Genomic DNA, 72089 nt, shown 5'->3' on the forward strand with positions numbered 1-72089 from the left:
ACCACCCAGTGAAATAGGCACTAGTATTATCCCATTTCATTGATGGGAAAACTGAGGCTTAGAGAAATTAAGCAACCTGCTCAAGGTGAGAGAGCCAGGGATCAAGAGAGCCAGGGATCAAGACAACCAGGTTTGTCCCAGGTCTGTCTGACTCCAAACCCATGTTCTTAAGCACGACTACCACCCTGACTCCATTGAGGCTGGTTAAGGATTCGTTTCCTAGTACCAGGGGTAAAACAGGGGCAGGAGCTTTTCTTCTAAAAAGTGGGTCCAGCCTTGCCAGAGGAGAGCAAAACAAAAGCAAGTTTTATGGGAGGAGACAGAGCTGCTGCCTTGAGAGAGGAAGGGTTCAGCTCTCACCTGTACAAGTGGCGGATGGTGCCCCCTGGTGGTGGTGGTGGAGAAGGGCAGTGGGTGGGAACAAATTGGAGCTTGGGGTTTGCCAGTTAGTGGGCGGATGGATACAGAGCAGTGTTGTCCTTGGAGCAGAGAGCCGGTTCCACTGAGTCATCCTGCCCCCAGGCAAAGGGCCAGAGCACATCTCCCTTCCTGGGGCCCACGGGGTGCCAGGTCAGCCAGGCACTCATCACAGGTGACACATGCCAGTAACCCAAATGACATCACCAAACACCATCCACAGTCTTATCATTCAAACCTAGCCTCTGCACCTAAATTCAGATTCCTGCACATACCATACTGGCATCATCTTGTTTACAATTTAGGGCCTAGGATTTGGGCTAATTTAGAGGCAACCAAAGGGGAGCCCTCATGCCCGGTTTGATTTTGCTTTTGCTTAGGGACCAGCCACCACGTGGGGGATTTCCTGCAGACCCCAACCATGTAGCTCCCCAAGGCCCAACCTCAGGGGGAGTCAGACAGGGGCCACTTACAAGGTAAGACAGGAAGTGTTCTGTAGCTTGGGGAGCATAGAAGAGGGGTGAGGGATTCTGCTTGGTGATTTGGGGAAGGTTCCAAAAACATCAGGATACCTCCGGTATTTGTCCCACCCCTGTTTTGAACCTCTTGATCAGGCATCACAAAGTGTGTTGACTCTGGGAATAAATACAGAAAGGGAGCCGATAAACTGAGTCTCTGAAGGTGTCTCTCCACATCACCTGCAGTGTTTTTCCTCAAGCTGTAAGAGGCCCCCTTCCCAGGTAGGCAGCAAGGTGAGTGGGGTGGCAGGGGAGTCAGGATGCCTGGGTTCTATTTCCAGCAGCTACCACTGACTCACGGTGTGACCTTGCCGAGGTCACAGCTATGTTTTCCTTGCTGGGGGAAAATCAGAGGTGGCAAAGCTTGCATTTTCCCAAGGCATGGGAGTCTTGGAATATGGGGGGCCTCCCTGCTCCCCATGAACCCCAGCCATGTCTGCTCCTTCTGCTATCCATGAAAAAAGCCTTTCGATTTGGATTCAAGGCACCTTGGGGGACACAAAGCAAGAAGCAAGGCGTTCCTGCCACAGCACGACTTACGGCCACTTTTATATGCAGTGTCTCTCCAAACACTTTTCAGCTCACGTTCCAAACCAACATTTCCCCACGTGGCCTTCACAGTGGCTGTGGAAGGGGAGAGGGAAGGTATTTTCTCTCTAGTTTCAAGATGAGGCAATCAAGGTCCAGAGTGTCATTTCTCAACATTTTCATTCCTGGGGACCCCTGTGATTATTTTACAACTGTGCAACCCCCTGTTTTGCAGCCCCTTGCTAAATGCTCTGAACTTATTAGGTAGACATTCATCTGTTTCCATTCATCAAAATCACCAGTTTCTGCCCAATACAAAAGACCTAGGGCTATCACGGAGTTCATTGCCAAGAACTGCGGCATTTGCTCTGGGTGACCTCCTTATAGGAAAAGGCCCAATTTTCACCAGAGTTTTTGAAATTCTGAAAACAGTTGATCCTCAGGGGGCCCAAGGATCCCCGACTGGGAATTATTTCCCTAGAGAGATCGAGTGGCCTGGGAAAGGTTCTGTGGCCAGTGGTAGGGCCAGGACCAGGTCCAGGGGTCTGACACTCTGGCCAGGGCTCCAGCCTACCAGACCACTTGGCAGGGAGGTATGGCGCTCTCAGACACACAGGCCCAGGGGGGCACGTGTGTAGGATGGCAGCCCAGCCAAACGCAGATGCCCTGAGCAACGATGCTGGGGGCTCAGACGGGTCAGGAATAGGTTCCCTTCAGTACTAGAGCGAGGAACCAGAGCCAAGCCTGAGGCTGGAGGGGCGGAGGGAGTAACAGATCATTCCAGGGTGTACCCGGAGAGTTGTAATGCGGGGACCCGTTTGTTCCGCCACCTGCCTTTGCCTTGACACGGCAATAATGCATTATTTATGCAGCCTGGGGTGTTCACCCACTCTGGGATGATTCAGACGTTTCCCCCAGACCTGCCTCATCAAAGGGATGAGACCAGAATGGGGGATGAGCCCTTGCAGCTGGGGATGACAAAGACAAACTGGGGACCCTGGGAGAGTGGGGACACAGACAGGAGACTCAGGAGGTCTGGTGTGGAGGCCTGGGGTATAAGCAGGACCCCAAGTGTCTCAGAGCTTCCCTCAGGGCTCTGTACCCCTCCTCACCCAGGGCTCTGTTGAGCCCTTGGCTCGGTCCCAGAGGCTCAGGTTTTTGATCCATCGGAAGGCATCAAGCTGTGTGTACCTTTGGAAAAAGGCCAGGGCTTAGCTTTGTGGCTTCAGAATTCAAGGCTCCATCAATCTGCATGGGGCCAGGGGCCAGGGCAGGGGCTCCGGGGGCCTGCTGCCCAACAGCTGTTCCTGGGTTATTTTGGTCCAGGGGGAGCTTATCAATTCCAGGACACTTGGACCAAAATAGCCAACAGCAGGACAATCTCTTGGTGGCTCTGTGGGGACTTCTCCTTAGAAAAGTTTCTAAATGGGGTTGGGAAGGGAAAGGAGTTTGACTTGGGGGTTGGTGAAGGGTCTGAGGCTACACATACCATTCCTTGCTGTCCTTCCAGCCTTGGCACCGCCCTGACCACCTTCCTTGGGGACCAAAGCTGGGGGTTTGTTGAGGATGGAGTAGAAATTAGACGGAAAAGATCATTTTTAAACTTTGTTTCTTGACTCTGTGCTCCTCCTCCAAAGCTGGTGTCATGCATATTACCTTTTCCCATTTAACAGATGGGGCACACGGGGTCTAGAGTGTGAAAGCACTGGAACTGAGGCCACACAGCTGGGAACCCTGGCCTCTGAGGCCTCTGAGGGTGCCTCTCGGCTGGGCCTTGGTTAGATCAGCAGCAGATCCGCGCCCGGGTGGCTGCCAGTTCCCCGACAAACTCAGGGCCAGCGTGGAAACTGCTGACTGGCCCCTGGCTTTCCTTCGGGCCACAGCGGGGGCCCTGGCAGCGCCCACGGGTTGACCCCGCCTGCCTCACTCAGATGGGTTAAGTGCCGGTGGGGGAAAGGAGGAAGGAAGACCAGCCACCCTGGAGCTCCCTGGAGCCCCGCCCACCCCCGGATCAACAGCCCCTGGCGCGGCCCCCGAGAGCCCGCCGGAAATGCCCTGGCGCAGAGCCAGAGGGACCCAGGTCGCGCTCCCTTTTGCCAGGGGTGGCGCGCGGGGAGCGCGCTCTGGCACCAGGCGGGCGCGGGGGTGCGGGGCGCACGGCCGTGACACGCCCTCTGAAATCCACTGGGGCTGGGGGCGCTTGGTCACTGAACTTGGTTGTCGAGTGTTCCGCGCCAAGTCCGCGCGACAGGTCTAATTGCCCGGTGTCGGAAATAAGCTGCCCGGGCGGGGCCGCGTTGGGACGGCCACTCTGCCACCCCTGCCGCTCCCGCCTCTCTCCCGGGATTTTCCAGCGGGTTAATTTCTTGTTCGGGTAAATCCTTCGCGAGTCCCTCGGCCCTCCCTCCCCGGAGCTGCCCCCTCCGCCCGAGCCTCCCGGGCTCCCCTGGTCGGTCCGCGCTCCATCGCCCCCGCGCGCCCGGGCGCAAGCCCTCCCCGCCCCGGCAGCCCTCCGGCTCCCCGCGCCTGGCCTCCGGGACCCCGCGCGCCCGGGCGCAAGCCCTCTCCGCCCCGGCAGCCCTCCGGCTCCCCGCGCCCGTCCTCCGGGACCCCGCGCGCCGCCCCGCGCCAGGGCTCGGCCCCGGAGCCGCGTCCGCGTCGCCGCCGCTCGCGTGGGTCCCGGCTATGAGCCCCCGCGCCGCCCCCCGCGCCCCCGCCGGCGCCGCCGCCGCGCTGGGGCTCTGCAGCCTCCTGCTGCTGCTTCCGCCAGGAGCCGCGTGCCCCGCGGGCTGCGTCTGCACCGATCCGCACACCGTGGACTGCCGCGACCGCGGGCTGCCCAGCGTGCCCGACCCCTTCCCCCTGGACGTGCGCAAGCTCCTGGTGGCCGGTAACCGCATCCAGCACATCCCCGAGGGCTTCTTCATTTTCTACGGCGACCTGGTCTACCTGGACTTCAGGAACAACTCTCTGCGCTCTCTGGAGGAGGGCACGTTCAGCGGCTCGGCCAAGCTCGCCTTCCTCGACCTCAGCTACAACAACCTGACCCAGCTGGGCGCCGGCGCCTTCCGCTCGGCCGGGAGGCTGGTCAAGCTGAGCCTGGCCAACAACAACCTGGCGGGCGTGCACGAGGCCGCCTTCGAAACCCTGGAGTCGCTGCAGGTGCTGGAGCTCAACGACAACAACCTGCGCAGCCTCAACGTGGCCGCCCTGGCCGCGCTGCCTGCGCTGCGCACCCTGCGCCTGGACGGGAACCCCTGGCTCTGCGACTGCGACTTCGCCCACCTCTTCTCCTGGATCCAGGAGAACGTGTCCAAGCTGCCCAAAGGTGAGCCTGCCGGCCGGACCGGGAAGCGGGAAGGAGTGAGGGAGAGCGCGGGGAGAGGCCGACAAAGCCCGGGAGCCTAGGGCAGCGAGCGGCCTTGCGTTGAGCCTGGAAGGGGTGGCCTGGGCGCCCACGGCCACTGCCCTGGATGAGAGTTGCTCCCGGTGTAACCCTCCCAGGTTCCCAGTCTGAACTTTTCCTGGGACTCTGCTAGGGAAGGGGAGGGGGGAGGGACACATCTGGAATTCTCTGGAGATTCTGGGCCTGTTGCCCTGCTTCCCCCCCTGTTTCTCCAACAGTGTTTGGGACCTGGATTTCCGAGACCATCCTGTGGGGCTTTCGGTCCTAGTACTGGTGGGTGTGGGTTATTTCTGGGCCCCTCCTAAGTGGAAGACACCCTACTCTGTGGGTAGCATTTCGGCACCCACCTCACTACACTGAACATGGAGAGACAGCCCGCCGGTTCTAAGAACTCCCCAAGGGCTTCTGTAACCTGAGTAGGTCTTCGTTTCTCAGCTCCCAGTTTGCCCTTCTGTCTAAAAGGGGTGAGGAATACTCCTGGTGAGGAAAAGCCGCAGCCTGCTAAGAGCCAGTAATGCAGTAAAGATTTGCCGTTCAGTAACTTTTCAGCCCAGACGTGAAATTGCTGAACAAAATCTTGTGGGCTGGGGCACCCTTTGCTTGCCTGGTGCACTTTTCTGGCAGTGACATGGACATATGTCCCCACCTGGCAGACAGGAACATAAGGGCACAGCAGGTAAGAGACCCTGTGAAGGCCAGAGGGAAGGAAGCAAAGGCAGAGCTGAGAAGAGGGGACCCCAGCATCCATAAGGATGAGCCCCAGGACGGGGAGCAGGTGAAATGCCCTTAGTTTCAGTGGATTCCAGGCTTCCACTGGTGAGCATGTGAGCGTGGGTCCCAGCAGCGACCTCTCAGAGCCAGACTCCACCTCCCGCCTTGACCCTGAGGGTTTGTCAGAACAGGAACCAGAGCTGAAAGACCCACAGTCTAAAAGGTGACATAGATGTGGATTTATCATGGGTAAATATATATTTTTTCCATTTATTGAGAATTCAAAAATGCTGCTCATTTATGTCCGGAATGCCTGTGCTCGCTTATTCATTCTGTGCTGTCACTAAGCACAAATCCCAGGCATTAGGGGCAGTCACTTCTCTGCTGACACGGGCCCCTGAGCTGGCAGGTGAAGCCCAGGCTGGCTCTCCCACATGAGCAAGTCCTAAAAAGATCTGACCTGCAAGGTACAGAGTCGCCTAACTTTAGATTTCTTTTTTTTTTTTTTTAATTTTATTTTTTGATTGGTTTCTGCTTTATAACAAAGTGAATCAGTCATACATATACATCTGTTCCCACATCCCTTCCCTCATGCATCTCCCTCCCTCCCACCCTCCCCATCCCACCCCTCCAGGCGGTCACAAAGCACCGAGCTGATCTCCCTGTGCTCTGCGGCTGCTTCCCACTATCTATCTACCTTACGTTTGGTAGTGTATATATGTCCATGCCTCTCTTTCGCTTTGTCACAGCTTACTCTTCCCCCTCCCCATATCCACAAGTCCATTCTCAAGTAGGTCTGTGTCTTTATTCCCGTTTTACCCCTAGGTTCTTCATGACATGTTTTTTTTAAATTCCGTATATATGTGTTAGCATACGGTATTTGTCTTTCTCTTTCTGACTTACTTCCAGAGTCGCCTAACTTTAAACTTTGCCTTCATTCACTCCCCAGACCCTCCCCACCAGAAGACAGGAAGGTCCAGATATAGACCTCATTGTTGAACGGGGGTTCCCCTTGGCTCTGATGGCTTCTGCCTTTGCTTCTTGGTAGAGTTGGCATCATGAACCCCAGTTGTCAGTTGAGGTGCTATCATTGGCTCCCACCATCATTCACTCGAGGGCTAGGGGTTACGGGTCAGGAGCTGTGGATTTCAGTCTCAGTTCTGCCGTGGATGGCTGTGACCTTGACCAGGACAGGTATCCTGTCTGGGCTTCGGTTTCTTCATCTTTACAGTACTTTGACTGACCTCTGAGGCCTCTACAGAGCCCTGGATTGGAAGGTATACACTGGAGTCCTGGCTTAAAAGCTGGGTGACTCTGGGAAAGTCCTTTGAACCTCCTCTTCCTCCTGTGTGAAACTGGGACACAGTGATACTGACCCATCCATCTGACCAGTGATTGTCAGGATACTGTGGGTAAATTAAAGAGCAAAGAATATAAAATGTTATCCTTCCTACTGTCTGTAATGCAGGAAAGCGAAGAGCCACCAGATGAGGATGTGTGGCTGGGGGGTAAGGATGGACAGGTCCAGAGCAAGGAACAGTGTCCAGGCCCTGGGGAAGGGTTGGTCTCATTCAGGGGGGAGAGGATGGAGGCAGCAGGGGGGCTTCCGGCACCTCCTGGGCTGAAGCACTAAGAGCAGCTCTGACCTCACTGCCCACGTTCTGTGGCCAGAGCAGTGTCCCGAGCTCTGTGAACCGAAAGTGGGGCGGTTGTGGAGCACCTAGCCCAGGCCTTGATGTGGGAGAGCTGGGTTCCCATGTGGACTCAGATGATGACCCTGGACAAGTCCCTGACCTCTCTGTGCCTCCGTTTCCCTGCCTCTGACTTCAGACTGAAGATCAGAATCCCACAGCGTGTTTGCGGCGAGGGCTGTACGAAGTCAGCTCTGTCAAGGGTGTGGTCACCTTGGCAAGGAGTAGGTGATCGCTAGGTGTCAGTCACTCCCTTCCCTCCTCCTCCTGCATTTGGGCCTCTCATATGTTCACAGATGCAGCAGGCAAGGGGGCCAAGTGCCTAGACTCTGGCACAGAGCTGCTTGGTTCAAATCTTGCCTCTACTTCTTACTAGTTGGAAGGATTAAAAGGGTATTATCTATAAAGTACTTAGAACAGTGCCTGACACACAGTGAGTACTAATAAGCATTAGTGCTGTTACTATTACCCCGTTTTCTCTGGAAGGCCCAGAGAGGTGATGCCAGTGACTGGCCCAAGGTCACACAGAGGCTTAGAAACAGCTGGGAGTGCACCAGGACCTCCTGGCTTCCCCCCCACCCGCCCCTGGCCATGCTGACTACCCACTTCCCACCACGGAAAGCCAGGCACCATGGGGCACAAGCTCCAAGGCTTCCTAGGCAGGCACCCAGGGGAGGGAATTCAGAGGAAGGCGCACAGGGGACCCGCCCTCACTGTCTTTCCTTCACCTCCCCTGTCCCTCCTCCCCCAGAGAAGCAAACTGCATGGAGCAAGTGACCTTGACGAGCTCTGACAAAAAATGTGATCGTCTGCCAGTGAGCCTCCTTGCTGACGGGAGCACTCAGTCACCCGTCGAGGGCAGCCGGTCCCCTCTGCGCAGGCTCCTCAGGGCTCGATGGGGAAGCGCGGCACGGAGGCATCTGGGTCTGAGGACTCAGGGGGAGCCGGCCTGCTGGTGCTGGGTCTGAAGGAAGAGAGCAAGGGGACGCCTGCCAGAATGCCCGCTGGCCGACTTAGCAACAACAAGCAAGCAAACAAACCCCAAACAAGAAAACAAACAAACAATACTCCAGGATGCCTAACTCACTCTGAATTTCAGATAAAGGAAGCATAATGTTTTAGTATAAGTATGTCCCGTGCCATGTTTGGGATATTCTCACACACAGGATTACTTGTTGTTCTTCTGGAATTCACGTCACTGGCCGTCCTGTGTTTTACCCCGTGGCCCTACCTTATGGTGGCGGTTTGTGGTTTACAAGCGCCGTCTCTTTTAATACAATACCTGAGCCTGGGCTTTACCCACAACTTACCTGACAAGAAGCACACGAGGTGCAAAGGAATGAAGTGGTTTGCACACGGTCACATCGTTAGTGACTGAGATGAGCTTGCACTCAGGAGTGTCTGACCCCACTCCTAATTCTTTCTGGAGGGTGAGAATAGCCCCGGCGCTGTCCTACCGTCCCCGACTCTCATGGGTGACAGCTGACCTTCCAGCCCCAGATTCTGCACCTGGTCTGGCGGTTCCCCCAGTAGACAGTAGGTCCTGGGCCAAGTGGGACAGTATACCGTCAAGGGAACAGTGACCATCCCCCTTTCAGTAGAAGGGCTCCAGACCTGGAAGCAAGAGACCTGGGAAATCGCTCAAGTAACCAGCAGGATAGAGAGGGAGAGATGGGGAAAGTGTGGGGAGACACGGAAGCATTGGCACCTTCTCAGCAGACAGTGATCTTTAAAAAGCCCTCCAGTCCCTCCCACTGCCTTGCCTGTACAGCAGCCCAGTGAGGTGGGTAGGGAGTGAAAACACACGGGTGATGAGAAACCAGTGTGCTGATCACCTAGGGAGCTTGTTTGACATGCAGATTCCTGGGCCCCCAGACCTACTGAATGTGTGCCTGGGGGGTGAGGCCCAGGGATCTGCATTTTAATTCCCCCCACCCTCAGCCCCTGAAAGGGGCTTGCAGTGCACACTCACTAAAGCTTGAAAACCGTGCTGGAGGGGGACGTCATTTTGCTGCAGCTGTGGAAACGCTGTGTGACGTTATACGACTTTCCCGTGTCTCTGTGTCTCAGATTTTTCTTTGGTAAACAAAGGAGTATGGGTAGGAGGATTTTAAGGTTCCTTCCAACTCTAAAGTTCTATGGTTTCAAGGGAAGGGAAGACTGTCTGTGTCTTAAAGGTTGGGACGCTGAGGCCTGGGGAGACCAGGTCCCTCCAGAGGCCCCTCTGCTGGAGTCCAGGTGGCCGTAGTCTCTGTGCGGTGGGGAGAGGGCGGAGCACGCAGGCAGCCCGGGGCTCTGGGCTCCCAGGACATCTCACGCGTCCCAGCCTTGAGCCTGGAGCCTCAGGCCGCTGGGTATGAGGAACCATAGCCGGCAGGCAAGGGGCTGTCTCTGTGCTCAGAGGTGCGTGGAGCCAGCAGGCGTCCCCGGGGACACAGACCACACCGCGCCCTGAGAGTGTACTATGGGAGAAGCCCAAGCAGGAGCTGGGGCCTGGGGGTGAGGGGTGCCGAATAGTGAGGCACTTTCTGTCACCTCCCTTTGCAGCCGTGGTTTCGTGTGGCCTGCAGGACACAGCCCACAGCCCCAGAGGAGAGATCTGAGCTGCAACTGGGACCTTGACAAGGGAGGCTGTGGGGAGGGAAGGGCTGGGAGAAGCGGGGACTGGGGGAAAATTAAACACGGCTGCATGTCATGCCTTGAGTCTGTTCACCCAGGCCCCTTGGGTGGGTACCAGCCTTCGAGACAAGGTCCACTGTAGTGCCCAGAGCATCCGGGCATTCTGTGGCTCAGCCACTGCAGGGTGGACCCTGCAGGCAGAGTGTCGAGGAGGGGGTTCATGGCAAGTGGGGTGCTCACCAGTTATATCACTAACCCTACCTGCTTAGCAGGCCAGACTCGCGGCCTTCTGGGGGAGCCTGCCCCCCATCTCCCAGTAACTCCACCTCCCTTTCCTGATGTCAGATGCCATGAGGGCCTGGTTTGGTCAGATGAGTGGGGACTTGTTGTCATACTGACAAAAGAAACAGTAATTCAGCCAAAGGGACACAAGCTGATGCTTGCCTGGAGGTCACACAGGTCCTTTTCTCCCAGGTGACTCGTTTTCTTTGAAAATAAAAGCATTTTATTTTTCTGATTATAAAATAACAGGTCCTTTGTAGACTTGGGAAATGTAGATAAATATCATGAAGAGAATAAAAACCACCCAGAATCCCACTGCTACGAAAGTTTTACTGTGTTTAGTTCTGGTTTTATTCTTATGCACATATATATATATTTTAAACAAATTGATATTATACTATATATCTTATTACTGACTCTTTTCCTCTTACTGAGTTGTGAGTTACCTGTCATTATAGCTCTTTGAAAAGTTAACGTTTTATGGTCATGGAAAAGGTCATTTTATGTCTAATCATTGAACCTGTCTCCTGTTATTAGAAATGTGCATTGTTTTTTTTCTGTTTTTTCTGTTTTGTAATATACACGGTGCTGAACTGAACATCCTCATTCATGTAAATTTGTGGACATCTCCGCTTATTTCTTTGGGGTGGATTCTTTGAGGTGGAATCACCAGGTCAGAGTCTACGGTTATTTTAAACCTCTGCATACGTTTTTGCCTAATTGCACCCCAGACAGCAGGCTCTGTTGGCAAATAGAAAGTTCCTGTCTCACCATGCCTCTCCCAGGTTTATGTATTATTATTTTTATTTTTTTTATTTTTAATTTTTTAAATTTTTTTATTTTTATTTTTTTTGTGGTACGCGGGCCTCTCACTGTTGTGGCCTCTCCCGTTGCGGAGCACAGGCTCCGGACGCACAGGCTCAGAGGCCATGGCCCAGCCGCTCCGCGGCATGTGGGATCTTCCTGGACCGGGGCACGAACCCGTGTCCCCTGCATCGGCAGGCGGACTCTCAACCACTGCGTCACCAGGGAAGCCCTGTATTATTATTTTTAAACATGCTTTCCAATTTAATAGACAGAACAATGACATCCCCTTATTGCTATAATTTGCATGATTTGCTCGCCAGCGGAGTGGACCGCTCCCTTGTGTTTAAGAGAACCACGTTCCTGGCAGAGGTTGATTGAGTTCTTGCTTGCTCTTGCAAGGGGCCTTCTCCTGCGGTTGACAGGCCTGTACGTGTCCTGGTGTCATAGGCTCATGTGTTTTTGGGTTTTGTTTTTTTTTTTTGGCTCATGTGTTTTTAACTTGTGTCTTAATTAGAGTTGGGTCCCCGGTGTCACTTTTCTCACCATCCCCAGTGTCCCAGCCGGGTGTCAGCTTTTACAGACACCACGATCTGGAGTCCAGGGGAGAGTCAACTGCAAACAAGACCTGAGACAACCCTGCCCTGTCTCTCTTCTCCCTGGAGAGCCCCACCTGGTCCTGCTACCCTGTCCCAAACATTGGATCTTTCTGGACATGTCAGCTTCATCCTGCTGCTCTATCAGTTAACTCAAAGGGCAACCTCATTGCCGGGCTAGTGGACAGAGGACCTGCCTTCCTGCCCAGCTAGGACAGCCCCGGGGTAGCACAGGCAGCTGCAGATTTGCTCTGGAGAGCCCAGTGTCACTGTTACCTGAAGCTGACAGGCTGCCATCTGACTCAGATACCCAAAGGCTTAGGCCTTTCAGCCAAGTGGCCGTCCAGTGCCCGCTGTCCCAGAATCCTGTGGTCTCCGAGGTAGCTGGGAATGAGGTGCTTGGCAGGCCTTGTCACCTTCGAGCTGGCAGTGTGATGATGGCCCAGAAGGACCTCCTCGTGGGGGGGTTGTTGTGAGGACCGGAATTGGGTGTGTTCACGGTTACGTAGGCCAAAGCGCATCCTGAACTTGGTCACTGTAGGATAACAGCAGAGTGTGTCAGTCCAGTCCTGGGAGTGTTCTGGGCTCCTGCCCTCGGGTCTTTGCCCAAACGGTGCCAGCCAGGTCCCCGACTCTTCCCTCCCGCCCTTCCCCACCTCTACTTCTCTACCTTTCTGGTTTTTACTTGGCCTTCCAGCCTCCAACCCTCTGGGCCTCAAGGCTGGGTTGTGAGTCTGGCCTGTGTGATCTCATTGGATGCTGTGTTATCTCTATGGCCACTACTTGAGCTTGTCAGTTCACAGGTCTGGCCTGTCTTGAGGACACAAACTGTGTCTTTTTCTCCTTGAGTCCCCAGCAGCTGGTGCAGTCTATGGCATGTTTGGAAACCTTTTGATGGCTTCCATTGCACTTAGAACAAGCCAGCTCCCTCCTATGTCCCACGAGGCTCCATCCCCACACCAGCCACGCTGGCCTTCCTCTGTCCCATGAACACGCCAGGTGCCAGTGACCAACCAGGACCTCCTAACTTACGGCTCCCTCTCCTGCTAAGACGTTTCCCACCCCAAATGGCTGCGTCTTCCTCATCATCATGTCCCCAGGAGATGTCCCCTCCTCAGAGAGGCCTTCCCTGACCGCCCCGCCCAAGCAGTCCTGTCCCCACCCTCTCACCGTTGTCATATCTGCTTGTTGTGTCTGTGGCGTCTCGCTCACTGAGTCCACATTCTCTCGTTCACAAGTCTTGTCCCTCTAGAAACATGAGCTCCAGATCAGCATGCTCCCTGCTGTGTCCCTAGCGCCTGGGGCCATGACCAGTGTAGAAGGGGCTCCGTGGGGCAGTAGGCATGTGTGAGTGAGTGGACGAATGCACACTCCCGAGCGCTGTGTCACAAGGGCCATTGGGGGGACAGGCCAACATCACTGGCCTTGGCTTTTGTCCCCACCAAATACCCCCTCTCCGACTTTGGTCAGCCAAGGCTATCCAGATCACCTTTTAGCAAAGACAGAGGCCCAGAATGGGGGTTCTCTGAGCTCCTTCAGCAGATTCTGTGTGATCCTGGTCAAATCCTGAGCCTCAGGCTCCCCACCGTGAAGGCGGGAGGGAGCCAGCTGTGCCTGCCCCATCTGTTGGAGCGGCGTTGGCAAGATGGCGGGGCGGCCATTCGTCCTGGGAGTCCGTTAGCCTCTGCTCTGCAAGGTGCAGTGAGAATGGCTGGTGGGGGGAATTCAGGACACTGAGGCCGCCGATCTCAGTTTACCCCGATAAATCGGAAACCAGCTGCCTCTGACATTAAGCAAACAGAAGGGTGTCTTGTAAGCATGTGCGTGTCACCAGGAACCCAAGTCCTGAACAGTCAGGCTTCGGGGAGCTCGTGGCTGAGACCCGAGTGGCTGCAGGGAACACAGCGCCTCCTTTTTTCACCATCTGCTTCTCACACTTTTTTTTACCCCCCTTCATATACTGATGGCCTTTCTGTATTTTTCCATCCATGTGGCCAAAAATACGCTGCTCCGTTCACGAGACCAGCTGAGGCTGGGTGACACTGTGCTGTGTTGGTCCCAATATCCAGGTCCCGGGAAGAGGCTCTGGGGGGCAGAGCTTAGGGATGAGGGCTGGGCAGGCCATGCACTAGACATCCAGCTAGGCAGCCGTGACCGTGGCCGAGCATCCAGTGAACTGTCTGACGGCAGATAAATCCCACGACATTCCTGGGCCCTGGTGTTCCCTCTGTCAAATGCAAGTGATAGCATCTGCCCTTTGACCTCGAGTGATGTCATGTGAGGGTGCTCAGAGGGCAGCTTCCTCCAGCACTGCACATAGAAGCTGTTCTTTTCTTCCTTATCCAATTCATAGAAAGGGGCAAACAGGCTTACAAGTCCCACCGGATTTAAGCCTTTCCTGTCAAATCCCAGATGCCTACAATCCACGTAGACGGGCATTATCTGTGTGTTCACAGCCCACCCTCCCAGTGGCTCTCAGCCTTTCCCCTCTGCTTCAGAGGCTGCCCATCCAGATGCCCCCAGGTGCCTCATCTCTTCCATCCTCTGGGCTGGTCATGGGATAAATGCCAAGGGCAGGAGTCAGGACCTTGAGGGAGCTGCGGGTCACTCGGGATCCAGAGAGCTAGGAATCGGGGTCCCTGTCCCCACTTCCTTGTTAGCCAGCAGTCGACTTGGGTCATGTCCTCTTTCTCGGTTGCTCTAGATCATGAGTGGTGACCCCAGATGCCCCTGGGGGCCGTAGGTGGGAGTCATCAGAGAGGGTGGGGCAGGAGGAGAACCACATGCACATGAGAAACAACTTAGGGCACCTCGCTGGCGGTGGTGGCTGCATTCCTTTCCCCAGCCACCCGCTTTAGACCCTGGGGCTAGATGACCTCAAAGGCCTCTTCTATCTCTGACTTTGGCTTGCTCCGTGCCCTCCCCAGCCAGCCTCCTCCGGGTCGTGGGATGAGAGGGTCTGGAAGCCGCTCGCCCCCAGCTCCCAGCACAGGTTTCCTGGGTGGGTTCCCTTGGCATATAGGCCCCATCACCCCAGTAGCTCTCTTTCAAATCAGTAGGTGCCAAAGTATGTTCCTCTCTTCTCCCTTTTCATGTGAAGAAAAGGCCCTCCCCTCACATTATTAGAAAGAATGGCATTGCTTTTGCCCAAGACACCAACGAGATGATGTCTCTTTTTAACCATAACCAACATAAATGATCGTCTGCATCAGACATGAAGATGTCACGTGGTCCCGTTGAGGGGCTGAGAGCTTAGAGCTGACAGGACACCCTGGACCTCCTGCCACCTCCTTGACCTGGGCAGGTCACCTGACTTGTCTGGGCTGTGGTTCCCTCATCTGTTACCCCGAGGTTTATTGGAAGATCAGGGAAATACTGATGTAAAAGAGCTTTAGAAGAAAATGGGGACATGCAGAGTAACTGTCCTGAAGGATGAAGTTTTATACTCACAGATCTCTAGAAACAGGAAGAGTGGAAGCCATGCAGGGCCACACAGGGAAGCACTAGGGATGCTCAGGAGACAGAAGGAATGAAAGGAAAAACCGGTGAGAGTCTTTATTGTGGCTTTTGCAGGAAGGAATGGGCAAGGCAGGGTAAGCAGAGGAGGCAGGTTAAGGGTTGGCTAGTTTGAATAATTTCAGGAGGCTCTGGCTAAAAGGGTGATCCTTAGCTGTCTAGTACCTGGCCCTGTGGTGATTTAGGGCAGGTAGGTAGTGTCTCGGACTGCAAGAACCTGATAAAAGGAGGTGGGTGGGGTATGGACTTGGGTTGGTAGCTTTGCATATCAAGGGTGTGCCCACTGGTGAGGGTTTACTGTCGCTAGGAACTGGCCAACCCCGGGAGGGACAGTCCATCCCCAGTGGCAAGGCCCCAAGATGCCAAAGCTAAATAAAATATAGAATGTAAAAATCATGATTACTACAAGGGTCATTGCACATATAATTGAGTAGGATGAGGTCATTAGGGTGGGCCCTAATCCAGTACGACTGGTGTCCTTATAAAAAAGAGGAAGGGCTTCCCTGATGGCGCAGTGGTTGAGAGTCCGCCTGCCGATGCAGGGGACACAGGTTCGTGCCCCATCCCGGGAGGATCCCACATGCCGGAGCAGCTGCGCCCGTGAGCCATGGCCGCTGAGCCTGCGCGCCCGGGGCCTGTGCTCCGCAACGGGAGAGGCCACAACAGTGAGGGGCCCACGTACCACAAAAGAAAAAATAAAGAAAGAAAATTTAAAAAATAAAAAAGAGGAGGTTTGAACACAGATGGACACAGAAAAAAACACCAGATGGAGGTGAAGGTTGAGCGCAGTGATGCCTCTACAAGCCAAGGAATGCCAAAAATTGCCAACAAACCACCAGATGCTAGGAGAGAGGAAGCAGCCTCTCTCTCACAGCGCTCAGAAGGAACCGGCTCTGCCCACACCTTGATCTCAGACCTCTAGACTTCAGAACTATGAGACAATACATTTCCGTTGTAAAGCCCCCAGTCTGTGGTGCTGTGTTATGGCAGCCCTGGGAAGATACTGCACCCTCTTTGCCAGAGGCAGGGGGATGGATTCAGTAGCCTCCAAAATGGCATCCAGCCCTTGGATTTTATGATGTCGAGAACCAATTGCTTCACTTCCTTTGCATGTGGGAAAACAAGGTTCTAAAGGAACAAATCGGGCTCTTATGTGGCTGAGGGTTGTCCCTGCTTCCTGCCCTGAGCAGGCTGCTCCCATTGGCTCCATTTATTGCGTGTCTGCTATGTTCCAGGCACTGAGCTAAGCACTCTAGGGCAGCTCCACCCAGTAGAAATAGAATTCAAAGCACGTCTAGAATTTTAAATTTGCTAGTAGCCACATTGAAATAAATCAAGCGAGTAGGTGAAATGAATTTCAGTATTTTATTTAATCCAGCATATCCAAAATGTTATTCTTTCAACTTACCAATAGAAAACTCATTCGTGAGATATTTTTCCATTCTTTGTTTCATACAAAGTCTTCAAAATCTGGGTGTGTTTTATACTTAACAGCACATCTAAGTCCAGACTGGCTGTGATCAAGCTCTCAACATGTGGCTGGTGGCTACTGTAGTGGACAGTGTAGCTCTAAGTCTATGAGTGTCTTCCAAAGAGATCAGTGCCAGGTGCACCCCATTTTACAGGTGAGAACTCCAAGGCACAGACACGTTAATGTAACTTGGCCAAGGTCACCAGCCAAGAAGTGATAGAGGGAGGGATGAGCCAGAGTCTTTGTCACCAACCATTGCATGACTTCTTAAATATCATGTCAGAACCAGGTCCTTTATCTGCAAGCCCACCCTCTCAGGTCCTCAGCTCCTGCTTTAGGTGCAGAACCAAACTTAGTGAGGCTTGCCAACACAGAACCTTGACTTGGAGGAAATCAAAGCTGACTTGAACATATTAGTGGAAAACAGAGTAGACTAAACACCTGTTGAAAGCAAGTTCAACTCCTACTATCTGCTCTTCTGAGAGCTTTATCTGGAACAATGACCCCTCCCTGCTTGCCAGAAAGATATCAAGTCACATCCTTCCTCTGCTCAGAACTCTTCAGTAACTCCCATGTCACTGAGATTAGAAGCCAGGGTTCTTCCAGGGGCTTATAAGCAGCCCCCCACCCCCATGATCTGACCTCCTCCTTTCTTTCTGGCCTAATTTCCTACTCCTCCCCTTTCATTCACTCTGATCCAGGCACCCAGACCCCTTATTGTTCCCCAAACACACCAGGCATATCTCAACCTCAGGGCCTTTGTACTTGCTGCTCCCTCCACCTGGAGCACCCTTTCCTGATGTCGACATGACTTTCTCCCTCATTCCTTTTAGCCGCTTGCTCAAGTACCATTTTCTCACCAAGCCTTTCCTCCCAGCCCCACTGAATCCTGCAGCCTGCCGCTTCCAGCTCTCCTTCCCTCCCCACTTTGCTTCTCTTTCTCCATAACGCCTGTCACCATCTGCTGCATAATACATATTACTGATTTACTCATGGTCTCTCTGGTTCCCCTCACTAAATTGTAGTCACAAATGATTTTTTCACTGTTTTTACCCCAGAGCTGGCCTATATTAGGTGCTCAATATGTATTTGTTGACTGAATGAATGACTCAGTGATGGATGCTAACACAGGGTAAAGGAGAGAAGAGCAGAGAGGAGGTGGCCTCCAGAACCATCCCCCTTGCTTAGAGAAAACAGTTTGGTAAACTAATTCTCAGCAAAGTGGTAGTGACTTGAGGGCTAACCAGGAATAAATACAGTAAAGGCATAAGGAAGGGACCTCTGCTCACTATGGAGACACAGTCTGTGTAGAATTTCAGATGCGGGGAGACCTGGAGGGAAAGTCAGAGCCCCCAGACCTCATCCAACTGCAGCTTGTAAGCAGTTCCCTGGGCTTCCTGTCTGTTGGAAATTGCCAGAGACTCTTTGTATTTGGAGAATAAGACCATACTGACGTAGGAAAATGGATGTTTAACTAAGGACAGACGTGGAAGGACGTAGCCCGTGTCTCCTGATATCTGAGGAGCTGTCACTGAATGTGAGCAACTTGTTTTGGCCTCCGAAGATGGGCCCATGGTTACGAACTCCAAGGACACTGACTGTGACACTCTGTGAGGAGGGCCGGCCAGCTGTTGGGCTCCGCAAATGGCCCCGAATTATTCTGCTCTCTGTGTCCATCCTCACATCTCCTCTCTGACTCTGACCTTCCTCCCTCTTATAAGGACCCTTGTGACTACATTGGAGCCACCTGGATAATCCATACCCTGAATTTAATCATATCTTCAAAGGTAACATTTTCTCAGATTCCAGGGATTAGGACGTGGTCATTTGGGGGGCATTTTTCTGTCACCACAGGGAAGTAACTTCACTTCCCCAGGCCGGTTTCTCCACCTGTGAAAGGAGAGGGTCAGATAACGGTGCATCTTCTCCACCTGCACAGGTTGTTTCTAACGACCCCCCCACCTCGCCCAAATGCCATACCCTGAAGTCACTTCCCAAGAGCCCACAACTCTGGCCCCAGTGACAGCAGTTACCACAGTGCCAGGACCTGCTGAAAACTGCAGGGTGAAGGCCACCGGCATCCTGGGGCTCCCCCTGGTCCCCGCTGCCAGAGGAAGCATAAATCTGAAAAAAAAAAAAAAAAAACCAGCCTGGTTCCTGACTTCCCAGAAAAATCAGAATTTCTGTGTTGGTGAATTGTTTCGGAGCCATCCGGGGTATAGAGGGAGCTTTATGGGTTGAGAGGGGAGTGCCACCACTCGCGGGAAGACGTCCTGGAGTGGTTGTCACGAGCAGCACAGATGGGGCAGCCGCCAGGGCACTCCAGAGAGAGGCAGGCAAGTGAAGTCCAACCAACGACGCATATGTGAGTGAGCCTGATCAAGACTGAGGGCACCGTGGTGTCATGGAGAGAGGATGGGCTGTGGTGACAGCCAGGCCTGCCCTTAAGTCCAGACCCTCACAGACGAGTCGTATGACTTCAGGTAAGTCACACAGCTTCTTAGAGCCCCGGTCTCTGCATCTAAAACCTACCCCACATTTGCACCCGTGTTCGTAGCAGCATTATTCACAATAGCCAAAAGGTGAGAGCAACACAAGTGTCCATCGATGGATGAATGATAAACAAAATGTGGTCCATCCATACAACAGAAGATTATTCAGCCTTAAAAGGAAGGAAATTCTGATACACACTGCAACATGGATGAACCTGAGAACATGAGGCTAAGTGAAAGGGGCCAGGCATAAAAGGACAAATACTGTATGGTCCCACTTATCTGAGGCACCTTGGAAGAGGCAAATTCATAGACACAGAACTGTGGTTGCCAGGGTCTGGGAGGAGGGAAGAATGGAGGATTCGTGTTTAATGGGAACAGGGATTTAGTTTTGCAGAATGAAAAGAGTTCTAGAGATGGACGGTGGTGATAGCTGCACAGCAATGTGAATGTACTTTATGCCACAGAACTGCACACTTGAAAATGGTTAAGATGGCAAATTTTACCACAAAATTTATATTAGAAAAATGCGACTACAAAAATATCCTCTGGGCTTCCCCACGGGTGCAGTGGTTGGGAGTCCGCCTGCCAGTGCAGGGGACACAGGTTCGTGCCCCGGTCCGGGGGAGATCCCACATGCCGCGGAGCGGCTGGGCCCGTGAGCCATGGCCACTGAACCTGCGCGTCCGGAGCCTGTGCTCTGCAACGGAAGAGGCCACAACAGTGAGAGGCCCGCATGCCGCAAAAAAAAAAAAAAAAAAAAAAATCCTCCAAAGCAGGCATCCCAGCCTCGGCATTACTGGCATTATGGGCTGGCTAATTCTTCGCTTTGGGGGTCACCCTGGCACTGTTGGGTGTTTAGTAACATCCCTCCTTCTACCCAGTAGATGCCAGTAGCACCCCACCTAGTGTGAGAACCAAAAATATCTCCAGACATCGTCAAATGCCCACTGAGAGGCAAAATCACCCTCAGATGAGAACCACTCTTCAAAAGGTCTGTGGAGAAAGAGGATTAAATGACACGGTAATGGTGAAGTACTTATCATAGTTCCTGGCAAATGATGAGTTTCAATAAATATTACTTCCCCATAGAACGTCATCTCCACAGTGAAATCTGAGGAGGCCTGCTTAACACACACACCCCTCCCCACCCCCAGGACCACTTCTTCCAGCTGGCCAGTGAGCCCACTGACAGAGATTAACTTGGGACACTGGGTGCTCAGAGGGGCAGGTCTAAGGAGGGAGGCCCAGTGGGTGTCTCTGAGCAGTATGGAGCATCAATCACCATGAGTAGTGAGAGGTACCAGACTCACGAGGCCAGTCTTAGACTTCCTCATGCTGGCCTTGCTGGAAGGTTCTAACCAGTTCATCAGTTATAATAACTAGACACGGTTGGTATCCTCAGCCCAGGGCCCAACTTGTAACAAATGTCTGTAATGGATGATGGAGGTGGCAACACTGGTGGTGATGGTGGTAGAAATAGTGGAGGTGGGCATCAGGGTGGAGATGACGGACATGGTGAGGCGGGCATCAGGGTTGAGATGGCGGATGTGGGGAGGTGGGCATCAAGGTGGAGATGGCGGACGTGGGGAGGTGGGCATCAGGGTGGAGATGGTGGACATGGGGGAGGTAGAGATGGTGGACATGAGGAGGTGGTCCTCAGGGTGGAGGTGGAGGACATGGGGGAGTGGGCATCATTTTGGAAATGGTGGACTTGGCCGAGGTGGGCATCACGGCAGAGATGGTGGATGTAGCAATGGTGGTGGTCAAGATGATGGCAGTGGTGGTGATAGTGGCAATGCTTGCAAGCTTCCCAGAGAATAAAAGTGTAAGCTGTCAGGATCATCTCTGCTCATTTCTTACTGGGGGAGGACAGTCTGGGAGAACCGCATTGTGAGTCAGTCAGTTTTCCATGCTTGTGTGTGTGACTAATATCAGTGTCCTGAGGTTCGGGGTGGGAGTCAGGCTGGAGTTGAGGACAGCAGAGACAAGTCTCAACCCTGGTGCAGGACCCACTCTTCTGTGCTGCCCTTTCTACAGGACATGCTCTGCGGAGCCAGGACCAAGCAGGAGCCCTTGACCCAATGCTGCAGATGCGTCTTCCTCTAGTAGAAATCAGCTGATTACATAATCAGATGAAGTATCTGCTGGCTGATACAGTGAGGAGAACTGGGAATTTTCCCCTATGTGGTGATACTTAATGAAAGTGGTGGTAGCGAGCAAAGGTCAGCACTATGAAACATGAGAGCTGGTGTTCCCCGGCATCCTGCTCCCCAGAAGCATGAGCAAGCCCTGCCTGCCATCTGCAATGCCCCCTCGTGCAGTCTTCCCGTGTAGCACGAAGTGGCTGCAGCAGGGGCCACAGCACATGCAACTGCAGGTGCTTGTAGTGAACTAAGAACCTGATGCCTCAAAAGAGTACTAAACGGGGAGTCAGGAGACCTGGGTTCTGTCTAGACTCCATGTGACCTTAGACAAGTTGCCAAACTTCTCTGGGCCTCTCATCTGTAAAGTAAAGGAGAGAGGTTGGGGAGGGGTATTAGCTGTCCAAGGCACCTTCAAGTCTAACTTTGTATGATGCTGTGAAACCAGGAGGCTGAAAGTCTGGCTGTGCGTGTAAAAGAACCAAAGCTGCTGCTTTTTCCTGGTCCTTTGGGTTTGGGTTCTGGAAGGCTGGCAGGGAGGGCCTGGCTGGGTGTTTCACCAGCCCAGGCTGAGCCCTCTTACTGTAATGAGCAGAAGAGGAGAGTGGAAGAGGCAGTGGAGAACTCTGGCCAAGAGCAATGGGACCGACAGCAGTGGTCCTGGACGATGTCCTTCCTCCCGGGTGTGGGACAGGGAAACCCCTTCCCTGGGAGTTGTAGCTCCAGCAGTGAGCTGGGTGGAGGGGTCAGCCTGACTCTCTCCCCAGTGATTCTTGTCATCAGGGCCTTCTCATACCTTGGTAAGGCTTGAGAAGCTCTTAGCACAGGTCTTGGGCAGGCACTTTACAGAAAAACAACTCCAAGTGGGTGGTGAGCACACCATACAATGGTCAGCTCTCCTGGTCATCAGAGAAATGTAAATTCAATCACCAGTGTGCACTTTTATGGCTTATCAGGTGGGCAAAGATGAAAAAGTGACAAAATCCATTGTGGGCGTGAGTTCAGGGACTCTCACACAACCTCCCACTTGGCAGAATGTGTCTTGGGGAAATAACTTAAAATGGGTACATGGTACTCATAGCAGCTTTGCTTCTAGTAAGAAAAAAACTGGAAATATTCAGTGATTGGGCAAGTAAATCACGGCTCATCTGCACAATAAAATACCTTGTAGCCATTACAAATGATGTTTGATAATTATATTGGTGGAATGAAAGATGTTCCCAGAATGGTTATCCACCAGAGTGGTGGAGTGTATTTCTACTCTGGGGATTTATGTACATGCACACACAGAAGAAAAAATCTAACAAGGTGTAAGCCAGTGTGTTAAACATGCATTTGTGAGTTCTTTTATCCCGCTTCTTTTTGTTTACTTCTATTGTTTCAGTGTATACAGAGGCTTTGCATAATTAGTGGAATTAGGAAAGCAGAAATATATTTTTTAATGACAAAAAGCGCTTAGGAGAGCCTGTCATTAGGCAGTTCCCAAGAGGCCAGATCAGGGGAAAGGCCCCAAGAGAGCCTCTGGCTGCAGCCCTGTTTGTTGGCATGGGCGAGAGATAAATCTTACTCTGCCTTCTGCTGTGTCACCATCTATTTCGGGAGAGTGGCAGCAATTCGCCCTCTCTGGCTCAGGTGTCAGCTGCCAGGGAGAAGTCATCAGTCAAGGGGAGAGGACCAGGAAGGGCAACAGCAGGCAGGCAGCCAAGCCACCCTCTGCACAAGGAACGGCCCATGTCTTCGGAGTGTGCCTGGTGGAAAAGAAAGAGGTGGTTCTGAAGCAAAGGAGCAGTGAACCACATTACGCCTGGACCCAAACGAGCCAGAGCCCACTTTGTTTTAGTGGAAGGTCAGTCTGTGCTGGAGGAAGACCCCTAACAAGACAGCAGGTAGGAACTCAGCTCCCCATCAGTCGTGCCTGTTCGCTGAGTTGTCTCCCTAGGAGGGGAGATGGATTGCACAGAATCAATTACACTTCCTCGAGAGCCTGGAACCACCAAACACGTGGTTTTGTGGGACAGCAGAGCAGAGTGAGATGATGTGTGACTGTGGAACAGGGGCTGACCTGACTCTGTTTTCATATAATCCATTGGTTAATTGGGCCTCTTGACTGTAAACAACAGAAGCCAACTCTGGTTAATGTAAGCAAGAAAAGGACTCATTGCAGGTATGTCAGGTCATTCACAGAACTGAAGAGAAAGCTGGGGAAGCAGGCTCAGAAAAGAATGAGGCAGCCTGGGAGTCAGGAAAGCAAACACCAGTTGAGGAGTTCTCCGGGGCAGGCTGGATTGAACGGGCTCTGGCCATACTTTTTGGTCAGTCCACTCAAGATTCAGTGTACTGGGACAGAGAGACTCTGGTGAGGGGCCATGCATTTGAAGAAAGTCGCACTAGAGGTACCCACGGGGTGAGAGGTGATTGCCCAAAATGAAATCTGGGAGCTGACCCCAAATGAGGAGAGATGGAGGTGAGAAGCTGAAGGATGAAAAATGACTGTTACACGTAAGACACCTGGACTGGGTTGAATTGCATCCTTCAAAGGGATATGTCCAAGCCCTAATGCCTGGAACCTATGAAGGTGACCTCATTTGGAAAAAGAGTCTGTCCATATAACTGAGTTAAGGATCTCGAGGTGAGATCATCCTGGATTTAGGCTGGGCCCTAAATCCAATGACAGGTGTCCTTGTAAGAGAAAGAGAGAGATATGAAAGAGATACAGAGCAGAAAGCCACATGAAGACAGAGGCAGAGATCGGAGTGATGCTGCTATAAGCCAAGGAATGCCACAAGCCACCAGGAGCTGGAAGAGGCCAGGAAGGATCCTCCCCTCGAGCCCTCAGAGGGAGCCTGGCCCTCTGGCACTTTAATTTTGGACTTCCGGCCTCAGCAACTACGAGAGAACGAATTTGTCTTAAGCCACCTGGTTTGTGATTATTCGTTATTGCAGTCCTAGGAAATACGGCAACACCCAGATCCTTTAGAATGACCTCTCCCCGCGGAGTACTCTGGGCTTGGGCCGCCACTGGAGGTGACGTGGGTTCCAAACTGGGTTTACAAGTATCCTGTGCAGCTTTGGCTTAAGTCTGTGACTCACTGGGTCTCAGTATCCCCACAATTACTTGTGCAAGCATTTTTAAGACAATAGGGGAGGGTAATGGCTAACAGCATAGGCTCTGGAGTCAGACCGCCTGACTCCAAATCCTGGCTCCATCATTTCTCAGCTGGAGAACCGGAAGCAGGTAACAGAAGTAGCGTTCAGTTTCTTTGTCTGCTGACCGGGGTCACTATAGTACTAGCCACAGAGCTTGTTTTATGGATTAGAGGAGTGTAGACAGTGCAATGCTTAGAAGACTATCCAACATGTGGTAAGGCTGCAGGGGGTTAACTGATTTGCCCTCACTGTTTGTGGAGCTTCTTTGTTCTGCTCCACCTGTGTCCAAAGAGCGGTGAATGGGCTTCCCTGGTGGCGCAGTGGTTGAGAGTCCGCCTGCCAACGCAGGGAACACAGGTTCGTGCCCCGGGCCAGGAAGATCCCACATGCCGCGGAGTGGCTGGGCCCGTGAGCCATGGCCACTGAACCTGCGCGTCCGGAGCCTGTGCTCCACATTGGGAGAGGCCACAACAGTGAGAGGCCCGCGTACTGAAAAAAAAAAAAAAAAAAAAGCGGTGAACGTTTCCACCTCCCAAGAGGGAAAAGCATGGGAGAAATACATACGGCTTCTTCCTCCTCCTAGCGAGCTGCAAGGTATATGAACTTACTGTATTAATGTTTCCAGACCCTGAGTTTGAAAGATTTTGTCTACCAAATTGCATGTTTGAGTAAATAGCCCTGCGGCCTTCTCACAAACAAGTGACTGATTGGCCTTTTGACAACTAGTCCTTGCTTACGGAACCCTAGCCCACCTGCAGCACCCCGGCTGGGAACCATGCACCAGGATCCTTCTCACCCAGATATTTCTGAGTTGTTTTAGATTTTCCCAGTTTTCCTGATGTTCGTGTGCTGTGTGCCAGGCCCTGAGCTGGCAGCTGTGTCTGCAGATGTGAGAGACACAGGCCACCCCATGGAGGAGTTGACTTTTTTGGAGGAGGTGTGGGGGGCCAAGAACGGAGGGGTCTGATTCAGGGGAAGGGGGAACACAGGAAGCAATCAGGGCAGGCTTCCCAGAGGAGGTGTTTCCTGGATTGAGTTTTGAACAGGAGTTGGCAAACTTTCTATGAAGGGCTGGATAGTAAATATTTTAGGCCTCGTGAGCCATAGAATCTCTTGCAACCACTCAAATTTGCCATTGTAGCTCGAAAGCAGCCTTAGATAATGTGTAAACCAGGGGGTCTGGCTGTGTTCCAGTAAGACTTTATTTACAAATACATATGGGAGAGGGAAGGAAGGGTCATTTGGGCCTGGAGCTGTAGTTTGCAGCTGTATCTCTGGTCTTGTAGAATAAGGAAACCGTCCCCGGGCTCTTGTTCCAGGTGGGATAGAAAGTACGGAATATGATGATGCTTCCCAAATGTGGCCCTTTATCAGTGGTCATTTTTTTCCAGGCAAAATGAGAGGAATGAGGGCACTGTGGGGAGTGTTTTTTAAGGCCAATGTATTAACTGATTTGCTGTTATCCTGCCTTTCTTAACTTTAATGGTGTACCAATGTTCTCTCTTTTATAAAATGATGATGGCGTGTGTGTGTTTAATGTCCTGAGAAGAATTATCAGCTGCAGCCCTGTGTCAGTCTCCTCTATTTCTTATTTTTAAAAATTTTTTTACCATTATGTAAAAGTCAAAAGCCTGAGGATCATAGCTGTAGACTCTAGGCTTCCGAGAGATCTTAGTCACAGGCGGATGGTCTTACCCTAAACTTATGCCCATGCCTTGCAGTCCCTGGCTGCCTCTGGGATGCAGGACAGGCAGAAACCCACTGCCCCAGGGGGTTACAAACTCACATGCCTGCACAGGGGCCAGCAGGTGACATGAATGAGTGAGCAGGCTCACAGCATGTGTCCTGTCTCATTAGGGCAGCCTGACAGTTGTCTCCATGTGACAACATTGCCTTATCTGCTGATTTGAATGTTTTTTTAGATTCTTAAGATAAAAGACCACTATTGTTGCTTTGACAAAAAAAAAAAAAAAACTTTTGCAATCTGAGCCTGGCTCAGGGTTGCCATCCTTTAATCCCTTAATCCAGATTCTCAGATCCTGGCAATGATGCTCCATCGACTCCACACGCAGCCACTGGACATCAGCCAGTGGCAGCCATTTGGGGAGATATTGTATTTGGGGGCTGCTATTCTAGCCCAGGAGGGCGCCTCTAATGTCATTCTCACCCACACTTCCAGATTCCACCCGGGCCTCTTGCATGCAATGCCTTTCTCATCCCTCCCCAGTAATCCCCTGAACTCAAAGGTATGTGTTCATTCCATAAATGTGGATGAGTATTACCAGACCTTCCACACACCTGGCTCTTCATTCTCTGAATTTGTAAAGCCCAAAGTCGATTCTTAATCATATATTGTCTTCCTTCCCCATTGCTTGATGTATTTTAGTTTGGGCTCCTCTGTCAGATTATTAATTTCCCGAGGCTGAGGATGTCACTTTCTTCAGCATTACAGACAACATAGAGTGACGGGAAAAACACAGGCTTTGGAGTAAAACAAAGTGAGAGGATGGTTTGAATTTGGGCTTCCCTATTTAACAGTACGTGAATTGCCAAAGAGTTCTGAGACCCACTTCCTCAGCTATGAATTGAGGATAATGCCGCTCACCTCCCAGATGGAGGTCAGCTATAAATGACGTGTTAAGGGGTGTGCACTGCATCAGAACATAACATGTGCTCAATAAATGCTACCCACCCCCTGCACACACATTCTTCCCAGCTTAGGGCATGGATGAAGGTGCAGGAAGTAGTAGGTGAATGATACTGGATTGGGAGATATGCCTAGTCTTCCTTTTCAGAAATCTGCCCAGTGTGCCTCTGGGTCTCCCCCAGGGTTTCTCAGCCCTGTTTTCTACCCAGGTTTGACTTACCTGGGACCAACCTTTTGCAACATGGCTGCTAATCCTTGATGAAATGCCCCATGCAGGCTGTTTAGGAGACTATGGCCTTCATTTAAAAAGAAGGAGCAGGCCAATAAACACATGAAAGGATGCTGGATATCACTAGTCAGTAGAGAAATGCAAATCAAAACCACCAAGATAATGAATACTACTTCACTTCCATTAGGATGGCCATTTTTTTAAATGTAAAATAACACGTGTGGGCAAGGATATAGAGAAATTGGAACCCCTGTGCACTATTTTTGTTTTTTAAAAATATTTATTTATTTATTTTTATTTTTTGGGTTGTGCCGGGTCTTAGTTGTGGCAGGCGGGCTCCCTAGTTGCAGCTCCAGGGCTCCTTAGTTGCGGCTCACCAGCTCCTTAGTTGCAGCACATGGGCTCCTTAGTTGTGGCAGGTGGACTCCTTAACTGTGGCTCGTGGGCTCCTTAGATGCAGCTCACCAGCTCCTTAGTTGCGGCACACAGGCTCCTTAGTTGTGACATGCAAACTCCTAGTTGCGGCATGCATGTGGGATCTAGTTCCCTGACCAGGGATCGAACCCGGGCCCCCCTGAATTGGGAGTGCGGAGTCTCATCCACTGCACCACCAGGGAAGACCCCCCTTGTGCACTGTTTATGGGAGTATAAACTGTGTAGCCATAGCGGAAATCACTATGGTGGTTCATCAAAAAATTAAATGTAGAATTACAATATGATCCCTCAATTCCACTTCTCAGTTATGTACCTAAAAGAATGAAAGCAGAGACTTCAACAAGTCTATTGTATGCCAAGGTTTATAGAAGCATTATTTACAATAGCCAAAAGGTGGAGACAACCCAAGTGCCCATCAGTAATGAATGGATAAACAAAATGTGGTGTCACCATACAATGGAATATTATTCAGCCTTAAAAAATAAGGAACTTCTGGGGCTTCCCTGGTGGCGCAGTGGTTGAGAGTCTGCCTGCCAATGTGGGGGACGTGGGTTCGTGCCCCTGTCCGATAAGATCCTACATGCCGCAGAGCGGCTGGGCCCGTGAGCCATGGCCGCTGAGCCTGTGTGTCTGGAGCCTGTGCTCCGCAACAGGAGAGGCCACAACAGTGAGAGGCCCACGTACCACAAAAAAAAAAAAAAAAGAAGGAACTTCTGATACATGCTACAACATGGCTGGACATCGCAGACATTATGCTAGGTGAGATAAGCCAGTCACAAAATGACAAATATTGTATGATTCTACTTATATGAGTAGGCAATTCATGGAGACAGAAAGGTAGGGAGTGGTCACCAGGGGCTGGGAATGAGGCAAGGGGAGTTACTGTTTAATGGGTACAGAGTTTGGGGGATGAAAAAGTTTTGGAAATAAATAGTGGTGATGGTCGTACATCATGGTATATGTACTTCATGCCAATGAATTTATACACTTAAAAATAGTTAAAATGATAACCATTATGTTATGCATATTTTACCAAAATTTTAAAAATACAAAGAATAAGACAGAGAAGGAAAGGGAAGGGAGGAGGAGGAGGGAGGAGACAGAGGAAGAGCAGAGAAGGAGCCTCCACCGGCTCTGTAGTCAGGATGACTCTGGACATGCAGATCTTTCTGGCATTGCAAATCCTTAACGAGTTCCACCTCCCTATCTCAGATGTCTTGAGCAAGTAGAGGAAAGGGGAGTTTCATTTAAATTTCTGCCTCATCCTAATGTAATTAGAGAAGCATCTCTCCTGCTGCTGCTGAAAGTGTAAAGAGCACTGTGATGGTTGATTTTATGTGTCAACTTGACTGGGTCGTGGGTGCCCTGATATTTGGTCAGACATTATTCTGGGTGTGTCTGTGAGGGTGTTTGGGGATGGAATTAACACTTGAATCAGTAGACTGAGTAAAGCAGATGACATTTCCTAATGTGGGTGGACCTCATCTAATCAGTTAAAGGCCTGATTAGAGCAAAAAGGCTGACCCTCCTTCGAGTAGGGGGGAACCCCTCCTGCATGACTGCCTAGGGCTGGGACATCAGTTCCTTCTTGCCTTCGGATAGAACTGTAACACTGGCCCTCCCTGGGTCCTGAGCCAGTGGGCATTCGTACTGTAACTATACCACCAGCTGTCCTGGGTCTCCAGCTTCCCGACTGCAGATCTTGGGACTTGTCAGCTCCATAGTTCCATGAGCCAATTCCTTATAATAAGTATCTCCGTGTATACTCATCCTATTGGTTCTGTTTCTTTGGAGAACCCTGACTAACAAAGGCACCCTCATCAGATACCTGGAGTCAGGCCTGCACACAATTTGAAACCTTGAACATCTGAATGATACTAACAGTGGCTTTTTCAAGCTTGAATGGTGGCCAGGCACCCTGGTAAGAGCTTTTCAGATATCCCCTCATTACATGCTCACAACATCATCACAAGGCAGTGCATGGGGAGACAGGGCCTCAGCCAGGGTCATAGGATATCAGGAGGTAGAGCCAGGGCCCCCCCGGGGGTCTGTTCGAACACTCACAGGATGGTTTCCCTCCACATCTGCACTTCACAGTATCCACGGAGCACTTCTCCTGACCAGGGAGAGGCTATGCCAGCACCTTGACCTTTCCAGGCTATGCCAGGTCAGGGCCTGGGGACTAGGAGGGTTGCTGGAGAGTTCCAGAACATCTCTTTAAAAGACCATTGCACAAAAAGAATAAAATACCTAGGAATAAACCTACCTAAGGAGACAAAAACCTGTATGCAGAAAACTATAAGACACTGATGAAAGAAATTAAAGATGAAAGCAACAGATGGAGAGATATACCATGTTCTTGGATTGGAAGAATCAACATTGTGAAAAATGACTATACTACCCGAAGCAATCTACAGATTCAGTGCAATCCCTATCAAACTACCCATGGCATTTTTCACAGAACTAGAACCAAAAATTGCATAATTTGTATGGAAACACAAAAGATCCCAAATAGCCAAAGCAATCTTGAGAAAGAAAAACGGAGCTGGAAGAATCAGGCTCCTGGACTTCAGAATATACTACAAAGCTACAGTAATCAAGACAGTATGGTACTGGCACAGAAACAGGAATATAGATCAATGGAATAGGATAGAAAGCTCAGAGGTAAACCCATGCGCATATGGTCACCTTATTTTGATAAAGGAGGCAAGAATATACAATGGAGAAAAGACAGCCTCTTCAATAAGTGGTGCTGGGAAAACTGGACAGCTACATGTAAAACAATGAAATTAGAACGCTCCCTACCACCATACACAAAAATACATTCCAAATGGATTAAAGACCTAAATATAAGTCCAGACACTATAAAACTCTTAGAGGAGAACATAGGCAGAACACTCCATGACATAAATCACAGCAAGATCCCTTTTGACTCACCTGCTAGAGAAATGGAAATGAAAACAAAAATAAACAAATGGGACCTAAAGAAACTTAAAAGCTTTTGCACAGCCAAGGAAACCATAAACAAGACGAAAAGACAACCCTCAGAATGGGAGGACATATTTGCAAATGAAGCAACTGACAAAGGATTAATCTCCAAAATTTACAAGCAGCTCATGCAGCTCAATATCTAAAAAACAAACAACCCAATTCAAAAATGGGCAGAAGACCTAAATAGGCATTTCTCCAAAGAAGATATACAGATTGACTACAAACACATGAAAGGTTGCTGAACATCCCTAATCATTAGAGAAATGCAAGTCAAAACTACAATGAGGTATCACCTCACACCAGTCACAATGGCCATAATGAAAAAATCTACAAACAATAAATGCTGGAGAGGTTGTGGAGAAAAGGGAACCCCTTGCACTGTTGGTGGGAATGTAAACTGATATAGCCACTATGGAGAACAGTATGGAGGTTCCTTAAAAAACTACAAATAGAACTACCATATGACCCAGCAATCCCACTACTGGGCATATACCCTGAGAAAACCATAATACAAAAAGAGTCATGCATGATGTTCATTGCAGCTCTATTTACAATAGCCTGGACATGGAAGCAACCTAAGTGTCCATCGACAGATGAATGGATAAAGAAGATGTGGCACATATATACAGTGGAATATTACTCAGCCATAAGAAGAAATGAAATTGAGTTATTTGTAGTGAGGTGGATGGACCTAGAGTCTGTCATACAGAGTGAAGTAAGTCAGAAAGAGAAAGACAAATACCGTATGCTAACACATATATATGGAATCTCAAAAAAAAAATGGCCATGAAGAACCTAGGGGCAGGACAGGAATAAAGATGCAGACCTACTTGAGAATGGACTTGAGGATATGGGGAGGGGGAAGGGTAAGCTGTGACAAAGCGAGAGAGTTGCATGGACATATATACATTACCAAACATAAAATAGATAGCTAGTGGGAAGCAGCCACATAGCACAGGGAGATCAGCTCGGTGCTTTGTGACCACCTAGAGGGGTGGGATAGGGAGGGTGGGAGGGAAATGCAAGGGGGAGGAGATATGGGAATATATGTATACGTATAGCTGATTCACTTTGTTATAAAGCAGAAACTAACACACCATTGTAAAGCAATTATACTCCAATAAAGATGTTAAAAAAAAAAAAGGAAAGGAATGCTCTACACCATTAAAAAAAAAAAAAAGGCGCTGCTTGGAGGAGGGAACTTGTTCTGAGGCACTGGTGGGGCTGGTGCAGCCTTAGGTCTCCCTTCCCCGGGAAAGTGGGTGGGACCACACAGTGGCTGGTGTCAGTCTAGGCTCTGTCTGTTTCCTGGCGGTGTGGCCTTGGGCAAGTCACTTGACTTCTCTGTGTCTCAGTTTGAACATCTGTAAAGTGGGGATGACTAGAGGCTCCTCTTTGGGTTGGCCTGAGGATTCAGTGAGCTAATGTGTATCAAGCCCTAAGAGCAGGGCCTGGCACACATGAAGTGCCCCATAAATACTGGTTCTTGTTCACTATTCTTAACTCAGACAGCTGAGGAGGTGGGCTCAGAAAAGGAGGGAGGACATTCCAAATCAAGTAGGGACATCACATGGCCTCCCCTGCTCCCCTCCACGTGCTCACGACCACCCATCCTCCCTCTGTCCCTCCGGGCCTCCCCCGCAGAGACCCCTACCCCGCACTCTCCTCGCAACTTCTCTCCGGCTTTCACTGGACCTCTTGTGCGACTTCTCACTCTCGCTCCTAAAATGTCACTATTTATGCTTGTGTCCTGCTGCCCCTATTAGACCTAAGTTCCTTGAGGCCAGGACTGTGTCTTCCTCTTTTTTTCTCCTCCCTCTTTCCCTCCCTCCCTCCCTCACTCCCCCCCTTCCTGCCTTCTTTCTTTTGTCCTTTCTTTCTCTCTCTCCTTTCTTTTCTTTCTTTGGTATCTAACATTAAGCCTTACCCATTTTGTTTAATGCATGAATTTAAAAGCCATTTAACAACTAAATGTCTGCCTAGTAGCCAAGAGCAGCCCTGCCTTAGAAGCTTACCTGCTTAGCTGAGCATTTCAGTCTAAAGCAGCGGTTCTCAACCGGGGAATTCTCTCTCGTTCCCCGACCTCCTCCTGGGGACATGTGGCACTGTCTGTAGACATTATTGATTGTCACACTGGGTGGGGATGCTACGGGCATCTCGTGGGTAGAGGACAGGGATAATGATAAACATCCTGCAGTATGTAGGACAGCCTCCTACCTCAAAGAATTATCCGGGCCCGAATGTTGGTAGTGCCGAGGTTGAGAAACCCTGGTCTTAGGGTAGCTCCTGCAGGAGAGAACTGGGGACCCCAAAGTCAGATTACTCCAACTCCTGAGTTCTGCCGTCGGCCTTGACTGTGTCCTTAGAGCAGCTGGCAGCGGTGCCCTGCCGCCCTCTGCTGGGTCCTGCTGACTCATTTCTCTGCCCTTTGTGAGCTACGAAAACCCATTAAGTCAGTGTATCTTGTGACGGCTCCATTGATCGTGGGTCCAGAGCCTCCCACTCCTGATGGGCTTGTGTGTGGTGCTTTTCAAGCAAGCCTGTTTCCTCTAGCCACAGAGAAATGTGAGATGACAGTTTCTAAAAGTGTCGCTTTGTAAAAATGCCAGGGGTAATCTCAAGGGACAAAGAGCACCGTAGAAATCAGAATCGACTTCAGGAGTCGTGGCCAGCAAAGGTTGGATTTAAATGGCGGACTCTGTGGGCTTGTGTTGTTTTGTTGGGGTGGTGTTTGCTAGTTAATACAGCTCATTGAAAAACTGACTTCTAGACCTTTTCTCTCGGTAATAATGACCTGTTACGGGTTTGAAAATGGCAAATATTATCTTCGTTTTAGAAACTGCCTGAGCGTCACGTAGTCCAGTGGTGTCCATCGGTGTCCATCTTTTTTATTTTTGTAACATCTTTGGCTGACGGGGAGGGGTGGGGTGGATGTTAAGAAGAGGCAGGTCAGTTGATTTTCCTGCTTTTCCATTGAAAAAATCATGTCTGCAAGGGAAACCCACAATAACTCTTCATAAATCTCTCCTGTTCTGTTCAAATGCATTTAAAATGCTCAGAAGTAAACAAAAGTTTGGCTTAAGAAAAGAAATAGTCAAAAACGTAGTCAAGTGTAAACTGGAGAAAGCTGCAGAGCTTTGGTCCAGCTAATTCCTTGGATATCTAAGGTAGGCATCCATTCAGGGAGAGGAGGGAATGTGAGTATGGTTGCTAAGCAACAGTTCCCATGGGGAGAAGAGCATCAGTGGGGTGGCTATAGACTGCATAAAAGATGGGTCAGGACAGAAGGAAGGAGGAAGCTCAGTCATTCTTCCTCCACCTTCTGTTTCTGAGCTAGAAGGAAAGATACACAATAAAGACCCAAAGGGTGGTGGCAGGATTGCTGTGCAATTAGCAGGGCTGCTCTTTGCAGAACAGAAACCAGCTAATTAGTGAGGTGTGAGGAATCATTCTGACTTTCAGATTATGCTGGCTATGGGTTGAAGGCAGCTATCTGAAACCAGGAAGCACTGAAAAAGGGAATAATTGAAGGTTTCCTGAGAACTGAAAGGACACCAAAGATAAACAGAAATTGCAGGCAGGTGAGCTTAATGTCAAAACGGTGTCTTCACATTCCTGTGAAGCTGTGTTGCTGAAGGCAAGGTGTGTAAATTCTCTGTGCTTCAGTTTTCTCATTCATGAAATGGGTGTAATAATAGTTGTTGTGAGAATTAAGAGTTAATGTGCATATAGAACTTAGAACAGTGCTTGCATGTAGTAAGTGAAATATGAATATTAGGTATTATTACTTTATTTTTCTCTCCTCTTCCAGATCAAAAACAGGTCTGACCTTTTTATGCATTTTAATATCATTCATTTTCTCATATTCAAAGTTTGTGAAATTATGACAGTACCTTGACTTTGTATGTAGTTCATATTGTATATCCATCAGGATGTGCAGATTATGCTTGATAACGAGCAGTCTTTAGAGCTTAATACTAACAAAGTCTGTATCTTTTGTTCTTGTCCAGTGAGGATTGTTTTTAGTCTACTAGGGTTGCCATAACAAAATACCACAGATTGGGTGGCTTAAACAGCAGAAATTTATTTTATCACAGTTCCAGAGGCTAGAAGTCCAAGACCAAGGTGTGCACAGGCTTGGTTTCTGCTGAGACCTTTTTTCCTGGCTTGCAGATGGCCACCTTCTCGCTGTTTCTTCACATGGCCTTTCCTCTGTGCACACACAGAGAGAAAGAGAGAGCTCTCTGTTATCTCTTCCTCTTCTTGTAAAGACACCAGTCCTATTGATCAGGGCCCCACCCTTATGACCCCATTTAACCTTAATTACCTCCCTAGAGACCCTATGTCCAAATATAGTCACACTGGGGGTTAGGGCTTCAACATATGAATTTGGGGTGGGGGGAGATACCATCCAGTCCATAACAGGATTGGGGGTGGAGGTGGGCCTTTCTTCATAGTAATTATTTGAAGACCCCTGTTCTCAGGGGCTTCATCTCAGCACATGCCCATCTCTCCCACCCCAGCTCATGCTGAATGAGCTCACTCAAGTGAGCTCACTTGTCTCACTCTGATGCCCCAGCTGCACGGTTCCCCGAACTCCGAGTTCTTTGCCAGCTTCCTTCTTCTCTACCTGGACTGTTCTTCCATAACTGCTTCCATCTCATCCTTTAGACCTTAGCTGACACCCTATCTACAGATGGTCCTTTGTCCCAGGCAAGCCTCAGCTTTAGGCTCCTACGAGTAAGTAGAAGAGGTTAAATTCACCAGCCTGCAATTCTCGTAGCTGCCCTCCCATTTCACTTGATGGCAGATGGGGTATCCCGAGAGGAACAGCTAACTGATAAAGGAGCAGTCATACAGTGGTATCTCTAACATGCCATAAATCCATTACACTAGGAACATGTCCCTCACCCCCAGGTGACCGACAGCTGCTGTCACCACCACTCCTCTTGGTGGCAGCCATGGGAAGACAGCGTTGGCTTCCTGTGCCCCTGGCCCCTCTCTTCCTGGCTTTCCTCTCCAGCCCCACACCTGCTTTCTGTTCCTTTTGGAGGCACAGTGGCTGCAGGCCAGGTCTCTGGAGGCAAATTGTTTGAGTTAGAGTCCAAGCTAGGCCACTTACTAGCTGTGCCACTTTGGACAAATTACTTTACCTCTCTGAGCCTGTTTCCTCATCTGTAAAATGGGGATGATGGCAGGACCTATCTCACGGTGTTGTGCGGATTAAACAATTTATTATGTGTGAAGTGCTTAGAACAGTGCCTGGCCCATGATAAGCTCTAGATTGCATTTAATGCTGTTGCTATGAAGCACTGTCTCAGCACATACCCAGATGTAACATTTTTTTTTGACCTGTGGATTTGAAACTTCTTTTTAAATTAGCCAAACACTTTTCAAGTGAGATCTTAAAGGGAACCCCAACATATAAAACAGAGTTTACAAGGGCTCTTCTGGTTGTAGAGGGGTGGGTGTCCCAGGAACTTCTCTCAAACCCCTCAGTCTCTCTCACCGGCTAAAAGATAATGTTTCTCACGTGTGCCTCGTGGCCCAGCAGCATCAGAATCACTTGGATTTTAAAAATGTAGAGGCTCGGGTCCCAGTGCAGCCTGCTGAATTGGATTCTCCAGGGGGCGGAGCCTAGAATCTGGATTTCACTATAGTCTTCAGGTGATTCTAAAGCACAGAGGAGCTCATGCAAGCATCATAACTACATATTTATTTTCCCCACTCCTGCCAAGGGAAAACCCTTCTAGGGTAGTGAGTGGAGTTTCTACAGCACTGCACTGATCCTCTGTTCAGTTTCTCCTGGGTGGCAGTGGAGAGGAGGCTGGCATTCTTCTTGGGAAGCTGCCTTACAAACCGGAGGGTACTGCCATTGGTTGGCACCGCCCCTCCGCATCCCACAGCCTTGCCCCGCCCTCTGCCCCGAGGGCGCTGGGTATTACCAGATCTGGATTACGGTCTACAGAGCTTCTAAACCCTAAAAAGATTATGCTCCCTTCCGTCACCACCTTGAGTGATTCAAAATCAGGAGTGCCACACCTTAAAGTAAGGGAGACCAGCACATTCTAGTTTCTTCCATGTGATTCCCCCGAGGCTTTTTGCAAACGTTTAAATTGCATTGAAGTCAACTTTTTCCCCCTTTTGTGTTCGGGGGCACGCGCCTGCTTTGCACCTGGTAAGCACTCACCTTGCTAACTTGTAGGCAATCCTGGGCTGCAGCCTAAGCCTCTCTCTCATTCTGCCTGCCTTTCTCACAGGCCTTGACGAAATCCAGTGCTCCCTGCCCGTGGAGAACAGGAGGATATTCCTGCAAGAGCTGTCGGAGGCCAGCTTCAGCGAGTGCAAGTTCAGCCTCTCGCTCACAGACCTGTTCATCATCATCTTCTCCGGTGTGGCTGTGTCCATCGCCGCCATCATCTCCAGCTTCTTTCTGGCCACCGTGGTGCAGTGCTTCCAGAGGTGCGCCCCCAACAAAGACGCTGAGGACGAAGAGGAGGATGAGGACGACTGAGCCACCGGCACCCCTTCCTCTCTCTCCAGAACCCCAGCCGGTGGCTCTCCTCCGAGGGAAACGCTGAAAACGGAGAAGAATTGACCATCAGTGACCAGAGCAGCACCTGTTCTGAGCCTTGCCCCGTGGGCGCACCCGCTGAGACCTCTGATCTCAGAGTTTAGAATCTGCAGAGCGAAGGAGCCCAGGAAGGATTCCCCGAGGAGAGCCTGCCTCTCGGCTCGAGGTGCGTGTGGGGAGAAGATGACCGAGTCAGGTTTCAGAGGTGACAGCTGAAAACAGCGCAGGGGATGTGAAGACTGGCGGCTCTCACCTGCAAAGATGGCTTTGTGCCGTCCATTTCTCTGACCTGGACCGCAGGACCAGGCAGCTTCTCCTTCCTCCTGAGAGGCGGCAGCCCAGACAGTGGGGATTGGAGTTCAGGTCCGTCTCCATGGGAGCAGGACTTTTGCCCCTTCTGGAATAGACCTAGGCCACCTTAGGGTGTTACGCAGAGAACAACCCCACATCTGGCTAAAATGGCACCGAGGAAAAGGCTAAGACCTGGCCAAAGGGTGTTTGTTGTTATATTTTGGTGAGCGGGTCAGAAAAACATTTGTTGACAGAACTCAAACCCTGATCCTTATCCTAAGAGGTAGCAACTGGTAAAGCAAGAACAGTCGTTTTTGTACAGTTGTGATGGCCTCTGCTGAGAGTCACTCTTCCCTCTGAAGCACAGCCAAGTTGTTTCCATCTTGCCGCACCACCTCCTCCTCAACTGAATAACGCCTGTTCATTCTCTGTGCTGGCACCGTTCCAGACTTGTCATCTCCAGAACTTGTGATAAACTTTCCTGGAGGCCAGGATTCCAAAAAGCAGGTTATATCGGACCAATAACATGTTAAAAAAAAAAAACCCAAAAAACAAAAAAACCTGGGACTTGGCTTCTGTTAAACCTCCATCAGTGGCCTTAGGGTGTGTGTGACATTCTTTGGAGCATAGGCTGTGCCAGGCAGTGTTTTCCAGGATGTGGACTGCAGCACTTTGGTTCAGAGACAGTATGAAACAATGCCATGCACCCAGCAGGTTGATGCAAGATGATGGGTATCAGCAGCGTCGGACCTTGCTGGGGACTGACACTTAGACGAGGGGCTGGTGAGAAGCTCCTGGAATATTTGGGGAAGCATCTCTCCATTGTTTCCCATAATATATTCCTTATGTTTCTTCCTCATTGCTCTCTTGCATCTTTGCCTCCACAAAGAATTACTGAGTGCTTGCTAAGTGCCCTGGTCCAGGAATTGTGGGTACACCTTCCAGAAGGAAGGTGGGGCCCTGGCTTGCTTGGGCCTCAATAATCTTATGGGTGGAATATAAAACAAAAAGTAAACAAAACTATAATTGCAGGTAGTGATAAGCGCCACGAAGGAGATAACTGAGGCCTTGTGACAAGAGTAAGTGGGAGGAACCAGTCAAGAGTGGATGGATGGGTGTATTAGGCAGGGCTCTCTAGAGAAACAGAATCAATAGGAGCTCTGTCTGTCTATCCATCTATCTGCATTATAAGGAATTGGCTCAGGCAGTTATGGGAACTGAGAAGTCCCACAGTCTGCAGTCAGCTAGCTGGAGGCCCAAGGAATGCTGGTGGTGCAGTTCTGGTCTGAGTCCAAAGGCCTGATAGCCAGGAGAGGCAATGGTTAAGTTCTAGTTTGAGGGCAGGAGAAAACTCAGCTCAAGTAGTCAGGCAGAGGGAGAGGGAGGGGGGAGGGAGAGGGAGGGAGAGATGGAGAGGGAGATGGAGATGGAGACAGAGAGAGAGAGAGAGAAATTCCTCCTTTCTCTGTCTTTTTGTTCTATTCAGGCCCCCATGGATTCAGTGCTGCCCACCCACTTTGGGGAGGGAGATCTGCTTTACTCAGTCTACAGATTCAAATCCTAATCTCATCCAGAAACACCCTCACAGACACACCCAGAAAGAATGTTTAACCAAATAACTGGGCACCCTATGACCCAGTCAAATTGATGCATAAAATCAGCTGTCACTCGGGGGCCTCTGATTGGGTCGTTCTGAGCTGAATCCTGCCTCCTTCTCTTACCTCCTTGCTTCCCTCTCCCCTTGTCTCCTTTCCTCCTCTTCCACTCTCTGTCTCTACTCTTCTCTCTCCTCTTCACCCTCTTCAGCCCCCAGCATTGCTGGCTCCAGTGGAGGAGACCCCTGGCTCAGAGGGACTGTCTTCTCAGAGTCGCTGGGCAAATGGAGAAGTGGGCCAGCATCTTCCCAGACTCCATGGCACCCTCCGTGGGCCCCACCCTCAGTGCAGGTAACGCTTCCATTGAGGAAACAATATAAGCAAACAAATTGGTCATCAGGAACCGTTAGGTGCTGCTCGAATTCCTGTCGAAAGGCTCCAGTCATCATTTGTACCTTATCGTGAATGAAGGTTTCTGGAGACCGTTTTCAATCAGGAGAGAGAACTGCACTGATGTTGGGCCATCATAGGGGAGATAGAAAAGACCATGGGGTAGGGGGCCGAGGGCTCAGAGGACACGAAACAATCTAACACCAGCACCTCCCCAGCCTGGCCACAGACTCAGCTGAGATTTGTGTGGGGTTGGAATTGCGATCTGTCATCACAGTCTCCAATCGCCATTCCCGGGAGCATCCTACCAGGGACACAACTAAAGGCCCTGGATCCAACTGGGCCCCCACCAAAGGCACACTGTGTTTCTCCCAGAATCCTAGGGAGGTGGTACCCCAAGTTGTGGAAACAGCACTAGACCCTTGTTATAATAGGTTCTGATAGATGAATTCCCTCTTAATGAGTCTATTTTAATCCTTCGGTCCACTTCAAGTGATTCATTGTGGTCAGCAGGCTCAGCTCTTTGCTCGGAAGACACACACCCTGCAGAGTGTAGGGGCCGGTGGTCATTTACTGAGTGAATGAGTGAGCAAGGGAGGGGCCCCAAGCCTTGCTGGGTGCCAATTAACCATCATTTCTGTGGACTGCAACCTAGAGTTTTGAAAAGAACATGATCTGAGGGAAGAAGAAGAGTTTTCAAGTATTGGCAGTTGAAACAGTCATCTCCTGGATATAAAGTTCCCATGAAACACTGGGGACATGGGGACCTTAGGGACATCTGTGGTCAAACCCAAGGAAATATACTGACCAGGAGCCACAGCTCAACTGGGGAAACGCCTTTGAGAAGTGACATTGCACAAGCAGCAGGCGATGATTTAGTGCTCTCTGTTGCTGTAGCACCTCAAGTTGTTATTAACAACAGTGGTAATGCTGCATACCGGTTGAGGGCCTCCTCTGCGCCGGACATTCCCCTCTCCCAGATCTCCACTAGTGTCATTTGGGTCTCGAGTGTCACCTCCTCAGAGCCACTCTCATCACGCCATCCTGTATTATTTTTTGCACAGCATGTACCCTGGTGTGAAGTTATCCCACCTGTTCGTTTACTTGTTTATTGTCTACCTTTTCTGGACTAGAACATGAGCTCCCCAAGGGCAGGAACTCAGGCCCTTTGTGTCTCCAGCGTTTGAACAGTAGTGGCACAACCAGTATGCATGTGGGGTGAAAGAGCAAACAAGTGAATTCCAGGCACAGTGCTAGAAACTCTACAAACCTGAGCTCTGCTTAAGCATCCTCCCGACTCAAGTGGAGAGCTGCTATCATCCTCATTTTGTCGACTGAAAAAAACTGCACAACCTAAAAACTGAGAGTTATGTTTTATTCAGTGGGAATTTTTAGGACTTCAAGCCGACGAGGCGGCATCTCAAGTAGCCCTGAGAACTGCTCCGAGGAGGCAACGGTGGGGAGCTAGGATACATAGGAATTTTGCAACAAAGGGTAGGTAGTCTGAACGTCAAAAGATTATTGTTAATTAAAGAAAACCAGACCTCTCAAGGAATTTAGTGCTTTTCTATATATGGGAAGATGCAAGAGTCTGGGCTTACTGAAATGATTCCTTTGATATGCACCTCACCTATCTGGGGCCAGTATCCTGTGTTTTCATACCCTGTGTTTCCTCCGGGCTCACCGAGGGGGAGTGGCTGCAGTCTGATGGCTACTAGATAGCAGGTATTCTTTTCCTTCTTGAGTTCCGTCAGGGCTCACCGGCTCACCATCGGCAGTGGCTACAATCACTGATGACTGTGCCTCCTTTGTTTACTGATATGGCAGGCAATATTCCATTTCTCAGTTTCATAGGTGAGGAAACCAAAGCTCAGAGAAGGTGGTGGATGACAGGACATGGAAGAGCCAGAACAGATTTGTGGCCGTTGGACTCCAAAGCTGTGCTCTCGGTTATAATAATAATTTATGTGTATCGAGAGCACTGTCCATGCTAGGTGCTGAACCAAGCCCTTTGTACAACTCACCCCTGTAAGGTAGTATATTCGTCAGGGTTCTCCAATAGGATGTATATATATATATATATATATATATATATATATATATATATATATATATATGATTTATTTTAAGGAATTGGCTCATGTGATTGTGGAGGCTCACAAGTCCACAATCTGCAGGATGGGCCAGCAGGCTGGAGACCCAGGGAAGAGCCAGTGTAGCAGTTCAAGTCTGGAGGCATCTGCTGCACACACCCTCTTCCCCAGGGGCAGTCAGTCTTTTATTCTATTAAGGCCTTCAACTTATTAGATGAGGCCCACCCACATTATGGAGGGCAATCTGCTTTACTCAAAGTCCACTGATTGAAATGTGAGTTTAATCTAAAAACACCCTCATAGAAACATCCAGAATAATGTTTGACCTCATGTCTTGGCACCATGGCCCAGCCAACTTGACATGTAAAATAAACTATTACAGGCGGGTACCATTATTGTCTCACCTTTATGGATCCATCACCTCCATGTGGTCGTTGAGAGATCTGATTTGGTCTTGGGAATAACTTACCTGGTGGGACAAAGCTAGTTAGTGATGGAGTAGGCTTTGTGTTCTGACCACTGTACGCCCTCTCTACACCCAACTGCATATTCCCTTCTCGGGTCAGCAGGAGCTGGCCTGGCAGGGACAGCACAGGATGGCACATTTCCTGGAGTTGTGTGCTAGACTCCAGGAAAAGCAACCTGCACTTGCTAAGTGCAGCCAGGATGAGTTTATTTTAAGCCTCAAATTCAACATCTCAGACCCATTCAGGAGAATCAAAACCACCAAAGTATCTTTTTTTTTTTTTTCCAGCGAAGTATCTTGTCTTACCATCTTGCTCTCCTTAAGATCTGATGACCAGAAGGTTCTGGCAGCATCACAAATGAATTCATCTCATCATGAACACAGCAGGAACCACCAGTGCGGCCCTTGGACCTGGGCAGTGGGCCCCTATTTGGGTCCAGTGCTTTAGAGGGCCCTGTTCCAGCTCTCTTCCAGTTGTCCTCTTCCTCTGGGGTAAAGAATCTGTGAGGCCAAGGGCACACACCCACCCAGTACCAGTGCCCTATTGTAGCACATCCTCAGGATCTCAGAATTCTCTGCACAAATGACCCCAAGCTCGGGGGTGGGCCCCTTCCCAGCATCCCTCCTCCAGGGTGAACTGAGTGGCCAGGCCGTGGATGTTGGCTGGACATGTGAACAGAGGCTGATGTGTAGGCTGGGATATCCACATATGGGTACACAAGACCCTTAGAGGCTCAGGAAGGAGCCAGGGCTGAGAAGAGAAAGGGGAAGGTCTTATACGGCTCAGCTCTCCCCACACTGCCATATTCTGGTGCAAATTTCCAGGAATTCAAGAATCATCATTTAAACCTAGTCTTCCAAGTCATTAAGAAGGTATTTTTGTCAAGGTAGCTGGGTGTAACGTTTTCTTAGCAGTTTATCTTTATGACTTATGAATGATTAGATATGGGTGTGTGGAGGGTATTTGTACTCTGGTCCTGGCTTCACAGATGGTACAGGTAGGCCTGGGTACCACAGTAGAGACCAAAGTGTAGCCACACACCCTGGCTCTGGCCCTAGAACTGAATATCGCTTCTTCCCTATGGGGCTGGTCCACAGAAGCCTTTATACAGAAAGGCTGAAAAATGCATGCACACTGATTGCTTTCATCAGTGATGGAGAGGTTTGCATTGAACATCCATGCTTCCCCCTCCCCATCCACCCATCCTCCTCCTTCTCCCCCTCTCCCTCCCCCTCCTCCTTTCCTTCTCCTCCGCCCACCAGTGCTATAGGCTTGAACTCTAGGTGCAGTCAGTGGCTGAAGACAGGTGGTTTTTACACCCTTATTACACTTAACTGGACCCTGGAACACATCAAGGCTCTACTTCCTTAACATCTCACCACCACCAACTGAGTCAGCTGCAGGCCCTGGGCCTTGGCCATAAAATTCTTTTCAGTGGTCTCTAATAACCTTGAAGTTGAAGTGATTTATTATTTGCAAAGTAGTCTACTCTCACCGAAACCTCCCCAAAGCAGACCCCTGTGGATTTCATTTGCCTGCAACCAACAAGGTAGCCTTGTTCTTTAAGACTCCAGGCTAATGAACACACATCCAAAATTTACATTATTTTTCCACATAAAAGAATTTTTAAAAACAGAAAGGAACATTGTTCTCTGTTGTTTGCAAACGTGATCCATTTTCTGAAAACATGCCTTTCCAGGGTATAAGTGAGACAGCCTTGGAAAACATACAATGTACTTTTCTGGTAAAATGTCACATGCATGCTCAGGACGTTAGTCATGAACTCAATTGCTCTCTGGAGATCCTTGGTACCAGAGCTGGGAGTGCTTTTCCAGTACAGATCCACCATCCCCAAGTGAGCCCCTGACTGTGAATAATCAGAGTGAGGCAACCGCACATCAACCAGCCTCAAAAGGAGCCCTCGGGGTTGGAGGGTCAGTCTCCAGTGGAGTGTCCACCTATCCTCATACCTGATGTCCTGGGCTGTGCCAGGAACCTTCTGGGAGCCTCAAGCCCTCCCCTGTGAGCAGAGAAACACTGACTTGTTGGCAGAGTTGATGAGAATACAGTGAAACTGTGGGAGGGACACCTTCCCTCCTCTTCCAGAATCTTCCTCCAGAATCCTTGAGCATTCATAGAAGAGGGTGCTGTCTAAAGAGAACAGTAGGATCAGAGCTCGAATCCCAGCATCAGATAACAGGAGCCGAGTTCCAGCAGTCTGAAGACCTCAGCAGGTATCACAGGAGCTCAGTTCTCATTTCTACATGTTGTAATCAGCCCGCAGCCCCGCTGCCAGTGACCTAACAGTCCCAGCTGTATCTGGGGCTCACGAGCCTGCATAAATGTCAGAGGCCGCTTTTTCTCGCATGTCCCCAGGGTCCACTCACCAGGAATACACATGAGGCCACATCAATACTCAGATTATGTTGTCCTGGTGGATCCTGCCAGCCTGACTGCAAGTCAGCAGAAGTACCACCACCCCAGCCTATCCCCCAGCCCACAGACACTATGTATTTATGGGAATGGAGAGCCTCATTCAGGCTCGAAATCCAGCATGAACTGGCATCCGCCAAGCATCCTTCACATCTGCTGAGGGTTCACACTTGCCTTGGGCAGTGTGGCCTCCACCAGACATGCAGTGGCTCCTTGGGGGACCTCTGCCCACACCATGCCTGCCCTGTCCAGGTTTTTAATCCCAGACTGCCATCCCTCACTCAGCCTGCAGAACCACAGTGTATTTCCCATGGAAATGGGGACAATGACCCATGTGTGGGGTCAGACTAGACTGTAGGCCAGGCTTAGAACCAGACCCCCTAAGAGCCTCCCAGTTTCCCCATCTCTCCAGCCTCCTCCCTCAGGTTTCCACTCAGGTTTATCAACATGAGCAAATAGATTCCCTGGGAAGGGCTGCCACCACCTGCAGCCACGGCAACCAGCCAGCTTCCGAACCAGAGAAGGCTCAGGTAGGACGGGGATAGGGACATCAAAGCCACTCAGCACCTGCGTTCCTTCCTGATTGATGGGGGAGGCTGCAGATTCTGCTGAGACTGGGGGAAGCGCTGGGCTCTCCACACCCAAAGAGCTGCCTGAGAAGGTAAGAAATGCAGGGGAAGTTTAAGAAAATTGAAATTGTATCAAGTATCTTTTCTGACCACAACGCTATGAGACTAGATATCAATTACTGGAAAAAATCTGTAAAAATACAAACACCTGGAGGCTAAACAATACACTACTTAATAACCAAGAGGTCACTGAAGAAATCAAAGAGGAAATAAAAAAATACCTAGAAAAAAATGACAATGAAAACACATTGACCCAAAACCTATGGGATGCAGCAAAAGCAGTTGTAAGAGGGAAGTTTATAGCAATACAATCCTACTACAAGAAACAAGAAACATCTCAAATAAACAATGTAAACTTACACCTAAAGCAATTAGAGAAAGAGGAACAAAAAACCCGCAAAGTTAGCAGAAGGAAAGAAATCATAAAGATCAGATCAGAAATAAATGAAAAAGAAATGAAGGAAACAATAGCAAAGATCAATAATACTAACAGTTGGTTCTTTGAGAAGATAAACAAATTGATAAACCATTAGCCAGACTCATCAAGAAAAAAAGGAAGAAGACTCAAAACAACAGAATTAGAAATGAAAAAGAAGTAACAACTGACACTGCAGAAATAAAAAGGATCATGAGAGATTACTACAAGCAACTCTATGCCAATAAAATGGACAACCTGGAAGAAATGGACACATTCTTAGAAAAGCACAACCTTCTGAGACTGAACCAGGAAGAAATAGAAAATATAAACAGATCAGTCACAAGCACTGAAAGTGATAGTGTGATTAAAAATCTTCCAAAAAACAGAAGCCCAGGACCAGATGACTTCACAGGCGAATTCTATCAAATATTTAGAGAAGAGCTAACACCTATCCTTCTCAAAGTCTTCCAAAATATAGCAGAGGGAGGAACTCTCCGCAACTCATCCTACAAGGCCACCATCGCCCTGATACCAAAACCAGACCAAGGTGTCACAAAGAAAGAAAACTACAGGCCAATATCACTGATGAACATAGATGCAAAAATTCTCAACACAATACTAGCAAACAGAATCCAACAGCATATTAAAAGGATCATACACCATGATCAAGTGAGGTATACACCAGGAATGCAAGGATTCTTCAATATATGCAAACCAATCAATGTGATACACCATATTAACAAATCGAAGGAGAAAAACAATATGATCATCTCAATAGATGCTGAAAAAACTTTCGACAAAATTCAATGCCGATTTATGATAAAAGCTCTCCAGAAAGTAGACATAGAGGGAAACTTACCTCAACATAATAAAGGCCATATATGCAAACCCACAGCCAATATCATCCTCAGTGGTGAAAAACTGAAACCATTTCCACTAAGATCAGGAACAAGACAAGTTTGCCCACTCTCACCTCTATTATGCAACATAGTTTTGGAAGTTTTAGCCACAGCAATCAGAAAAGAAAAATAAACAAAAGGAATCCAAATTGGAAAAGAAGAAGTAAAACTGTCAATGTTTGCAGATGACATGATACTATACGTAGAGAATCCTAAAGACGCTACCAGAAAACTACTAGAGCTAATCAATGAATTTGGTAAAGTAGCAGGATACAAAATTAATGCACAGAAATCTCTTGCATTCCTATACACTAATGATGAAAAATCTGAAAGAGAAATTAAGGAAACACTCCCATTTACCATTGCAACAAAAAGAAAAAATACCTAGGAATAAACCTACCTAAGGAGACGAAAGACCTGTATGCAGAAAACTATAAGATATTGATGAAAGAAATTAAAGATGATACAAACAGATGGAGAGATATACCACATTCTTGGATTGGAAGAATCAACATTGTGAAACTGACTCTACTACCCAAAGCAATCTACAGATTCAATGCAATCCCTATCAAACTACCACTGGCATTTTTCACAGAACTAGAACAAAAAATTTCACAATTTGCCTGGAAACACAAAAGACCCCGAATAGCCAAAGCTATCTTGAGAAAGAAAAATGGAGCTGGAGGAATCAGGCTTCCTGACTTCAGACTATACTCCAAAGCTACAGTAATCCAGACAGTATGGTACTGGCACAAAAACAGAAATATAGATCAATGGAACAGGATAGAAAGCCCAGAGATAAACCCACACACATATAGTCACCTTATTTTGATAAAGGAGGCAAGAATATACAATGCAGAAAAGACAGCCTCTTCAATAAGTTGTGCTGGGAAAACTGGACAGGTACATGTAAAAGAATGAAATTAGAACACTCCCTAGCACCATACACAAAAGTAAACTCAAAATGGATTAAAGACCTAAATGTAAGGCCAGACACTATAAAACTCTTAGAGGAAAACACAGGCAGAACACTCTATGACATAAATCACAGCAAGATCCTTTTTGACCCACCTCCTAGAGAAATGGAAATGAAAACAAAAATAAAATGGGACCTAATGAAACTTGAAAGCTTTTGCACAGCCAAGGAAACCATAAACAAGATGAAAAGACAACCCTCAGAATGGGAGAAAATATTTGCAAATGAAGCAACTGACAAAGGATTAATCTCCAAAATTTACAAGCAGCTCATGCAGCTCAATATCAAAAAAACAAACAACCCAATCCCAAAATGAGCAGAAGACCTAAATAGGCATTTCTCCAAAGAAGTTATACAGACTGCCAACAAACACATGAAAGAATTTTCAACATCACTAATCATTAGAAAAATGCAAATCAAAGCTACAATGAGGTATCACCTCACACCTGTCAGAATGGCCATCATGAAAAAATCTATAAACCATGAATGCTGGAGAGGGTGTGGAGAAAAGGGAATCCTCTTGCACTGTTGGTGGGAATGTAAATTGATACAGCCTTTATGGAGAACAGTATGGAGGTTCCTTAAAAAACTAAAAATAGAACTACCATATGACCCATCAATCCCACTACTAGGCATATACCCTGAGAAAACCATAATTCAAAAAGAGACATGTACCAAAATGTTCATTGCAGCTCTATTCACAATAGCCCGGAGATGGAAACAACCTAAGTGTCCATCATCGGATGAATGGATAAAGAAGATGTGGCACACATATACAATGGAATATTACTCAGCCATAAAAAGAAATGAAACTAAGCTATTTGTAATGAGGTGGATCGACCTAGAGTCTGTCATACAGAGTGAAGTAAGTCAGAAAGAGAAAGACAAATACCGTATGCTAACACATAAATATGGAATTTTAAAAAAAGTGTCATGAAGAACCTAGGGGTAAAACAGGAATAAAGACACAGACCTACTTGAGAATGGACTTGAGGATACGGGGAGGGGGAAGGGTAAGCTGTGACAAAGCAAAAGAGAGGCATGGACATATATACAGTACCAGACGTAAGGTAGATAGATAGTGGGAAGCAGCCGCAGAGCACAGGGAGATCAGCTCGGTGCTTTGTGACTGCCTGGAGGGGTGGGATGGGGAGGGTGGGAGGGAGGGAGATGCATGAGGGAAGGGATGTGGGAACAGATGTATATGTATGACTGATTCACTTTGTTATAAAGCAGAAACTAAGAAAAAAAAAAGAGTCAAAAAAAAAAAACAAAACCTACCATACAACCCGGCAATCCCACTACCTGGCATGTACCCTGAGAAAACCATCTTTCAAAAAGAGTCATCTACCACAATGTTCATTGCAGCTGTATTCACAATAGCCAGGACATGGAAGCAACCTAAGTGTCCATCAACAGATGAATGGATGAAGAAGATGTGGCACATATATACAATGGAATATTACTCAGCCATAAAAAGAAATGAAATTGAGTTATTTGTAGTGAGGTGGATGGGCCTAGAGTCTGTCATACAGAGTGAAGTAAGTCAGAAAGAGAAAAACAAATACCATATGCTAACACATATATATGGAATCTGAAAAAAAAAAAGTGGTTCTCCGAAACTAGGGTCAGGACAGAATAAAGACACAGACGTAGAGAATGGACTTGAGGACGCGGGGAGGGGGAAGGGTAAGCTGGGATGAAGTGGGAGAGTGGTATGTACTTATACATGCTACCAAATGTAAAATAGATAGCTAGTGGGAAGCAGCCACATAGCACAGGGAGATCAGCTCATTGCTTTGTGACCACCTAGACAGGTGGGATAGGGAGGGTGGGAGGGAGGCGCAAGAGAGAGGAGATATGGGAACATATGTATATGTATAGCTGGTTCACTTTGTTATAAAGCAGAAACTAACACACCATTGTAAAACAATTATACTCCAATAAAGGTGCTGAAAAAAAGAAAGAAAAAGAAAAAGAAATTCAGGGGCAGGACATCCCCACCAGGTGGCTCTGAGCTGGCAATGTGGATGTCTCCCCCTGTCCCATGGAATCCTCTGTACCCAGAGATGCTCCATGAGGTCAGAGCCAGTGGGTCACCATCACTAAACACCAACCCTTGACCAGGCCTGGCAGAAAGGAGCCCTCAACTGTCGCATGAACAGGGGAACACCCAGTATCCCATCTGAAGAGGGCCACACCATGTGGCCTCCCTCAAGGAAGGAAGTCCAAGAGAGGGAGGAGGTGGGACAGAGTCCAGGCTGGGGTCCAAGCCAGCTTATTGCAGTTGACCTACAGCCACTGAAATGGTCCTAACAGAGTATTTGGGAGGAGTATTACTGGAGCATTAAAATAGCAGAGTAATAATTCACATGAGTATTGGGAGGGAAACAAGCTGGCCCTCAGATCGTGTGGTGCTGCTGTGAGTGGTCCCTGAGTTTGCTGACTTCTCCCCTTCCCCCCACCCAGGTCCCCATCACTCAGTCTTTTCAGCCCCTTGGCTTCTTCAGTCAAGGGCCCTTGCAGTTGTCTGTCCCCTCATCCTGGGATGCTCTCCCCCTAGATCTTTTCTCCTTCTTGTCATTTAGCTCAAAGGTCACTTTCTCAAAAAGTCCTTGCTGCCCATTCCAGCTGAAGAAACCCTTACCTGTCACCCTCTAACCCATTATCACCCTGTTTCATTCTCTTCACAGGACTCGTTGTGTGGAGCTCTCGGGTTTTGTTTGCTTGCTTGTGTACTGGTTCCTCCTCTCCAGATTGTAAAGTGCAAGAGCAAGGTCCATGCTTGTCTTGTTTGTCTTGTGTGGCCAGAGCCTAGCCCTGTTGTGGGTTTGGCAGGAACCTGATAAATATCTGTGAAGTAGATGGATGAGGTGGATGGATGGATGGATGGATGGATGGGAAGGTGGATGGATGGGTGAGTAGATGGATGGATGGGTGAGTGGGTGGGTGGATAGATGAGTGGATGGAAAAATTTCCACCATTTCTAAAGACTCGAAAGCCACACATAACGTGTGAGGAATACAACCAAGGAAGGATTTACAAGACATACTGAGTACGTTAAAGTGCTTCTTCACCTTGCAGAGGGCACAGTTCTGAGCCTCGGGCTGCAGTAATGTCAGGAACCACTTGTATTTCCTTCCTTAGCCGTTGCCCATCTTTGTTGTAGCTCTGAATCCTTCCCCTCTGCGTGATGTGGGCTGCTGATTATGGATGCAAACCCCCAGACTTCACAGCTTGCCTTTAGTCTGAGAGCCGGGAGAACAAGCCCCCCTCAGATCACCGCATCCTGTGGGGCGATGGTGGCGGCTGCCTCTTCTCCTCTTTGGACCCTCCCCCCCACCCCCGGTGTTCGCCTCTCCTTGGCACGACCAAGCTTGGCATTGGTGGCTGGGTACTGAAAGATTTGCATTTGTGACCACCCCTAATTATTTCTATTAATTACTTGGACAGCTTTCCCTGCAAAAAGGACTTACACCCAGAGAGGGCAAGAAGAGGATGTTTTTCACCTGTCCTTGCCCACCACCTGCCTCAAGAGGGAGGAAGCTGTGTACCATTCAGGTTATTCAGTTTTCCAGAGATTTGCTCTCAAAGGAGATCAGTCTGTCACTTTGATGAGTTCCTTCTAAGAGCTTATTCTCTCACTAATTCTGCGCCTTCTAAAGTGCTTGATTGCTTGTTGGGGAAACAAGTGTGATAGCAGGAGAGGGAGGGGAGAGCTGGTGCAATGTGGAATTAACCGACTCATTGATTTCTGGTCCCTGCTGTCACTCCCACATCCAGGGAAAGGCCAGTATGGAGCTGCCCGGCCCAGGACAGAAGTCCAAGTGGGACATTAAAAGCCTGCAGGTCCCATGCCCCTCAAACCATCATCTGACACATTTGTCAAACCTCACTTCTCTCTGGTTCTAAAGAGAGTGTGACAGGCTCCCAGGTTGTCTGGCTTTTCACCTTCCCCTCATTTCCCCCAGTTTGTTCTGCCTAAATCCACCTTGTCTCAGATGCTTCTTACTTGGGACTCATTCATTCATTTAAACATTCATTAATTCATTCAACATTTCTTAAGTGTTTCCCCCTGGCCAGGCGCTGGACATACAGCAGCACAGGACAAACAGGCTCTCATCACAGGCAGTTTTCCATCAGAGAACACAAATATAACAAGTGATCACAATAATGTGATAATTTACTCCAGGGAATGCCAGTGCCTGGGGGACCCAGAGCAGGGGCCAGCTCAGGGTGAGGGGCCAGGAAAAGGGTCCCTGGTGAGAACTAAGGACTCTGTCCAAATCCCTGCACTGGGAGAGGACCAGATCCTATCAGGGCTTCTAGAAGCATGAGGCCTTGTCCCTAGGAAGACCCTAGCCCCCCATCAAATGCCTGCCTGGGCAAGCTCCAGGCCGCCAAGAAAATTTACTACTGTTCTAGCCAACACCTGACATAGACTCCAGTCTCCATTTCTTAGAGATCTATTAAAAAGGGCTTACAACTGTTAATCCTTCCTCTGTCCCTTTGAGATGTATATGTATCTCCTACCACTCAGGGGTGCCTTCTCTAGGGCCTGGGGAAGATTCCTTTGAAAAGTAATTATCAGGAAGATAGGGCTTCTCTCCCAGTCTCCATGGGAGGATGGAATCCTGACTTCCATAGTTGTCAGCTAGCAGACACAGCTTTCCTAACCGCATGGACACTGACCACCTCAAAAAAACCAGACATCTCAAGTTAATGAATTTAGCACTTTTCTATGTGCGGGAAGATGCAAGAGTCTGGGCTTACTGAAATTATTCCTTTGATGTGCACCTTAATTATCTAGGGCCAGTATCCTGTTTTTCTCCATCTTGAATCCCCTCAGAGTGCACTGTTGGGGATGGCTGCAGAGGCTGGTGGCTTGATGGCCTCAACATCTTTTGTTTACTGAAATGGCAGGCGACATTCTTTGTTCACACCGGCATTGCAATGGGTTGGGGAGGGACACATGCTGTGGCATCACCAGATGCATTTTCGGGTTAGTTAGGCTTTGCCCATCCTTACGTTCCTGCTGGGGCTTCGCCTAACAGCTATAGCCTTCTTTAGTGCTTACAGTTGTACTGTTTTTTAAATTGATTAATTATTTAATTAATTAATTAATTAATTAATTAGGTTGCGCCAGCTCTTAGTTGCGTCTTGCCAGCTCCTTAGTTGTGGCACGTTGAAGCTACCACCTGGGAGTCACACAGCCCTCTTCCCAGGGGTGTGCTGGAACAAGGACTCACAGGAAAAAAGTACTAGTTTGTAGCATTTGCTGATTTCCCCAGTGTAAATATTCCCCCCTTGGCCAATTTCAAGTTCCCAATGTGATGTCACTGAACTAGTGCAGTTGGTCTCACCAGCTGATAGGAGTTGGCAACAGCACATCACTGCTTTCCTCCCCAGGGTCCCCCAGGCCAACAGCAGTGACTGATGGGGAGAAGGTAATCAGGGGTACAGAAGACCCCCTCCTTTGCCTCAAGGTGGGAAGGGTCCTGGGGGGCAGGTCGTGCTCCCTGAGGACATGCCATAGCTAAACTTCTGCTGAAACCAGACTTGTGTTCCTTCCCCTTACTACTTCTGTTTCCCTCACTCCCTTACTGGTTTCTTCCAAGGGCTCTCACTTGATAAATCACATGCCCACAGACCCTGGTCTCAGGCTCGGCTTCTAGGGGTCCCAACCCATGACAGGCCTCTTTGTCAAGCGGTGGCCCAGATCAGGCTCTGTCCTGAGGTTGGCCAGGAGGTCTCCCCACCTGCATGCCCATTTCTGAGAGTGGCAGGGAGGGAAGACATGACCATTCCTGATATTTGTGAGGTGGTCAGAATAGCCCTGTACTAGGAAGCTGGAAATCTGGGTCCTGCTCCACTGCTGACCCTGGACAAGTTCCTTCCACTGGATCTTCTTAATTCTCACCAGGAGAAGGACGGGTGCTGACTTCATCATGCCAAGAAGCTTTGAAATTCTTCATTAGGCCCCATTAGTGGAAACTTGGGTTCCTTATGCCAGGTTGGGGTGCTTTCTTCTTTAACAAACACCTCCAGACAGTCTGTTATCAGGTGAAGGGGGAAACTGTGTTCTCAGGTAGGATTTCTCAGCCTTGGCACCACTGAAATTTGGGCTGGATCATTCTTTGTCATGGAGGCTGTCCTGTGCCCTACAGGAGATGCTGAGCAGCATCCCTGGGCTGTACCCACTAGATGCCAGCAGCACCCTCCTCAGTTGTGACAACCAAAAATACCTCCAGACTCTGCCAAGACATCCCCTGGGGACCAAAATCATACCCGAAAATCTATGAACCTTGAACTGTCAAGGCCACTTGTTACACTATGGTAAGGAGACCATATGGATTGAATTCCCCACAAACCTCTTTACCCTGAAAAAAGAGTCTACTTATATTATACTTTACAATTATATGTGCGTAGAAGTGTGCAAATATATTTTCTCTTATTTTTCTTAAAGTTGTCAGTACTATCATTATTATTTTAAGGGAAGGAAAGGAAAACTACATCGAATTCTTTTTCTAGGGACACATCAGTTTTGCTTTACCTCCCTCCCCTTCATAACTGTGTCCCCTCTCAACCACTGTCTTTAGATGGAGGCAGTTCCCTCTGAATCCCTCTGTTTGTTCTCACTGCTATAAGCAGAAGCTCCTACAAGACCTAAGGGTGGGAGAAGCAAGCAGAAGTAGCAGAAACGTGGGAGGGGGCAGCAAGTCACCATCCCTGGGGGGAGAGGCTCATAACCAAATCCATCAGTGGCACAACACTTTCAGCAGGTCCTAGTTGAGTGGCAGGTTCCAAAGGGCCCTTCAACATGGGGGAACCCCAGCAACCCTCAAAAGATGGCCCATTATAAGCAGTCACTTTACATCCCAAATAGAGTCCCTGAAAGCCAGACAGAGGAGTTTGGGCTCATTATGTAATGCAGTAGGGAGTCACTGAAAGTTCTTCATCAAGGGCATGGTGTCACCGGCTAACATGCTCCAAAGCAGGAAGGATGCTGACATTCGCTGAATCTCTAGGCTTTCTGATGCCTCTCCAGCTTACAGCAAACTTTCCTGACAGTAATGAGAGGGTAATTAGAGGAGGAAGAGCTCCCGGGCCACCCATCAACTAGACAGAGATGATCATGTAGTCAGTTCCTGGGAATTTCCTGAACGTCACATTTGTATTGTAAAGTCCTTTCCCATCCAGGGCAGAGTCTAGGGGAGCAGGTGCTCTTAGCAATGGGGGTTCTAAGGGATCAGGCAGCTCACTACAGGTGGAAGTGCTGATGGGCGCTCTTGGTCAGTGTCTGTCTGGACTGTGGCAGGCTGGCCGTTCCCCACTGTGAACAGCATAAGCTTTGCAACCCCGGCTCTGCCGTTCCAACCAGTGCCTTCCCAGCACTCTGATGCATGGGGCCCAGGGACTTTCTCTGTAAGGAGAGGATTTCCTCAGACTAACCAAAAGAGACAGGCATAAGTGGCACCCTGGATGAGGCTTTTGGGAGGACATCTCTGCCTTCCTGAGGCATAGTCTACATTCTACTGGATCCTCCTGAGTGACAGGGAGGTTGCTTCAAACAACTACACACACACACACCTTATTTAATCCTCACAATATTCCCATGAAGGAGGGATCATTAGGCTCATTTGACAGATGTGAAAACCAGCTCAGAGAGGTTAAGTGGCTCCTCCAAAGCTGCACAGTCAGAAAGTGAGCTTGAATTCACTTCTGTCCTGAATTCAACCCCAGTTTTCCCTCTTGCCCCATCCAGGCAGAATAGAGAGAGTTGGAGTTAAGACGAAAACCAGGATGGAGGTGGCAGGGGAGAAAATTATGCTCAGAGAGGTCATGCATCCAGCTCCGCTGAGCAGAGGAGCCCAGAGCCCCCCTCCTACCCTCTCTGGCGCCACAATCTGCTGAGGGGCCTCAGGAAAAGTGAACAGGCCTGCTGCCTGCGGCCTCTAGGCTGAGCTGCAGAGTGGGTGGTCGGCATGGGGCTGGCTCCGCTGCGCGTGAACAGTTATATATAACCAAGGATTGATTGCCACTGTCTCCCTGCCCTCCGTCTGCCTTACTGAAGACTGGCATCCTTCATCTTTACACAAATCCAGCAGCTGGCAGCCTCACCCTGCACCACTGCCCTAAGCCCCAGGTACTGGCCAGCGAGTCCCTTCACACGGTGAAGGGTGAAGGGTGAAGGGTGCTGACCACGGTAAAAGGAAGAGGAAGACATTCACCTTTGGAAAAATATAAAAACAGCAGACAGCGAAGGCAGAAAGAGCTTATGTTGTTTCACAGGGAAAAGGAAGACTTGGAGGAAACACTGAGATAGAAGCAAAATTAACATAGCTGTGGGACCCTCAGAGCCAGCAGGTAGAAAATAATGGCTTTAAATGATTCTAAGTATTTCTTATCATTGGTATTTTGCCCCCCATGTGGAATGGGCTGCCTTGCCCATTGGATTTCCCATGGGGTTTGACCATCGATGATTGGTGATGTGGCAGGGTCCCTGTTGGAGCATCACTAGCAACATTTTGCAAGGCAACATCCATTCTATTTGGGCCCCGTTCTAATTGTTAGAAACCACTCTTGCTTGTAGGGAGAGGAAGGGGAGTCGTGGACTAAGAATTCACATGGCTCAGATCCCTTCCAGCCCTGGGATGCTTCAAGCAAAATGGCTACAAAGGTATGTCCTAGGGTGATGCTGGCCCTGAATGGAGAGGATGAAAAGAATAATGATAATAATTACCTTTTGAGCTCTTAACCACGTGCCAGGTACTTTCCATACATTTTTCAAATCTCTGTGACTGACAGGTCACATTATCTGTGACATAGATATTATTGTGTTTTTCCCTTGGGGACACTGATGCTCAGATGGAAAGCCATGTGTCCAGTGAGATGCAAGAGTCAGTGGCCATGTCTTTCCCATTATGCTGCCCCGCCATCAACATCAAGAACCATCCAGGGCTTCCCTGGTGGCGCAGTGGTTGAGAGTCCGCCTGCCGATGCAGGGGACAGGGGTTCGTGCCCCTATCCCGGAAGATCCCACATGCCGCGGAGCGGCTGGGCCCGCGAGCCATGGTCGCGGAGCCTGTGTGTCCGGAGCCTGTGCTCCGCAACGGGAGAGGCCACAGCAGTGAGAGGCCCGCGTACAGCAAAAAAAAAAAAAAAAAAAGAACCATCCAGAAGCTAATAGCTCTGGATTGGATGGGTAGGGAGACAATTCCTCTGTAACAGTGAGTTCTTGATTAGAAACAATTCCTTGGGCTTCTTGGGATGAAAGGGGGACCATGTCATCTCTACCAATGATTTTCAACTGTATTTAGTTTTAGCAAAAAATAATAATAATTAAAAAAAAATTTTAACCTTCAAATAGAACCTGACACGGAACCCTTGATGCAAGTGGGCTGTGAAGAAGCCCAACAGTGTGGGATGCCCTGTGATGGGCCGCCCAACACATCCTTGTCTCCTGGCAGGTGTGTTCATCACCGTTTTCTCCCTGATATTGAAGAAATCAGCAGTATCACCCATGAATGGTTCTGGTGGGGCTCATTTGTGTACCCACTACCTCCCTAGCACAAGCTCACCCTTCTGAGCACCTGGCTGACTAGGGCCACCTCTTACCTGTTCTCCTGCCTCCTCTCTCCTCCCACATCCTATTTCCCCAGGTCCTGTCCCCAGATCACCATTTGTCAAGCACAGAGAGGCACACAAGAACCCCCTAAGACTCTTTCTGTAAAGGGTCAGGCAGTCAACATTTTAGGCTTTTCCAGCCACTTGCTGCCTCTGTTGTATAACTTTCTTGTTTTTGTTTCTTTTGTTTTTACAACTCTTCAGAAATGTAAAAACCATCATCAGTCCACAGGCCAGGCCTGAGAACAAGTGTGGGCTAGATTTGGGCTGTGAACCATAGTTTGTTGACCCCTGGCTTAGAGAATAAATTACAGTTTGAGGTTGGCATTCAAGGCCTCCTGTGATCTTCTTCAAGCCCCTTTTTGAGCCTTATCCCATACTACTGCCCTTCCCTTTCCTACACACCAGCCAAACTAGAGCACTCACACTGGACCACACAAGCACTCCCACCTCTGTAGTGCTCCCTTACATCTTCTACCTGGAAATCCAGCTACCAATCTCTTCCACCTATCGAAATACTACATCTCAAATGCTATCTCCTCCATGAAGCTTTCTGGATCCTCCTCCACAGGGCGTGTTGCATATGTGAATGTCATCCCCCAGAACTGTACAGTGTACAACCTGGGCAACCAAATGTAGTAGGCTGCCCTGCCCCCAGATGCAAATTACTTCTCCTTTCTCTGAACTTAAAAAAATATACTTTTATTTTATGAAGTATTGTTTCTACCTAGATTCGGAGTTTTCCACACAGGGGTGTTCAAATCTCTAGCTCTTCTGTCTTTTACTACACTATTCTCTTACTGAGTTTACCTCCTAAGAGAAAAAAGTACCTGGGATGTGTCCACTTCTCTCTTCTCCACTTCCCATGTGGCTGATGGCAGTTTCTGAAAATGGCTGCAATGACATCTCCCACCTTATATGGCCTTCTGCAATGTGACTTTGTCATGCTTCCATCAAGAGGTGGGGTCCATCAAGAATGTGAGGGACCTTGAGAGCTCTGAGGAATAGACTATGGGGAAGTCATGCTGGGCTAGTTTCTGGAGAGGAACTTAATTGGTCTGGCAGGCTCTGCTTCCTGCCTCTGTTGAAGCAAGCATCATATAGAAGTTCAAATCGCCTAGGACCACCAAGCGGTGGGAAGCCCAGCCATGGTGGGGGGGGAACTGGTGGGTCACATGGATAGAGAGAGAGGAAGAGGCCAGGAGCACCAAGGAGCCACACAGGGGAAACAAGGAACCATCTGGACATTCCAGCACCATGGACACCTCATGGCGATACTAGGCCACAGACACTTGGTCCCATTTGAGCTGATCAAAGCTCCCCACATGAGACTCGGGGAAGCAGAGACAGTGGTTCCTGCTCTACCCACCTGAATTCCTGAATAATGAACACCAAAAAAATGGCTGTTGATTTGACAATGGCTGTTGATTTGAGCTTTAGTTTGTTACACAACCACAGCCAGCTGGCACATCCCCCGTCCTAACCCGCACCAGCATCACCTTTTGGCCTTCCAGAGCCAATTAACTGGGCTCCCCTCCAATCTGTCTTCCACTGAGGCGCCAGAGCCATCTTAATAATCGGGTCACACTGCTTCCTGCTTAGAAACCTCAAAACCTTTCAAAGCTTTTCCACTAGTCTTAGAGCAAACCTGAACCCTTTACCATGGCCCCCGAGGGCTGGGGAGTCTGCTGCCCCTCCAACTCACCCCTCTTGTGCCAAGAACTGCCCCAGCCACATTCTATCAGGTCCTGGAATATGCTGGGGTTTTCCTGCTCCAGGGTTTCAGTACAAGCTCTTCTCCTGGCCTGGACTGCTCTCCCCAGGTGCTGAGAGGGCTGGCTTCTCATCAGTCTGCTTGAGCAGCACGTCCCCAGAGAGGTCTTCCCTGGCCACCGGATCCAAAGTAGATCCTCCCGTCTGCCCCCCTCATATCCTCTGCCTTACGAGTTCCTCATCTCATCTCCCCTGAGCTCTTTCCCACATCTTGTGATTGCCTTGATTTTGATTTGCTTGATAGTCTGTCTCACTTGGTAGAATATAAGCTTGTGAGTACAGGAACAGCATTTAACTTGACCACTTGCAGCCTGAGTTCTGGACACAATGCTGGTCAAGGAGCGGGTGCTCAGTTTGTAGAATAAATAAATGAATGAATGACAATCCTCAAGGCCTGGCTCCGGCCTAACCCATCTCTGGAATCCCGCAGGGCTTAGCCGGTACCTGACTCTCAGCAGATATTTGCTGAACAGACATGGTGATGCCCTCATATAGATTCTACATGTGCCCCTTTTGTGGGAGCTGGGTGGGCAGAGGGGTGGGGAAGTGGAAGACAATCCTCATTTTCCCACCCCTTGGGGTAACCTGAGGGGGCATCTCAGTCTACAGAAGGGTCCTAGGTGAGGCGACAAAGAGCTAAAAGTAGTGGTATGCCTCCATTCAATGAAACCTGGGGGAAAAGAATGAGTGATGCGATCAGCCTAGGCTACTCTTGAAACCCACATTGTGACATGAGTAAGACAGACAAAGGCTTCCAGCCCCAGGTCCAACACCAGAGAGATCCATAAAGAATTACTGAATTACTATTTACAGTAGCCAAGACATGGAAGCCACCTAAATGCCCATCAACAGATGCATGGATAAAGAAGAGGTGGTATATATATACAATGGAACATTACTCAGCCATAAAAAAGAATGAAATAATGCCATTTGCAGCAACAGGGATGGACCTAGAGATTAGTGAAGTAAGTCAGAAAGAGAGACAAATACCACACGATATCACTTATATGTGGAATCTAAAATATGACACAAATGAAAAAGAAACATACTCACAGATATAAAGAACAGACTTGTGGTTGCCAAGCAGGAGGAGAGATGGGGGAAGGATGGAGTGGGAGTTTGGGATTAGCAGATGCAAACTAGTATACATAGAATGGTCCTACTGTAGAGTACAAGGAACTATATTCAATATCTTGTGATAAACTATAATAGAAAAGATAAAAGAAAGAATTGCTGAATTGAAGGTTCTCAAATCATCATGTGTTTGGCCACTTGATCAAGGTTGACAGGAGAGAGCCCAGAAGTGGGAAGACTGCCCTCTCCCAGATCCTCAGGTTTCCTGGAGGAGGACATTGGCTCTCCACACCTTTGGCCCACACTTCCTCCCCTTTCCCCTCCCTCCTCTACCTCCCCTCCTTACGTTGCCTTCTCCCTCCATCACCTCCACCCTCATCCTCAAAGCCTGCAACTCAGTTTGCGTGGGTCAATTCAAGTGGAGAGGGTGGCCTGGAGTGCCCGTCTGGCCATAGATCCAAGGCACAGTCTCTGGTCATAGTGTTATCAGAACAAAGCCAACATTTGGACGTGCAGTCTCCTAGCTCCTGCATCTTCTCACTCAGTTCTGAATATGGGGGGAGGGGGAAGAGGCATGACCCCTCGAGTTGTTACCCCTCAAGTATCAACAGCATCAGCAATATGTATTGAGCCTCTACATGGGCCAGACATGGGGTCACTGCTGGGTCAGCATTGATGAATAAGATGGGTGGGGTCTTATGCCCTCCTGGAGCTGGCCTTCTAGAAGAAACAAGAATGCACATCATTTCAAATTGTGATATGTTTGTTCTGTGGAGGAAACCAATAGGGAGAGTGATGGGGAACAGCAGAGGTGCTCAGGGAAGGCTTCTTTGAGGAGGTGACATTGAAGCTGAGACCTGGAGGATGAGAAGGAGCAGGTCTAGTAAAAGGGGAAGGGGGTGGGGGAGGTGTAGGAGAAGATTCCAGACAGAGAGGAGAGGTCTCCTGCCTGTCTCCTTCCACTGCCCCCACCTGCCAGAGCCAAGGTTATGCAGTCCATTGAAGCTCCTGCACCAACTCCCACCCAGCCTCTGGCAGTGGGAGATTTTACCCAGAGACAGAAAGGCCACCTCTGTCTTGTTTGGAGGTGAGTTAATGTCCCCTACAATGTGCCGTGGAAGAAGATGACAGTTCTTTGATTTCTCTCTCGCTGACATTCCTCCCAATCTGTGACAAGGCAGCACCTAAATAGACCTGAAGTGCATTTGGAGAAGCCCACTTGCATACGTATTTACTCAGGAAGCAGAAACTGCTCCGGACAAAGAAGAAACGATGCAATAACAAAATGAATTGTTGAGAAACTGAAAGGGTTCGGCCAAATCCATGTACAGAGGATGGATGCAGGGCAAGCTGCCAGCTTGATTACTTATTTATCACATGACTAGATTCTCTTCAAGACAGCCTCGGTGAATAATAATATGGAAGATCAATTTTGAGCTTCTCTGCAAAACAAAAACAAAAGAATAAAAACCCACCACCTTTAATTGGTATTTTATAAATAATGTCCCTTGATTATACCAGAATACAGATTTGAACCTCCACTGCTATCTGAATTAGGAAAACTTAAGTGATTTTTAATGCTTGTTTATATGGAGCACTAGAGTAACATTCTAAAGTGCCTTCAATTTTTATCTTTCCCTCTGACCTTGGAAATAGCCTTTGCTTCCTCAAAGCTAACTTTTCCTTTTGACTTTCCTGCATGACCCTGGCAGATAAGATATATACAATGGAATATTACTCAGCCATAAAAAGAAATGAAATTGAGCTATTTGTAATGAGGTGGATAGACCTGGAGTCTGTCATACAGAGTGAAGTAAGTCAGAAAGAGAAAGACAAATACCGTATGCTAACACATATATATGGAATCTAAGAAAAAAAAATGTCATGAAGAACCTAGGGGTAAGATAGGAATAAAGACACAGACCTACTAGAGAATGGACTTGAGGATATGGGGAGGGGCAAGGGTAAGCTGTGACAAAGCGAGAGAGTGGCATGGACATACACTACCAAACGTAAAATAGATAGCTAGTGGGAAGCAGCCGCATAGCACAGGGAGATCAGCTCGGTGCTTTGTGACCACCTAGAGGAGTGGGATAGGGAAGGTGGAAGGGAGGGAGACGCAAGAGGGAAGAGATATGGGAACACATGTATACGTATAACTGATTCACTTTGTTATAAAGCAGAAACTAATACACCATTGTAAAGCAATTATACTCCAATAAAGATGTTAAAGAAAAAAAATCACCTTATACCTTCTCTTGCTCTTCTTTGTCTTGCTCACTATCTTGGATTTACTACTTTGTCCCAAATAGAGACAATCACAAGAAAAACTGAAGGACTCATACCAGACTTGGTGAATTTGTGGGTTATGCTGTGTGTTAACCAAAGGATTAAAAATAATGTCACTTTGCCTCACTTAAGGAAAGAACAAAGGGAGAAAATGTAGTAAATCTTTAAAATGACTCTCCTTTTGTTATCATGTCTTTTTTCTGAGGGGAAAAGGGGTCTTACGAGGTTGAAGACTTTTCAGAGAAGTACAGCGGCCATCATTAAAGCCAACGCAGTTTCTGCACTAACTTTCTCCCTCAAGGGAGCAAAGAGGGATTTGAATTTTCAAGGAGGTTGAGCCCTCCATCTGTAACCACATCAAAGTGGGTCACAGATCTGCTCTAACAGATTTCACTGTCAAATAGGAAGCTGGCGCCAGGCCCAGCATGATGGAAAGTTAATAGGATAGTTCTCATCCTGGAGCATTTGGATCGCGTGGAGATGTTGGGGACATGAAAGCAGGCCACAGTGTTAAGTGGAAGGAAAAAATGTCATGTTTTGACAGCGAGTTAACTATCAGACAACCTCTCCCACTGCCCGCTCATGAATATGTATATGTTTAAAGAGCAGTTGAGTGAGAAGTAATTACTTCCAGTACATTCCTCGGGTTTCTTAAAGTGTCTTCTTGAAATGCCGTCACCCGTTGGCACTTCACAGCTTTCTCCAACAGGCTGAGTGCCCAGGTCCTAAATTCCTGGAGCAATGCTGACTATTGGCATTGTTGTCATAGTCTTTTGTCCTGTGAATCCGATGTCTACCTCTCGGTCACTCAGCAGTGCCCTCAACTAGAAGCAGGTTTGGTTAGGTGTAGTGGACTGTTAGAGTCCCATCCAGACCCCCGTGCTGGGCACACTCATCCCCAGCTGCTGTGAGGGTTGATGACCTATGGCTCCTGCTTCTTCTAGAGAACCACCCCCAGCAGAAGTGGAGCCCTCTTGACAGCCCTGACCCAGGCATCCCACAGCCATGACTCACTGACACAGGAGAACAAAAGGCAGCCCCCTGGCCTCCAGTTGGGATCCACACTGTGATACGCTCCCAGCTCCAAATCACCCCCACGCACTGCGGGGGGTGGGAGGGTGGAGGTCAGGTGGAATCGTGCTCCAGCTAAGACCTTGTCCTTGCTTGGCTCTTCCCCTGTGTTGTCCCGTGTACCTCATGCTCTTCTCCTCCCCCAGTCAATCCTGTGTGTCTTCATCCCTGTATTAATCTCTGCTTCTAGGGAACGGGACCTAAGACATTTGAATATGCAGGTACCCAAAAGTCACCAACAAGGCACACTGACCAACAGACAGGAAACTCATCTTCATTATCTTTGCAGAAAGGCTTTTGCACTTGAAAGCACGGAGCCTGACAATGAACATCTAGGGCGTTTTCTCATCCCATGGGGGGATTGCAGATTGCAGCTGCAGCTCCGTTCACGTGGGGAATAAGTAACTTTCTCATAAGTAAACTCTTCTACCAGTAATGGCTATACAGTAATATGAGACTGAGTGGGTCAGGATTGGACATGGCTGGAGGATAGTGGCAAGGGTAACAAACAGCCAAGGAGCTAAAAATGGGCATCTCCGACAGGGCTTGCACTATTTTGGGGAGTAGATTCAGTAGTGGTCTGAGACCCTCAGAATGTACCCAGTCCCTGATATCTCTATGGAAATCTCCATAGTACCATTGCTTACGTTTGTATGGTACATATGTTACACCTAAGGTAAAAATTCTGGCTTATGATAGCATTAGCAGAATCATTTAACATCACTTGAGTTATATGGTGAGTGTTAAATTTTATAGGTTCAGAAAAGTTATTTTAATAAACAGCATCTTCCAGAAACCTACAGCAAATATCATAATTAATGGTGAATCAACAGAAGCATTACGAGCTATGTGCATTAATATGTCTTTGCTATTATTCAATATTGCACTAAGGGTCCTAGCCAGTTTTACAAGAAAAGAACAAATAAATAATAGGTATAAGACAAATAAATAATAGGTACAAATATTTGAAATGAATAATGTAGATGATACGATTGCCTACATAGAAAATCCAAGAGAATCCACCAGTAAACTTATTTGAACTAACATGTCAGTTCAGCAAGATGGGCAGGTACAAAATTAATGTACACAAATCAGGACCTCTCAGACTTCCAGTTCTTGAACAAATACCTAACTACAAGTTTAAGAATATTGGATAAACTATAATGCAAACTGCTTTTAATGCATAGCTGAACCCATAAAGGAAAAAAGGAAGTATTTATATTCTGGAAGAAAATGGAGTTGAAACTAGAGTGGTGAGAAAGTGAACTAACAGAATGTCTGATGGGGCAAAGGAGAGGTAGTGCAGGGAATCATTGTGAGCCCAGGACCCTAGGTGCCTGGGTTTTAAGACCCACATGGGGAATGAGTAGGAAACTAGTCTGCAAAAGACAGGCAACTGGAATTAATATCACTACATAAAACTGTGCCATCAAGATCTTACCTTAAGTGAAAGAATGGATTCTGGAAGTCCACCTGCCACTGCAGGGATGGTTCTGGGTGGGGAAAAATTGTCTCCCCTCATAAATTCAATCATCCAGCCTGTTCCTTAGGTAGGTTTGCAGCCTATTTTATATTCACTATGTGGTCTAGAAAACTCCAAAATGAGAAACATAGTTAAAATTTGTCCCATGAAACTGACATCACTGGGACACTTGAAAAACACAAGAGCAAAATGATCTTGGAGGACGATCCAAGAGCAGGAGCTACGAGACATTCCCACAAATAAAGCCTGGTGAAGATGAGCCCACAAACCAAAATTAAAACACTCATTCTAAAATATTCCTCCAAGAGTCAGGGTCAGCAAACCATAATAATCAGGAGGATTAGAACCCTGGAAACTACAGATAGTACAATCTGGAAAAGGCTCTAGAATAAGATATTAGAAATGAATAAAAACATAAAGGAATTTAATGCTTAAAAATACTAGTTTTAAAAAAAAAGAAAAAATTTAAAAAATAGAAGCAAGTAGAACTCTTTGAAACTCTTCATCCGAGAGATAAAAACTAAAAATTTCTCAGAATTGGTAAAAGACACCAACCCTCAGATTCAGGAAGCCCAATAAATCCCTGGCAGAATAAAGGAAAATAAACCCATACCTAGATAAACTATGTGAAATCCAGAACACCAGAGGCAAAAAGCTTATCTTAATAGTGCCAGAGAGAAAAAACAATTACTTACTTACAAAGGAATGGCAATTTGCCTTACAGCTGGTTTCTCAACTCCACCAATGGAAATCAAAAGTCCTTCAAATAGGAATAGTATCTCCATATTGCTAAGAATGTAATTGCCATCTTAGAATTCTAAATTCAGCAAAGCTTATTCAAGAATGAGGTGGAATAAAAGCCTTTTAAGATGAGGATTGAGAGAATTTCCCACTTTTAGCTCTATTAAAAAAGAAAATCCCATCTATAAAAAGGTCTGAGATTCAAAAAGGAATAGTAAGTAAAGAAATTTAAAAACAGGCTGTTAATCTAAACAAATTCAACTGTATAAAACAGAAATAATGACAAGGTTCAGATACAAAAATAAGGGCTAATTAAAATCCTAAAACCCTAGCCAACAATGTAATATAATGTAAGAAGGGAGAGGGGTAACTGGCATTAAAATTTTTCTATTGTTTGGAAGGAGGATAGAAGCACTAATTTTATATTTTACTTCTTTTATTTTCTTCTCTCTTCTTTCTTTTTTATTTCTTCTTTTCCCTCCCTTTTCCCTTCCTCCATCTTTCAGAATTGAACTATTCTAGATTCTTCATTCATGGCTCATTATCATAATTGGTCCACGAGAGGCCCCTCTCTTACAGGTATATGTATATACATTTGTATATATTCCCTTTTATTCCCCATATTCCCTTCCACTCCCTTCCCCACCATAGATAACTACTGTACCATTTGATCTAACCTTAAATTTGCATGTGTCCTTATAAAATATATAGTGTCATTTTGTGTGTGTATTTATTTTAATTCACATACATGGTATAGTACATAGTGCTACAGACAGCTTGATCCTACAATTAGCTGCCCAATCCAGAAACACTTTGGAGAGTGAACAGAAGTGCTGTTATTATTAATACTCCCAGAACAACAGGGAAATGCTGTTGGACCTATAATCATCTTAACTGTAGACCTTGTTCTTTTACTTAGTTTTTTTTCACTTGGTAACATGTTTTTAAGATATAATAATGACAATGACAATAATATTACTTGCTATATGGAAAACACCTTTGCAATTCTGTAAGGTAGACATTGTTATTATCCCCATTTAATGGGTGTGTGAACTGAAGCACAGAGAGATTAAGCAAATTGTACAAAGTCACACAACCAAAGAGGACTGAGCCAGTTTCGAACCTAAATTAGTCAGTCTGACTCTGGAGTCTCTGCTATTAACCATAATACCATAGCTGCCTCTGAATACGAAGAGAATATTCTGAGGGCCTTTGGCAGGACTGGTTGCATAGTGGTGAGCATAGCTGCCTTCCAACTGTTCTGAGGGTCTTAGTTCATAACTCAGTGGGAAGGTAGCTAAAGTTTCTACATTGCATCTGATGTTTAATACGAGTTTTTTGTATATGACATTTCATTTTCCAAGAATTTTTATTCAAAAATAAGGTTTGATTTCTATAAAATTCTTTTCTGAATTTTTGAGGAAACTATACTTTTCCTTCTTTAGCCTGTCATTGTGAATTACACTGATAGATTTTTCAGAGGTTGTCTTATATTCCTAGAATGAACCTTAATCACGATATATTACTTTTTAATACACTGTTGGATTCAGTTAGCTGAATTAAGAATTTTTGCCAAATGGGCCTATAATTTACTTTTCTTCTAATGTACTTATTCAGCTTTGAAATATAAGTTACAGACAGCCTCATGAAATTAATTGCACAGTTTTCTCTGTATTTTCTGGAACAACTTGTGTAAGGCAGGAATTTCCCAAAGGAGTGGAAAAATCACATCAAACATCTGAGCCTGGAGGTTTTGGGGAGCGAAGTCTCATTGATTACCATTTCTATTTCTTTAATTTGTCTATTCCAGTTTCTGTTTCTTCTGGCACCAAAATTGTCATGTCATATTTTTCCAGAAATATGTCCTTTTTGGTCTTGGTTTTCAAAACTTATTAACGTATTGTTGTTAATATTATTATTATAACACATTTTATTATGAACTATATATACAAACAAGACTATATGTAAGGTACATGCACATGCACACACACACACACACATATATGTATACAGTTGAAAAAAATAATAGTAAAATGAAGGCCCATATGTATGCATCACCCATCTTAGGGCTGCTATGTGTCCCCATCCCTCCCCTCCTGCCAATTCCATACCTCTATATCTCTTCCAGTGATTTAAGAGAGACTTATTCCAGGAATGCAAGATTGGTTTAACATTTGAAAATCAATCAGTAGAATTAGCCATTTCAATAGAACAAAAGCAAACAAAAAAACAAACAAACAAACATATGATCATCTCAGTAGATGCAGGAAAAGCATTTGATGAAATTCAATTATCCATTCACGATTTTTCTAAACTCTCAGCAAAATCGGAATAAAATATAATTCCTCAATATAATAAAGGCCACTATGAAAAAAATCTATAGCCAAATTCATACTTAATTTTGAAGGACTGAGTCCTTTCTCCTTAGGCACAAGGTACAGATGCATACTCTCACATCTTTTATTCAACGTAGTTCTCTGGTGACTCTACCCATTGCAACAAGGCAACAAAAAGAAAGAAAATCCACACAAATTGGGAAGGAAGAGGTAACAGTCTTCATTTGCAAACAATATGAATATCTACAAAGAAGAGCTTCCAGAATCCATGCCAAAGCTACTAGAACTAAGTGAACTTAGCAAAGTCACAGGATACAAGGTCAATCGAAAAACTCAATTCTGTTTCTATGCTAGTAACTAGCCACAAACAACTGGAAATTGAAATAAAAATTCCATTTACAATAGCATCCAAAATATGAAATACTTAAGGGTAAATTTAATAAAATATGTTCAAGACCTGTACACTGAAAACTATAAAACATTGTTGAAGGAAATTAAAGAATAGCTAAATAAAAGGAGAGGTACATCATACTGAGGCCCTAAAAGACTCAATATTGTTACGATGTCAATTCCCTCTAAATCTATAGATTCAACGCAATCCTAATCACAATTCCACCAGATTTTTTGGTAGAAATTAGCAGACTTATTCTAAAATTTGTATGGAAATGCAAATGACCATGTTTAGCCAAATTGATTTTGTAAAAGAAGAATATTCTGGAAGATTCATACTACCTGATTTCAAGACTTAATACAAAGCTGCAGTAATTGAGACAGCATGGTGTTGGCAGGAGGATAGAGAATCCATAAGTAGACCCACACATGTCGTAATTTTGATAAGGTGCCAAGGTAATTTGATGGGGAAAGAAAAGTCTTTTCAATAAATGGTGCTGGAATAACTGGATATCCACATGGGAAAAAAATAAATATTAAAACTTACCTCATGCCATACATAAAAATTAACTTGTAACGGACCACAGATCTACATGTAAAAGTTACAACGAACGATAAAACGCCTAGGAAAAAACTTAAAGTCTTTGCAAGCTTGGAGTGGACAAAGATTTTTTCAAATAGGACACAAACTCACAAAGGATGAAAGAGAAAATTGATAAATTATACTATTAAAATTAAACATTTTTGGTCTTCTAAAGGCACCACTAATAAAATAAAAAGACAAGGCATAGACTGGGAGACAACATTCACAATACATATATCGAACAAGGATTTTTATCTGGAGTATGTTTAAAAATTCTTGCAACTTAATAATAAGAAAAAATTGGCTGAAAAAATTGAACACAAAAGAAGGTATGCAAGTGGAAATTAAGCACATGAAAAGTTCTCAACATCATTAGTTATCAGGGAAATGTAGTTTCTTATAAAGGTAAACATAAGCTTATTGTTTGACCCAGGAATCCCATTCCTAGGCAGTTACCCAAAATAAAAGAAGTGATATGTCCACACAAAGAGCTGTACATAATGCTCACAACAGCTTGTTTTATAACATTCATACCTAGAAACAACCCAATTGTCCACCAGGAGATGAATAAAGTGTGTTATGTCCATACAATGGAATACTACACTGTAATAAAAAGAATGAAACCACTTATACACACACAATGCAGGTTGTTCTCAAAAGTATTACATTTAATCAAAGAAGCCAGACACAAAAGACAACATACTGTATGATTCCATTTATGTGGCATGCTAGAATGTGCATCTATGGTGACAAAAAAAAACCAAACCCACATTAATTGTTACTGGGGGCCAGGGTAGGGGTGACTGAGAGCAAAGGGTACAAAGGAACTTTTGAGGGTAATGGAAATATACTGTGTCTTGATTGTGGTGCTGGTTTCACAGGTGTATACATTTGTTGAAACTCATCAAATCGTAGACTTTATTTTTTTTAATTTTTATTTTCTACATACATACAAACACACATTTTATTGGACATACTATTAAGTGGCCATAGCCTACATGTTCATATACAATATGATATGTACGCACATCCCCTTTACACTGTGCAACTATAACAACTCAATGACATATTATAAATAATGCTTTCATTGTTATTTAAATATATATGTTCTTTTTTTAAAAAACATCTTTATTGGAGTATAATTGCTTTACAATAGTGTGTTAGTTTCTGCTTTATAACAAAGTGAATGAGCTATACATATACATATATCACCATATCTCCTCCCTTTGCATCTCCCTCCCACCACGTCTCCCTCCCACCCTCCCTATCGCACCCCTCTAGGTGGTCACAAAGCACCGAGCTGATCTCCCTATGCTATGCGGCTGCTTCCCACTAGCTATCTGTTTTACCTTTGGTAGTGTATATATGTCCATGCCACTCTCTCACTTCATCCCAGCTTACCCTTCCCCCTCCCCGTGTCCTCAAGCCCATTCTCTACGTCTGCGTCTTTATTCCTGTCCTGCCCCTAGGTTTTTCAGAACCATTTTTTTTCTTTTAGATTCCATATATATGTGTTAGCATTTGGTATTTGTTTTTCTCTTTCTGACTTACTTCACTCTGTAGGACAGACTCTAGTTCCATCCACATCTCTACAAATGACCCAATTTCATTCCTTTTCATGGCTGAGTAATATTCCATTGTATATATATCCCACATCTTATTTATCTATTCATCTGTTGATGGACACTTAGGTTGCTTCCATGTCCAGGCTATTGTAAATAGAGCTGCAATGAACATTGGGGTACATGACTCTTTTTGAATTATGGTTTTCTCAGGGTATATGCCCAGGGGTATTGGAGCCAAAGCCTTGTTCCCTGATTCACTCCACAAATACTGATTGGGTTTTACCAATATGGATAGTAATAGCGAGCAAGGTGATGGTTTCACACGGCATGGTGATTAAGCTCCTGATCTAATGGATGGGATATGCATGTTGACTGGAAGTGATTTGACATAATGTGCTAAGTATGATTAATAATCTGTAATACTAATAATGTAATACTAATAATATGATGTACATGCTTATAAGCATGGGGTAAATAATGTAATGTATGATTATACATATAATGTAGTACGTACATATGGGGTATATGTACTTATTGATATGGTAGTACGGTTATGCATGACGTACTTAATAGTTTGTGATAAGATGGGCTGTTTTAATACAGACATAGTACTTAACAGCTCTGTAAATGTCCTATAATAAAATTTCAGGGAATAGTTTAAGTAGAATTCCAGCTTTGGGTGCTGGTGGCGAAGGTTGGGACTTCTTCCTTGAGTCTTGGGGAGGTGTGTTGTTCTCCTTTTCCGGTCTACAAGACCAGGGTAACATGATATACTACAAAGACTCTTCATTTTAGGAGATTGTTTTCAGTGATGCTAGTTACTGGTATTAGTACTAGGATTAGAAGAAAGTATAAAATAGACGCTCGTTGTCCGATAACGATGAAGGGGTGTTCTACAGGTTGTCCTCCAGTTCATGCTAGTGTTAGTAGATCTGCTACTAGCACTCAAAAAATAAGCATTGGAGGCTAAGGGGTCAGAATGTTATACTTCATTTTTGGATATGTGGAATATTGGGATAAAGGCTAAAATTAGGATTGAAAGCACTAGGGCTAGGACTCCTCCTAGTTTGTTAGGGATTGATCATAGAATTGCATATACGAATAGAAAATATCACTCTGGTTTAATGTGTGGTCCTGTGTTGATTGGGTTTGTTGGGGTATAGTTGTCAGGGTCTCCTAGTAAGTCGGGTAAGAATAGGACTAGTATTCGTGAGGCTAGAATTAGTAACAGGGTGCCTAAGATGTCTTTGTGTAATAGGGGTGGAATGGAATTTCGTCTATGTTGGACGGGATTCCCCAGGGGTTTGCTGGATCCTGTTTTGTGGAGAAATAGTAGGTGTACAGCTGCTAGTGCTGTAATGATGAAATAGTAGGTGTACAGCTGCTAGTGCTGTAATGATGAAAGTGAGAATAAAATGGAAGGCAAAAAATCGTGTAAGTGTTGCTTTATCTACAGATAAGCCACCTCAGATCCATTTGACAAGAGTAGTGCCAATATATGGGATTGCTGAGAGAAGGTTGGTAATGACTGTTGCTCCTCAAAATGATACTTGTCCTCATGGTAGCATGTAGCCTATGAATGCAGTGGCTATAACTGTAAACAGCAGAACAATTCCAACGTTTCATGTTTCTAGAAAGGTGTAGGATCCATAATATAGGCCACGTCCTATGTGAATGTAAAGGCAGATAAAGAATATGGAAGCTCCGCTTGCATGATTCATCCATAGTTAACGTCTTGGCAGATGTGT

General features: G+C 47.5%; 1 protein-coding gene across 1 annotated transcript; it reads left to right on the forward strand.

Moving 5' to 3' along the window:
- Positions 1-4148: 4148 nt before the first annotated feature.
- LRRC38 (leucine rich repeat containing 38) lies at positions 4149-37158 on the forward strand (the record flags this gene model as incomplete). Its single annotated transcript, XM_081224010.1, has 2 exons — positions 4149-4791; positions 36905-37158. 2 exons carry the CDS (start codon positions 4149-4151, stop codon positions 37156-37158), a joined length of 897 nt encoding a protein of 298 aa, XP_081080136.1.
- Between the last annotated feature and the right edge of the window lie 34931 nt (positions 37159-72089).

This window comes from Mesoplodon bidens (genome assembly GCF_964165515.1).
Source record: "Mesoplodon bidens genome assembly, chromosome: 2".
In the NCBI taxonomy this organism is placed as follows: domain Eukaryota; kingdom Metazoa; phylum Chordata; class Mammalia; order Artiodactyla; family Ziphiidae; genus Mesoplodon; species Mesoplodon bidens.